The following is a 52,387-nucleotide window of genomic DNA, read 5'->3' on the forward strand; positions in this document are numbered from 1 at the left end:
GCTTGCCAGGCAGGCACTGTGCCACTGAGCTAAATCCCCAGCCCTTTACACGTGCATTTAGGAATCTCTCTATTTCTTCTGAATTCACCAACTTATTAGTGAACAGGTTTGTGAAGTATAATCTGACTTTTGGCAGTATTTGTTGTGATTTCACCTTTTTCATTTCTAGTTGCACTGATTTGGGTCTTTTCTATTTTTTTTTTTTTTTGTAAGATTGGCTATGGCTTTGTCTATTTTTTTTCATTCTTTTGAAGAAACAGTTCTTTAATTCACTGATTATTTGTATTTTCTTTGTCTTTTTGAGACAAGGTCTCGCTATGCAGTTCAGGCTGGCCTTGAGCTCACTTTGTAGCCCAGGCTGATCTCGAACTCAAAATGATCCTCCTGCCTCAGCCTCTCGAATCCTGGGATTACAAATGTGCTATATTGTTTATTTTAGTCTCTATTTCATTGATTTCTCCTTTGATCTTTATAATTTCCTCCTTGTGCTAGTTTTGGGTTTGGATTGTTCTTGTTTATCCAGAACCTTGAGGTGCATCAGTGGTTTATTTATTTGGGCTCACTCTGTTTTTCTGATGTGGGTATTCACCACTATAAACTTCCCTCTTAGGACTGCTTTCATTGTGTCCTATAAGTTCATTGTATTGGCATTATTGCTTAGTTCTAGCAAATGTTTTATTTCTTTTTTATTTCTTCTGTAGTACACTGATTATTCAGGACTGTATTATTTAATTTCCTTATGTTTGCATGATTTCTGTGCTTTCTTTTGCCATTAATTTCTGGTTTCATTGCTCTGTGATCTCATAATATGCATGGCATAATTTCAATTCTTTTGCATTTACTTAATCATACTTTATTGGGTAGTATGTGTTCTATTTGGAAAAAGTTTCATGTGCTGCCGAAAAGAATGTGTATTTTGTTATTGGGTTGAACAATCTAGATATCTATTAAGTCTGTTTTTTGAAAGTTTGGTTCAACTCAAATAATTCTTTGTTGATTTTTTTGTCTAGTTGATCAATCTGTTTGTGATTGTGGGATACTGAGTTCCCTCACTACAATTGTGTTTGTTTTTCTTACCTTTTATGTCTTATTTTATGAAGATGGGTACCCGATTGTTCTTTGCTCATATGTTAATAATTATTATCTGTTCATTTTGGATTGTTCCCTTAACCAATATGTAGTAATATTCTCTGTGTCTTTTGATCAATTTTGACTTGCAGCCCACATTATGTGAAAATAGTATAGCTATTCCTGATTATTTTTGGGTTTCCCTTTCATGGAATAATATTTTCTGTTCTGTGATTTTTAGTCTATGAATTTCTTTTTGTTTTAAATATGTTTCATGTGTATTACATATTGCTGAATTTTGTTTCTTGATCCATTTTGCCAATCCATGCCTTGTGATTGGTAAATCGAGACCCTTCACAGTGAGAGTTATTACTGATATGTATTGACTCATTCCTGCATTGCTTTATTTTCCTTTTGCTAATTCCCTGTCTTTCCCTTCCGTTTAACTGCTCACACTGTCAGTGTACTCATGCTATTAGAACTTTTGTCATTGTTAGCTTCATTTTCTCTTTCTAGTGTATCCTTGAGAATTTTTTGGAGTGCTAGTTTGGCGGTCATGAATTTATTCAGGTGCTATTTATCGTTGAAATATATTATGGCTCCACTTTTGCAAGATAATTTTGAAGGATATATCAGCCTGGGTTGGAAATTGTTTTTTTTTAGAGATTGAAACCCCTCGCTCCTAGTTCACATGGCCTTTAATGTTTGTCTTGAGAAGTCTGCTATAATTCTAATGGGTTTGCCTTTATAAGTGATTCATTGCTTTTCTTTAACTGCCTTTAAGATTTTGTTTGTGTGTTGGACTGCTTAAATTTTGACTATGGTGTGTCCTGAAGAGGTTCTTTTCTGATAATGCCTATTTGAGCATCTGTATGCTTCATTTATTGTATGTTAAATTCTTTTCCCTTATTTGGAAAGTTTTCTGCTATCATTTCAGTAAACAGCGTTTTTTAAAATGTCATTTTTGCTTTCTCCTGACTTTTTCATTAATTCCAACTAATCATAGATGAATTCTCTTTGTGTCATTTAGAAGCTGCTGGATCCATTTCTCATGTTTTCTTGGTTTTTGAAAGTATCTCTCATTAATTAATTGACCACTCACACCCTCCCTGTCTTCTAGTTCTGACACTCTGTCCTCCCATTGGTCACTTCTGCTGCCCATACTTATCAATAGATTTTTAGTGTCTTGAATTTTTCTTTGGTATTTTTTTCTGGACTGCAATTCTTTTCTGTGCTGGACATTCATGTTTTGCGTCATTTTGTTTAGATCAAGTAGATTTTTGTAATTGTCATGTGTGGACTTGATTGTTTTGTTTTTTAGGCCAATTATCTCTTTAGTTATATCTTCTTTGAGCTCCCCAAGTGCCTTATTAATCTGGTTTGTTATCTGCTCTGTTATCCTTTGTAAGAATTCTGCTGTGTGGCTTTTGATTTCCTCCTCTTTAGTGCTCCATAGATCAGCTTTGGGGAGTTGGGAGTTTTTGGAGTCACTTTCTTGCCTTGTTTCGTCATGTTTCTAAGTTTTTTTGTTTGTTTGTTTCTTGCACTGAGGCTAGCAGGTTGATTATAGTGCAAAGCTTTTCGCTAGCATAGAGACCTTTTTAGTTCATGTGTGCTTTTTCAGTGATGCCCCTTGGAGATGACTAACTGTTGGCCTTTACCTCTGTCCCAGGATATAGACATATCCATTTATTTGGGAGAGGAGGCTGCAGAGTGTTTGGCCCAGTGCCCATTTCTCCAGGAATGGGCCCAGTATCGTTAATGGCACAAAGGCAATCAAGATATTGGCATGTAGAGACAACCAATGAATAGCAACAAGTATGTTACCTTCGCTGTAGTAATAAAATCAGCAACATTAATAGCATCAAAGACAAACTAGGTAATGAATACCCTACAAACTAATAGTGTACTTCTCTTAATTATGAGATGAGATCTATAATATAGCATAACCATATGTCGACCTGTAATAATTATCTACTAAATGGAGTAACTTTACCTCCACTAACAATAGAGTAGTATTCAGCACTAATAGCATAGAGTTAATTAGCTATTTTAAGAATCATAAAGCTTAATATTTATGCTAGTAAAAGGGTGTATGAGGAACTGGAGAATAAAAAAAGTGAAAGTTGAAAAATTATCACTGGAAGAAGAGAAGGAGGAGATAAAAGTGGGATAGGATATCCTACAGAGGAATGAACAGACATTAATAGTATTAGAAAATAGGTACAGAAAAGAACAAACAAGAAAATGGGGGAAAAAAGAATAATAAAGAACAAAATATGGGAAATAGAAGAAAGATAAGAAAAGGAAAAAGAAAAAAGGGAGATCCACCCAAAAACTGATGAAGGAAAGAGAAAAATAATAAAATAATAAAAATTTTTTAAAAGATTGAGTCAAAAATCCTCCTTGTTTTTGTATTTTTTTTTTTTTTAGGTGCTGGAAATCAAACTCAGGACCTTGTGTTTGCCAGGCAGGCACTTGTGCCACTGAGCTATATCCCCAGCCCAAAAGTCTTTATTTATTTTTTGTTTTTTGTTGTTTTGAGACAGGGTCTTGCTATGCTATGCAGTTCAGGCTGGCCTTGAGCTCACTTTGTAGCCCAGGCTGGTCTTGAACTTGCAACGATCCTCCTGCCTCAGCCTCCCAAGGGCTGGGAATACAGGTGCGCACCCTCATTGTGTTGGAATAAGTGGTTTTTTTTTAGGATCTGCAGTTTTGGAATCCAGCAAGACACATTTTTTCCTACCTAGTTTAAGAGCTGTGGGTTTGTGAGATTCCCTGCCTATACCAGGTCCCTCTGTCTTTTTCCCCTAGATTGTGATAACTGTTCAAGCTGTCTTTGCTTCTGTTGGGAGATGAGAAAAACCATCAGCCCTCTGATCTCTGCTAGAGGTAAAGCATGTGATAAGGGTTCAAGTGGACTATTGAACTTAATGTTGTTGTTTGCTAGGCCTACTTTCTCACTATGGAGGGCACGACCTGTGTCCTTCCTGGGCTGAGCTTAAACTTCTCAAGGGGTGTATGTCTCACTCTGTTTCAGTTTTCCGTGGTTGTCTCTCACCCTGTCACTTTGTTAGGGTAATACTAGAATACCTGAAGCTGCTGAATACCTACTAATACTAGAATACCAGGTCTGTACTTTCTCATTGTATCTGGGCTTACCTTTGTGCTTACCTTTTGTCCTGGGTGTTTATCTCCTTTAGGTTCAGGTCGGTTGGTTAGTCTGTGTCTCTGCTGCCTCACACCAAGGGGAAGCAAACCATAGAGCTAGAGTTGGTGGATGGTTGCAGCCAGGCTTTCTGCCTCATCCTTTCATAGGGCTGCACTGTCTTACCGTGGGTGGTGACTTGCTGGGTCATTTTCTCTTCTGTCTTTTGGTGTTGGTCTTATCCATAATCAGGTTGGCCAGTTGACTGGCACCTCTGCTGCCTTGTGCAAGGGGAAACAAAATGCAGATCTGGCTCAGAGCTGGCAGGTAGCCACAGACAGACCATGGAATCCACTGATGTGGAGCAGGATGCAATAGCTCGTGGCTCTTTCGGGTCCATGGCAGACAGGAAGAGAAAGTGTCTACACTTTACCTGAATTGGTAAGATACCAGTAGACTGTGATAAGTATGTATAATGTAATACCTAGGGAAACCACACAGTCTTCACAAAGGGATGCAGTGAAAACCACTAAAGATAAACCAAGGCAGAATTCTTTAAAAAGGCTGAAATTACCTACCAGAAGGCAGGAATACTGAAACAGAAAATTATTAGCAATAGAGAGGATCATTGCAAAATGATAAGAGACTCAGCCCACCTAGAATCATAAAGTGCACATACCAAACTCCAGTGCTGAAATATTTTTTTTTGTTTTGTTTTGGTTTTTCTCCAGTACCAGGAACCGAACTCACGACCTTGCGCTTGCCAGGCAGGCGCTTTGCCGCTGAGCTAAATCCCCAGCCCCAGTGCTGAAATATTTGTGAAGTAAAAATTGATGCAACTAAAGGGGAAAATACACAAATTTACAGTTGTAGTTGAGATATCAACATTTCTCTGTTAATAATTGATACAATAACCAGACAGAAAATAAGAAAAGTTGTAAAAGAACTCAACACCACCAACAACCAAAAGGAACTAATCAATGTTTATGAATTACTCCATTCAGTAACAACAGAATAAGCATTCTTTCAAAGTGACCATGGAACATAAGTACTAAGATAAACTATACTCTGTGCCATAAATCAAACCTCAGCAAATTTAAAAGAATTGAAAGCATTCAAAAGTTCTGCACTGACCACAATGATATTTAAGTAGAAGTTAATAAAATTAAGATAACAGGAAAATTTCCAAACATTTGGAAACTACACAACACAGTTTTAAATAGTTCATAGATCAAAGAAAAAAATTAAGGGAAATAAAGAATATATCAAATCAAATGAAAATGAAAACAGCATTATAATCTGTAGGACTCAGGTAGAGTTAAAGGGAAATTTTACAGACTAAGTGCTTACACTAAAAAGTATCAAATCAAAAATCTATATGCCTATTTTAAGAATCTAGAAAAAGTAAAATATACTAAAATTAAAGAGAGGGGTGGTGCTAATAAAGGTAGTGGAGCTGAATATTAAAAATATGTAGAAAACCATTGGAACAAAGAACAAAGAACAAAATATGTGCTTTGAAAAGACATAAAACCTTTGTATATCTCTAACAATACTGAAAAGGAGAGGGGAAGATTACAGAAATTTTTAATGCCATAAATGAAAGAGTGTATTGCAACAGACTCCAGCAATTAAAATAATACAAAAGAATACCATAAACAACTCTACACACTTAAATGTGAGAACTTAAATAAAATGGATGAATTACTTGAAAAGCACAAAGTACCAAAATTCATCCTCTACTTAGGGATACCCTTCTCAAAAAACAAAACAAAAAATTCAGTTGGAAAGAAAGAAGCATCATACAATACAGTAAACTAATGAAAAATAGATTCTTTCAAAGTACAATCTATCCATTGATTCCTTAATTTTTTTGAAGTTTGAAGGTTTTAAAAAGTTTTTAAAATGTTTTTTGAAGAATTTAACTCAGTTAAAAGCACAGATCTTACATATATACTTTTATGTTCTTCAAAAAATGTCAGCCGGGTGTGGTGGCACATGCCTGTAATCCCAGCATTGGGAAGCTGAGGCATGAGGATCCTTACAATTTCAAGACCAGCCTGGGCTACAAAGTGAGCTCAAGGCCAGTCTGAACTGCATAGTGAGACCCTGTCTCAAAAGGACAAAAAAAAAAAAAACAAAAGAAAAGAATAGAAAAATGTACACACCCATGTTATTATTACCCAAGTGTTATGGTTGATACATTGTGTCAACTTGAGGAGTCTAGAGGTTTGGCTAAGTGATTCAGCAGTTCTGCATACTGGGGTGAAAAGGACCTGCATTTACCCTTCTGGGATGTTGTTTATTGTGTTACTTTAAGAAGCTTAGAAGGTTAACTATGCAACTCAGAATGGGTCCAGGGTGCTTACTTTGTATTCATCCTGAGCCACTGCAAGAGGCAGGCATGCAGAGGGTGTGGGTGTAGAGGATGACCCCCCACCGCCCCAGAGCGGGTAGACTGCATTAAAAAAGGAATTGAGGAAGGACTGGCTGCTGGGTCTTCCGAAGAGCTCCAGTCTTCGCCTTCAGCTTGGTCATCTCCTGGCTTCTGGTGCAGACTGTTGGGCTTCCCTCTGGGACTCTTCAGCCTTCTGGCGTTGGCTGTCCTTCATCGTAGATTCTTCAGTATTCCATTGCAGACCCATCAGCCTTTTGATACGGACTTGCACGGACATTGCAGCGAGCTCCAGGCCCGGGGCTGGGCTCTTCAATCTCCAGCGTGCAGACACCCTCTGCATGCTTCCTCATCCAACTCTGTAGCTGACCACTGTAAGCCAAACTTGTAATTCCTTGTACATTTGTTTATCTTGTATTATATCTGTTCCTCTAGTAAACCCTGACTGATACACCAAATAACCCCAGAAAGTCACCTTGTGCTTCTTTCCATTTCCTCCAAGTCCCCACCCCTGTTCTGAGTTTCATCGCCTTTGGTTATTTTTGCCTGTTCTTTATACAAATGGAATCGTGTTGTATATATTCTTTTGTGTCTGGCTTTTTTCACGCCTCATAATAATGCTGAGATTCATCCAGTGTCATGCATTAACAAGAGTCAATTCTTTTCTATTACCGAATAGCACTCCTTTGAATGAATACATCACAATTTGTTTCTCCAGCTTCCTCTCAAAGCCCATTTGAATAGTTTCCTGTTGGCTGACTTTGAGTCTGGCTCATTTTATTAGTAGACTAAGCTTTAATTCATTTTTCACTTTTTAGACATAGCCCATCATTTTGTACTTCAAATTTCCACACATTTTTACATTATAACCTATTCATCAAGTCCTTTTCTTAAAAATTTTAACCTTTTTTAGGGAACCCTGTTCTGTTTTTATCCAAAGCAGTTCTAAGTATACATTTTCCAGAAGTCCTCATATTCACACTCTGTGTCTACCATTAGAAAATAGATGATAAAAGTCAGCTAAATTCTTGTTTAGAATACATTTCTTTTCAGAAGGATGATTCATAGATGTGATGGAAATACAGATACATGATGAGGACTGAGTCTCATTTGTCATTTTAATTTCACATTGAATTCAAGGACTTCTGAAAGCTGGGAAAATGAATTTTTAAAACTCTGTATTTTCCAAGACAACAACAACAACAAAATACTTCAGCTAGAAAAGTGGCATTGATTTGCATTTTCGCAAATCTCTTTAATGTTTGCTATAATAAAAGGCAGCTGGATTCTCATTTCTGCTTCTGTTTTCAATCAGTTGCCCAAAGCAAAAATAGACCAATGGGATTACATCAAACTAAGAAGCTGCTGCAGAGCACAGGGAACAATCATCAGAGTGAAGAGACAACCGACAGAATGGAAGAAGGTGCTTGCAGAGTATACATCTGACAAGAGATTAAAAGCCAGAATATATAAGGAACTAAAAAAAAAAGAACCTCAATGGCAAAAACCAAATTACCTGAATAAAAAATGAGCAACAGACCTAAATAGATGTTTCTCAAAAGAAGACATTCAAACAGGGTCAACAGGCACATGTAATAATGCTCAATATCATTAATCAGCCAGAAATGCAAACCAATACCAGAATGAGATATCAACTCACTCCAATAAGAATGGCTATCATTGTTTTTTGGGGGATGAATTCTCACTCACTTTGTTGCCCAGGCTGATCTCAAGCTTAAATCATCTTCCTACTTTAGTTCCCAAGTAACTGGAACTACACCCCTGGCTAGTGCGTAGTTTTTCTGGTGCTGGGGGTTGAACCTGGGGCTTCCAGTATGCTGGGCAAGTACTCTATCACTGAACCTCAACTCTAGAGCTCTGGAATGACTATCATCAAAAAGGCTAAAGATGACATGTGCTAGTTAGGATGTAGAGAAAAGGGAATGCTGGCACACTGTTAGAGGGATTGTAAATTAGTACAGTGTTATGGTTTGTATCTAGACATCCTCCCAAACTCTCATGGGCTCAAACGGAGCTGGACTTAGGGTGTGTGAATATGGAGTAAAGGTGTGTGATAACTAAATTAGTCCACTGATTGCCTTAGCATCGTCCTGAGTGTGGATATTGGGAAGGCCAACCTTGGGTGTGGGTGGCACAATCCAATAGGTTTGTAGGCAGGATGAGATGAAAGTCCACAAGGCTTGATGCTTGTTGCCTCCTGCCTGCCCTGCCATGGACTATTTCTCTTCTTCATTGCCCCCCTGCCATGCCGCCCTGCCTTGGATCCAGCCAACCATGGACTAAAACCTTCTCGAACCGTGAGACAAAATAAACCTTTCCTTCTTTAACGTGTGAGTACAGGGTATTTTGTCTCAGCAACAAGAAAAGAAACTAAGACATACAGCTGTTATGGAAAATAGCATGGAACTTACTCACAAAATTAAAAATAGAACTACTATATGATCCAGCAATCCCACTTTGGGTACATATCCAGAGGAAATGAAACCAGTATGTCAAAGAGACATCTGTGCTCCTCTGTTCACTGCAGCACCAGTCACATTAGCCAAGATATGGAAACAATTTAAGTGTTCATCAAGTGATAAATGAATAAAGAAAATGTGATATATATATATGTACACACACACAATAGAATATACTATTCAGCCATAAAAAGAATGAAATGCTGTCATTTGTGAAAAATGGATGGAACTGCAGATCATTGCCTTGAGTGAAATCTATAGTTTGGTAAAAAAGTAAATCTCCATGTTTTTATTTTAATTAAATGTTTATTAGTATATTTTTCTCTTATTTACATTTAATTATTATTTTACCAACTCAGGTTTCAATATCATAGATTGATGAATTAGTTTCTTAGATTTTATGAATTGAGAAATCACTGAAAGTTTCCCTTTATAAATGAGCATAAATAATGTTTACAATGTGCATATAGTATTTTCTTGGTCCTGAAGGCTATGACTGAGGACATAAAACTTTTTAAAAGTGACTTTTTAAAATTATTTAAATGTTTAATTGTGTTGAGATTATCTGTTAATACCCACTCTACTTTGAAATATAGCCACAGCAAAATAGCAATTAGTTCCATCAAATTTTAAACCACTCTTCAATGAATCAGTTCATTTTCAAAGATAAGCAGTAAATATTTAAATAAAAATATAAATATTATTGCAGTGAAAGACATATTGCCATTAACCCTCCTCAAAATATTCCTCTCCTTCTCTTTGAGTACAGCTATCCCACTGTTCTTTCTACTTTCAGAAGCAGTTCTAGAAGTCCCCTTTGGTGTCTTTTCTTTCTTTTTTTTTTAAATTTTATTAAGCTTACTGGTACAATTTAGATGTACACAATGATCACATTCACCATAGGAAATTTGTACCTACGCATGATGTATCCTGTTTCCACTTTTTAAAATAACAGCACAATTGGTAAGAGCAAAGTATTGGAAACAACCCAAATGCCTATCTACTGGTGAATGTATAAAAAAGATGTGGTATTTTTAAACAATGGAGTACTACTCAGCCATAAAGTAAGATAAACTTGAGACATTCCTAGGTAAATGGGTGCAACTTAAGACCATACTCTTAAGTGAAATAAATCAGACACACATGTATAAATGTCACATTGTTTCTTTGGCGTGAGAAACTGAAAGGGTAAATAAGGACCAAATTATACAATAGGAATAGTGAAATGGGAAGAAATGGTTCAAAAGAAAGGGGAACTAGGGATGGGGGAGAGGGAAAGGAAGGAAAGGCAAAAACAATCAAGAAGAATAAAATTAAAACAAAGCTTTGTAAATGAGGAGAGGAAGAGTTGCTGAAGGGATGGGAGGGGATTGGAAAGGAAAAAGAAGTGGTGGGTGTCTTTTCATAGCTGCTGCAATGTCCCGAATTCATTCAGATACGTTTACTGCAATTTCTATCAAATAAAACATTATGGTGTATCCTCTTCCACCTTATTCAGTGGATCTGATGCCGTGAGAGTTCTGGCTCTTCCCCAAAGTCAAGGTGACCATGAAAGGTAAATGTTTTGAACTGATTCACGACAGCCAAAGACAAATACAGACACAGAAGAGGACTTCCAGAATTGCTTAGAAAGTAGCAGGAATGATGAGATGCTTGTGTTCTAAGAGAGGGAGAGAGTATTTTGGGGGAGATGAATGGCAATATGTCTTTTATTATAATATATTTTTAAAAAATTAGACATTCTTTGTATTTTTAAATCACACTGAGTAAGCCAAGCACAGAAGGACAACTACCATATGATCTCACTCACGTGGGAAATCTACACATGCTAATCTTATAGAAGTTATGAGTAGAATGGTGGTTATCAGCGGCTGGGGAGAGTTGTGGGAGCAGGGAGGCCTAGAGAGAGGTTGATCAATGGGGACTAAATTTTAGTTAAATAGGAACACAGGATCAGGGGTGCTAGTGCACAGTAAGGAGTTTATAGATAACAATAATGTACGGTATATTTCAGAAAGCTAGTAGAATGGATTTTGAATATTTTCACCATAAAAAAGAGTACTATTGGAGGAGATAGATGATTTAAATAACACACAGTGTATACATATATCAAACTATTACCTGATATCACATTGATATGTACAAATTTTATATTTTCATATAAAGATAAAATCACTGAGTATTCATGTCTATTATTTAAAACAGCATAGTATTTGCATGTGAATTACACATCCTGCATACTTTCAGTCATCTCTAGATTACTTATAATACCTAACATGAATAATGCTATGTAAATAGTTTTTATAACATACATTTTAGAGAATAAAGACAAGTACAAAGTCTTATGCTGGGAGCGTAGGTCAGTGGTAGAGTCCTGCCTAGTGTGCACGAGGCCCTGAGTTTGATTCCCAGTACCAAAAATAAAGAATGCATACATGTTCAGCATAGATACAATTTTCTTAAATAGCATTTTCAATCTGCCAATGTTTGAATGTGCTAATATGGATCCCATGGGTGTGGATGTTTGACTATATATCCATGCAATCATTGTCACAATGAAAACAGTGAATGTATCCATCATTCACCAAAGTTTCCTTGTGTCCCTTCATAATCACTACTTGCTCTTCCCATTACCCCAACTATTCAGGCAACCACCAAAATGCTTTCTTTCATTATAGATTTATTTGCATTTTCTTAAATTTTCTATAAATTGAATAAAAATATATGAACTTTTTCTGTGTGCCTTCTTCCAGTCAGCATAATTATTTTGAGACTGATATATGATGTTGCATGTCTTAATAGTTAATTCCTTTTTAATTGCTGAGTAGTATTCAGCTATAAAGATATGCAACAATTCGCTCATTCAGTCACCCGTTGATGGACACAAGGGTAGTGTCTCGGTTATGTTTCTCTTGTTGCTGAGACAAAATACCTGACGTCCAAAATTAAGGAAGGAAAAGTTTATTTATCTCACAATTTGTGGAGGTTTCAGTCCACACTTGGCTGGCTCCAAGGCAGGGTGTTATGGCAGAAGGCAACAGTTCATGGTGGCAGAGAACAGCAAAAGCAGCCAGAGCAAAAAGGAGGAGGAGCATCCAACAATCCTCTTTTCCTCTCTTACACTGTATTCAGGCTTATATTGTGGCCCAGGCTGGGTGCAGCACTCACACCCATAATCCCAGCATTGGACCATGAATTAATCACAAGCTCTAGAAGCCTGCCCCATGACTGCATGAGGCTTTGGGGGAGCACCTAGACACAACCATAAGAGGTAGTTTCCAGTTTGATATTAGGAATAATGTTACAAAAAAAGACTTCATCTACAAGTGTTTGCATTGACATACACCTTCATTTCTCTTAGTTAAATACCTAAGGGTAGAATGATTAAATTATATGGTAAGTATATTTTTAAGATTTTAAGAAACAAAAACCACCACCCTGTTTTCCAAAGTATATCATTTTAAATTCCTACCTGCTGTGTATGACACTTGAAGTTGTCTCACATCCTAACCAACACTTGGAAGGGTCATCTTTTTAATTTAAGCTATTCTAGTGAGTATGCTATACTATTTATTAAGTTTCTTTATGACTAATAATATTGAAAATCTTTTCATGTTATTTATACATCTCATTTGGTGAGATACATGGTGCAATATTTTCTCTTTAAAACTGGAATATCTTTTATTACTTTGTTGAATTCTTTATTCTCTCTGTGTGGATTCTAGGAAACTATGAAATATATGTTTTGTCAATATTATTTCCCATTCTGTGATTTGTCTTTCATTTTCATGGTATGGTTTTATTTAAGAGCAAAATATTTTAGTTTTGATGATGTGAAATTTATTGCTATTTTTATTTTATGACTCATGCTTATTTCATATTTAAGAAATATTTCCTATATCCTGTTAAAGTCATTAAGACTTCTCCTAATTTTTCATAGAAAAATTTTGTACCTTTTGCTCTTAAATTTAGGTACATGTCCATTTTGAGTAAACTATTATGTGTAGTGTGAAGTAAGATTTAAGGCTTATTTATTTTTTGCACATGAATATCCATAGTTTCAGGATCATTTTTTGAAAATATTGTTTTCTCTTTGAATTTCCTCAGTACCATTGTTGAAAATTAATTGGTCGTTTATGAATGTATCTATTTCTAGAGACTCTCTGTGGTTTTTGTTGCTGTGACAAAATACTTGAGAAAATCAATTTGAGAGAAGAATAATTTTGGCTCACAGCTAATGCGATTTCAGTGCATGGTCAGCTAACTCCATTGCTTTTAGGTGTGTGGTGAGGCAGAAATATCAGGGTGGAAAGGTAAAGCAGAAGAAAGCTGCTCACTCATCTCAGGCAGCCAGGAAGCAGATAGAGCAAAAGAGCTAGAGAAGAAAGGTACCAAGAACCAGATACAGTTCTCAAGTTCTTGCCCTGACCCACTCCATTCATCTAGGACTCAACTTTTTTTTTTTTTTGGTCTTTTTTGTCTTTTTCATGATACATTTCAGCCTGGCCTTAAACTCAGTTTGTAGCCCAGGTTAGCCTCAAACTTGCAGTGATTCTCCTGCCTCAGCCTCCCAAGTTCTGGGATTAGAGGTGTGCGCCACATCACCTGAATAGGCCCAAGATCCTAATAGCCCTTTCAGTTATGAACTCATCAATGCATTAATCCTTTGATGAGGTTAGCACCCTCATGATCTGACCATTTCCCAAAAGATCATCAGCTGCCTTTGGGGAACACTTTATATCTAAACCATAACACTGTGTTGAAAATAAGAGACCTCTCTTCACCTTTTCTTTTTCTTTCAGAGTTTCTCAGTCTTTTTCAAATATAAGTCAATTTTTGTAATGACTAAATATGCCTCTTGTTAGGCATATTTTCTTAAGGACCTGGGATTCGTGTCTTTGAAATCATCAAGAAAAGTAAAACTTAGTGGGCATGGTGGCACATACCTGTAATCCTGGCACATTGGAGGGCTGAGGCAGGAGGATCACAAGTTCCAGCCCAGCTTGGGCAATTTAGGGATTTAGTGAGATCCTACCTCAAAATAAAAAACAATATTGCATAGTTTGTCTTATATGAGAAACTCAAAATATAAATCAATTACAGGCAAAATAAGAAGTAGATAATAAGGAACAGAGAGCCAGGTGTGGTGGTGCACTACTGTAATACCAACCTCAGGAGGCTGAGGCAGGAAGATCTCTGAATTCAAGGCCAGCCTGGGCTACAAAATGAGTTCAAGAGCAGCTGGAACTGCGTAGTGAAACCTTGTCTCAAACAAGACAAAAAAAAAAGCAAACCCAAACAAACAAAAAAAAAAAAAGGAAAAAAAAAAAACAACCGAGATATCTTTTGCAAAAAGGAAGGGGACCAAGCAGTGGAGGGTGGAGGGAGGGGAAAGGAAGAGAAAGATTAAAAGAAGAATTAAAACGTGTTATGTACACATACCAACTCGTCACAATAAATGTAATCATTATGTACTGCAAACATGTATTAATTTAAAAGATAAGAAAAAGTTTGGGGATATAGTAGTTTAGTGTGAAGGCTCTGGGTTCAATCCCTCATACCACACAAAAGAAACAAAGAATAAAGGAAAGGAAGAAGGAAGAAAGGAAGGAAGGAAGTAGAGCCGGATGTGGTGGTGTGCACCTATAATCCCAGCACTCAGGAGGCTGAGGCAGGAGGATCTCTGGGAGTTCGAAGCCAACCTGGGCTACATAGTGAGTTCAAGGCCAATCTGAACTACATAGTGAGACCCTGTTTGAAAGAAAGAAAGAAAGAAAGAAAGAAAGAAAGAAAGAAAGAAAGAAAGAAAGAAAGAAAAGGAAGGATACAAAACCTCTGTCAGTATCTAGGGAAGAGATGGACCTAACTTATTACTTGACTCAAAATTGCAAAACTTAACCAAAGTAATGGATTGTATCCTTCATTTAGCTATGTAAAAGAATTTTTTTTCTGTCTTTGTGATGATCTCTGTTGCAAGTTATGCATGTCACGTTCTGGTTTAATGTATATTTAAGTATAATAATGTTTTCTTCCTTTACTACTTTTATGGAGAGGATTTTTGGCATTGGGAAAAGAGTTTGCTGTTAATTGCAATTTCCCCAACTGTAATAGAGTAATCAGAAGCATAGGTATAACAAGGGCTCCTTCAAAACTGGAGGATTTGAGGCAGGCGTGGTGGTGCATACCCATAATCCCATCACTCAGGAGGCTGAGGCAGGAGGATTACTGTGAGATCAAGGCCAGCCTGGGCTACATAAGCAAGTTCAAGACCAGCCTGCACTACCTAGTGAGGCCCTGCCTTAAAAAAAATTTAAAGTAAAAAATTTGGGGGATTTGCAGAATCACTCTGTCACTGTCCTGACTCCATTTTGCCCTTTTGACCTGTTCTCTTTAAGTTGTTTTTCTTTAAAGTTTTATGTCATGTTGCAAGCAGAAACCCACAGAAACAGGAATATGAGCCCTTTGAAGGGCATTTTAGATTTGAACCATAGCATTCCCTTCTGTTCCATTAATCCATTTTTTTCGTCACAATACAACATTTTCTTATTTATTGTAACTTTATAGTGATTATTAAAACTGATATGTTAAGTTCTTTTACTTTGTTTTCCTTTTCACAATTGTTTTGACTCCTTTGGGCCCATTATACTTCCATATAAATTTTAATACAAGCTTATTAATTTTTATGAAAATTCTTGCTGAGATTTTGACTAGTGTTGCATGGAATACGTACATCAATTTGGGATGAATCATATCTCAACAATATTGAGTCTTCCATTTGCTGAACATGGTATATTCTGTTACTTATTTAGGCCCTTTAAAGTTTATCTCAGTATTTCACAGTTTTTCAGCAGATATTTCTTGCACAGCTTCTGTTAAATTTATTCCTGTCTCATATTTTTTGCACTATTTTAAATACCATTTTTAGTTCAATTAGTGATTGTTCATATCTAGTATAGCATATAGATAAAACAGTTTTGTACACAGACCTTATATCCTACAACCATGCTACACTAACTTCATAGTTCTGGCAGCTTTTGTGTAGATTACATAGAATTTTTTACGTAATTTCCTCTGCAAATAAAGAGTGTATGAGTTCATTCTTTTTTGTCATTTTTTGGTACCAGGAATCGAAGTCAGGACCTTGCCAGTCAGGCGCTGTGCCACTGAGCTATCTTCCCAGCCCTGTTTGAGTTCATTCTGTCCAGTCTGGATACCTTTACTTTTTTTCTTGCCTTATTGGACTGACTAAAACCTGCAGTACATTTTTGGATAGAAGTGGAGAATGCAAACATCCTTGCTTTATTCCTGATCTTAAGAGGGAAACTTTTAGTTTTTCATCAGTAATAATCTTTTTTTTTTTTTTTTTTAATTCCATCTTTTCTTTTTTGGTACCAGGAATTGAACTCATGACCTCAGGCTTGCCAGGCAAGCGCTTGTGCCACTGAGCTATATCCCCGGCTTTCAGTAGTAATCTTATGTTGTAGGTTTTTTGTAAATACTATTTATCAGTTTTACTAGTTTGCTCCAAGGTTTTATCAGGAATAGATGTTCAATTTTAATACTTTGTGTGTGTATGTACTGAAAGAAGTGTGTCTTTTAAATTTTTAATCCATTAATATAGTGAATTACATTAATTTGAAAAAGTTAAACCCAAATTTTATTACTGAGAACCTCAGTTGATATCAGTGTATTAACTTTTAAAATATATATTGTTTGACTTGATTTCCTGAGATTTTGTTAAGAATTTTTGCAACTTAAGCTCACAAGAGTATTGATGTGAAACCACTGATATTTTCTGTTACTTTTTTTTGTCTTTTTGAGACAGGGCCTCACTATGCAGTTCAGGCTGGTCTTGAGCTCACTTTGTAGCCCAGGACAGTCTCAAACTCGCAGCCATCCTCCTGCCTCAGCCTCCAGAGTACTAAAATTACAGGTGTGTGCCACCAGGCCTGGCACCACTGATGTTTTATGTTTTTTTGTTTTTGGTTTTTGTAATATGTTTTTATAAGTTTTGGTGGTGGCAGAGAATGTGGGCCTCAAAGAATGAACTGGGAAGTATTTCGTTGTTTTCAGTTTTTTGGAAGATTTCATGTAGTATCAATATTATTTTAAACTAGGGGTACTATTTACCAGTGAATTCATATGGCTTGTTGGTTTTTTAAAGGTTAGTTAAAATATAGAATGTGATACCGTATCAATGAACTGTGGACAACTCTCCACTCAAACAACTGTTTTTTGCTTTTTTTTTTGGTTTTTTTGTCCGGTACCGGGAACCGAACTCATGACCTTGCACTTGCCGGGCAGGCGCTTTTGCCGCTGAGCTAAATCCCCAGCTCCTCCACTCAAACAACTGGACAAGTGGTTTCCACTAAAACAGCAATGTACTTCAGTATGAAGCAGAAGTTTTTTAGACATACTTCCCATTTCATCAGTATAGAACATAGAGGATTGGGACTAAATAAAGCTAACAATTTTTGCTTTTTCACCAAAGGCATTCTTAAGTGATACTGCTATTTCTTCTTTTTTTTCTTATTCTGAGTGTGTGACACTGAAGAATACAAAAACTACTATTGGTTTAATTTCACTGCCTTTATTTTTCTGCAAGGGGCTTACAGTTTTATTCACTATTCCTTTTGGGCCATCAATACTTCAGCATATTAAAGAAGGCAAACGGTATTTTTATATATAACATATAAATAAAGTCTTGACCTGATGGATCCCCTGGAAGTATCTTAAGGAATCTTAGGGATACATAAACCCCACTTTGAGAACCACTGCACTTTAATACCAAGATAAATATTCAAATATTTAATTCAAATGACTTAATATCCCAATTACATTCCATGGAGTCTACACTTATGACTCTTTAGTGAGTATATTAAAATACCAAAGTAAGGTTGTAACATAGTGGTTGAGTACTTGCCTATCATGTGTGAGGCCTTGGAATCAGCCCCTAGCACTGGAAAATAAAAGAAAATAAAATAATGGGAAATTCAATAAGAAGAGATTTTCTCTAACCAGAATCAGACCCCCTTTTTGTTGAGACAGGGTCTCAATATGTAGTTCAGGTTGACCTAGAATTCACTATGTAGCTCAGGCAGACATTGTAGTTGTGGCAATCCTCCTGCCTCAGCCTCCCGAATGCTGGGATTACAGCCGTGTGCTACCACGCCTGGCCAAAATAAGACCTTGAAACAAGTAAATCACAACTAGAGAAATATAGGCCATTACAATTATATTAAACCCATCATATCTGCATCTTCCAATTGAATTATACCACATCACAGTTATCTATCTTCAGTGAACAAAAATAAACTCTCAAGTTTCAAGAAACTAACCTCAATATTTGTATGCTACTTTATCTCTTTGACTTCCAGTTTCTTTATCTGTGAAATGAGGAGAGTGTGATCTTAATAAGACCTTCTCACAGTACTATAAGAACTAAATGAGATTCTGTGTATAAAGCACAAGAATGTTGAACAAATATTGGCTATTATGCTGATGCTCTATTTCATTTTTTATGGCTGCATTATACTCTGCAATATGAAGGGATCAAAATTTGCTGCATCTTTGCCACATGTCCTGGTAGCTCTAGGAACTTCAGAAGGTAAGAGTCATGGGATTGGCGTAGTTCAATTTTGGAGGTATTAAAGGAGCTATATACTTTCCTGTAGATGGTGGCCCCTTTAAGCAAGACGGGGTGCTCAATGTTGGCTCTACATAATTCTTACTGTATAATTTTGTCTGTAGTGTGTGTGTGTATCCCTGGCCTCTACCTACTAGATGTTATCCCTCCTTCCGAGTAGTGACAACCAAAAATGTTTCCAGATACCGTCAGGTACTGCCTAGTGGGCAAAGTTTCTCCCAGTTGAGAATCACTGAACTAGATTCTACAATACAGGAACCGAGTTGTATAGGGAAGATGCTTTTGTAGATAATTTTATTTAAATATCTCTTAGAAATGACAACAACAACAGCTATCAATTACTATGTGTTTTTAGAATTTTGCAAATTTTAACCTTCACGGCAACAGCTGAGGTAGGTATTAATAGTTCCCTCTCTACAGGTGAGGAAAACAATACTCAGAAAGGTTAAGTTATACGCCTAAGAGAGGGGCAGAGCTAAGATTACTATCTGAGCTCATTGACTCCTAAGCTCATGCTCTGAAACACCACAGTATTTATCTTATTAGAAATGTACTTTCCTCTGCAGAACATTAATATCTGGCACGCATTGTGTAATCCTGTCTGGTGACTATTGTGTATTGTGATTACTGAGCTGAGCATACTTTTCTATGAGGAATAGACTAAGGGATGACTTCTTTTTTTTTTTTTATTTTAAAGATAAAAGGAGGGAAACATTAACAGACATACAACATTTTACAACATATCACAAGCACAATACAGACAACACAGAAAGGGATGACTTCTTGACCTAGTACCTGGGATTGCCTTGGGAAAAAATTAATTGAAGTATTACTTTGATGGGTTACAGAGACTTCTGGGGAGAGATCAAAGAGACATTTGTATAAGGCCTTAAGGGACCAAATTATCCATCTCATTGGTTCTAGAAGCCACGGCAATAATTAGTCAAGCAGCCTTGGGAGGGTTCTCAAGGGAGAACAGGAACACTTCTGATTGACTTTGGTTTAGTTGAGGAGAAAAAAAAAATGTTTGGGGGAATGTTAACCATCCACTCTAACCTCTAGAACAATATTCTGCCAACTTCCTGTCACAATCCATTAGGGGTCATGAATCAATTTAGTGGATCATGAACAACATTTAAAAATAGTGAAAAACAGTGTGAAAGGTATAAGCAAGATCAGCTACATAACATGCAGGGGCAAAATAAAACTATGGGGCTCTCTGATCCAAAAGCAGGAAAAAAAAGAACTGTAAGTGGTACTCATATAGTTTCTCTCAACCTGTCATGGTGCCTTTTCTTTGCTACTTATCATCACATTTTACTGTTCATTTTTGCTTTGCAAGGTTGGTTTAACATGCAAATGTAAGAACATTTAATTTACATGCAGAGTCATCAAAATTACACAGTAAATATTTTGTGTCTCTTACCAAAACAATGGAAACACTGTGCAAAATGAATTCAACTATCTTTATTTCACTTCGGAAGTGATGGTGCTGGAGATCCAGTCCAGGGCTCCATGCACGTTGGATGCGTGCTCTACAATTGCGCTACACCACAGTTTTTACTTCATTCCTGATATACATTCTACCCGCACTCTGTGCTTTAGTTTACTGATGAGTAAGGGTGGATGAAAGGGGAAAGGTTTATCTTTCCCTGTCTTCTGTGTCATCACTTCCAGCATATAATAGCGTCTCTTCATCCTCCAAAACCATAGTGGATACGTAAAGCCAAGGAAAGTATCAAGCCCTATGTACACTATACTTTTTCCTGTTCACACATACCTATGATAAAGTTTAACTTGCAAACAAGGCACAGGAAGGGATTAGCAGCAACTAATAATAAAATAGAACAATTATAACAATATGCTATAATTAAGCTGCCAGCATCCTTACTCTTGTGTTTTGGGGCTATTACTCAGTAAAATAAAGGTTATCTGAACACAAACACAGCAATTCCATGAGAGTCTATCTGATGACCTAGAAGGCTACTCAGTGACTAATGGGCAGTAACTGGACGAAAGGATGACTCACTTTCCAGGAGGACTGAGCACAGCATGCAAGATTTCATCACATTACTCAGAATGGTGCACAATCTAAACGCTATGAATTATTTGTGGAATTTTCTATTTAGTATTTTTGGCTCACTGTTGACCACAAGTAACTGAACCGGTGGTAAGCAGAACCACAGATAAAGGGGCACTCTTGTGACCGTGTAGGGCTGCAAGGTTTTCAAGTTCTCAGAACTCTGCTGCATTCTTTCTGCTTTGGAAACAAGTTCTAGCTCAAAAGGAAAATGTGACCTCTTTATTCTGTCACCGTCACTATTCCCCTCTGCCTCACTTTCCTCAGTGGTGGATGGGATCCACTAACCTTGTACCCACTTTTAGCCTTGCTGAACTCCCAAGCATCGCGGCTCCCCTGGAGTTCTCCCCTCCTGCGACATCATAAACACTGTATGTGCTACTCAAGAGGCTGAGGCAGGAGGGTTAAAAGTTGAATGCCAACTTGGGCAATGTAGCTGGAGATATAGCTTACTGGTAAAGTGCCACTTGGTTCCATCCCCAGTGCTGTTCAAACCGAACTGAACCGAACGCACATGTAGTGCATCTCCTCTCTTCATGCCAATGCTCAGCTGTTGCACCTGACTTCACTTACAAAACACGAGTTCAAAAATAAAATTCTTAACAATTTCTAGGCAGCAACAGCACAACATGAACTCGAGTACTGGCTCTTCTGAGCACGGGGCCCTGTGCTACATATAGGTCACACTTTTTGGAAACAGGCCCCCATGATAAGGCATCGTTTCTGGAAGTTTTGTTTCAGGTGTGCACGGGGACATGCGGTAAGTGTGTACTAGGGTTGTTATCAAAGTTTGAGAGCCCCATCCAAAGAAGGTCAGGCTTCATCTCTTCCACATCCCTAAAAGGGGTGGAGCTTTTTTCTGGGAAGACTAAAGTGGTTTGAGTTAGAACAGGACCAGAGCCCATTTCATCAGTGTGGTGCAAATTCTCTCTGTTCTTCCTGAACTCTTGCATCTGCTGTGGCTAGTATAACAAGACAGTCCCTTGACCTTTCCAAAGAGGACACCTAGGTGGGCCCAGGAGAAGAATGCAGACCTATATGATGTCTGCTTAGATCTACCTTTACCCTAAGTTTCTTTAAGCTGAAAGGGAGAAAGCTTAATCCCAGACATAACGCAGGCCGCTTTACCAGGACATGTAAGTACTTAGTGATCCAGTATGTAGGCTCTTTTCTGGGACAGCTTTGTAATTATACCCTTCCCTTGGGAATCTGTTGAGGGGGGCATTTAGATGGGCCTCAAGGATGCGAAGAAATTTAACAATACTTGCTTTTTAACTGTTTTTGTTTTTTCACTATGAGCATAATAGACCTTAACATAAATTCTCCTTTTTACATCAGAAAAATTCTGCGAGTTCCATAGAGAACTGGAAAGATACACAGAATTATACAGAAGAAAATAAAAGTCGTTTATTGCCTATAATTCCATCATAAACACTAAATGCGTTTTCGGTTTTTTTTTTTTTTGTCTTTTTGAGACAGAGTCTCGCTATGCAGTGCAGGCTGGCCTTGAGCTCACTTTGTAGCCCAAGCTGGTCTTGAACTCGCAACGATCCTCCTGCCTCAGCCTCCCGAGTGCTGGGATTACAGGTGTGCACCACCACGCCCAGCTGTAAGTGCATTTTCTTCCATTCATTTTTCTCTATGCTCACATAACAATTAGACAATGGATATATTGCATACAGAGATTAATATGGCCTATTAATTTATCGTTCCATTATGAGAGTCACATTTTCTCCCTTAGACTATGCTGTACATGCACAAACAAAACTCAGTCTCGCCCGGGGGTATAGCTCAGCAGTACAGCACCTGCCTGGCAAGTGCAAAGTCCTGAGTTCGAGTCCCAGTACCAAAAAAAAAATCAATCTCACCGTCTGTATCTCTGTCACATGCACGTCCACTTTAGATTTTTTAATATCACTGGTTAATAAAGTTAGATGAGTTGTTCTTTGTAATTAAGACACATTATCTCCCCCTATTTCCCTCTCAGAGAAAATTCTTACTCCAAATTTCATCATCTTTCTTACAATTTACATCCTCTGTCTCAGTACCCTCTGCCACTAGACAACAGGGAAAGGGTAAAGATGTTCCTCACAACTAGAATCATACTTCTACACCATTGCAACTCTTTATTAAAAGAATATTTTCTTTTTTTTGTTTTCTTTTTTATTTTAAGGAAAAAAGGTAAAACAAAATTTCATCACAAAGTCATAGGAGAATAATAGTGCCACTTTGTTCCAGTTTCTGACTTCCTGTCTTTGACAGGGAGCCATCTCTCTTCATCTGTCTACTTCCCAACTGAGAGGGCATGCACAGTATTTTATTGACAAAGACAGAACTACAGAACTGCAATTATCTACATAGTTGAATTATCAGAGTAACTATAAAAAGTAACTACTCTTTTTCCTCAGCATATACTTTTAAAAAACATTTGTGCATAAGAAAAGCAGTGGTTTCAGAATAAGTATGACTGTGTCCTTTCCCATTATTAGCTAATTCCCAGCCCGGTCATTTTGGCTGATCTCATATTTTTTGAACTGAATTCCTCCCCTCCCCCAGTCTGTTCTTTCTCTTATTTCTATGGATCACAACAAAGTTTCCTCATAAAAGCCGGCACTATTCAAGGAGGCTTGGGTTGGTTGGGCTTTCATATGTCTCATTATATCCAAACAAAGCATTTGGAGAGAATTTATAAGGAAATATCTCTGTTCACTTTGCTATCATAAATACGTTCTAAGAGAGATAAGAAATGATGGTGACAATTAGCCAAGCATCTTACAGCTCCAGTTATCTTGAGTTTGCTGACTGTGAAGATCATAGAATGTCTGACTCTGAAAATCATCCTATCTTACTACTTCATTTTTCAGACACAGACAAAATTCAGAAAGTGAAGAAATGGCTTGAAGTCACATATATGTAGTTAGTGGCAGATCCGGAGCTAAAAGCCTGGGTTCTTTGAGTTATCTGACTCTGACTTCAGCATTTTCGACTTGCCAGTGTACCTTCAACTGGTATTGCTCAACTTGCAGAATGATTTTATGCTCTGATGAAGAGCAGTGTGCCGCACAGCAGGAGAGCCAGAGGAGACTACTGCCACTTGCTGGCAGCATTTGTAAATTGGTAGGGTGGTTGTTCAAAGGGAAATTCATGTTTATTTATTCATTTGATTCCACAAATATTTACCATCGGCCTGGCATGCACAAGCAATATGCAGGGAGTTGGGGGTGGTTCCTATCTTTAAGGGCCTGACATTTGAGTAGGGAAGTCACAAAGAAACCTGTTCTGCAACAAAGTGTAAGCGCCACAAGTGCAACTTAGACACAGCCATACGGGAGTTTAGAGGAGAACATTTGAATACTTTCAGACAGGGATCTGAGAAGACAGGGATAGTGAGAAGGGGCGGGTGAATTTGGCTTTGAAGGACAAATAATTTAGGACTTGCTGAAATGGGAGTGAGTCAGAGAATAGAATCTTAGATCTAGTTGAAGAGCCGAAGCTTAAATTTTAAAATATGTTTTATAAGCCTTGTGACTAGGTTGGGATATAGAGTTGAGAAATAGCATAGCGTCTTGAATGCCATAATAAATGAGTTGGAATTACCCTGTAGGCAGTAGTGACCATGAATGGTTTTAAAGAGAGCAGTCTGATCAGAGCTGTGTTCTCATCTCCCTATCATGGAACACTTTGGACATTAGGACTCAAGATCTAATCAAAGATGACAATGCCCTTTTTTCTCAGTGCTGGGAGCCGGCCTTCTGCTCTTTTTGCTCGACTGCTGTCCAGTTCCCGCAGACAGCTGAGGCCATGGGTTTTAGAGACCTGAAAAGCCCCGAGGGCCTCCAAGGGCTCAATGATTACCTGGCAGACAAAAGCTGCATAGAGGGCTATGTGCCCTCACAAGCAGATGTGGCAGTATTTGTGGCAGTCTCCTGCCCACTGCCTGCTGACTTTTGTCATGCCCTACTTTGGTACAATCACATCAAGTCTTAGGAAAAGGAAAAGACCAGGTAAATGTATCTTTGCATCTTGAATGATAAAACTGCTTCCTAAACTTCAGGATTTCCACATGACAAAATTGGACCCAGGCTACTCTAGCTTTGTTGTAGTGTGTTGTAAGCTAATTGCTTTGTGACCTTTGAAGGTCAGGAGATTGAAGTCCTCCATTTTTTTTTCACAGAACAGGTAGCACACGGACAACAGAAATTCAGCTTTTCTCTGCCAATGTGCTTTGAGCCTGACCTGGGGGTTAGGGGCTGTCACTGGGACGAGAGGGTAGCTCATTCATTCAGTCCTACGTCATTCTTCTGAAACCGCCAACAAGAGTGGAAGTTTGCGGAGCTGGACTCCTGTTCATTAAGAATGAAACTGAAGGTATTGAACAAGGTCTCAAATGTTCATACTGAAAAAGTAAATCATAATATTGAATGTAACATCTCACATGGTACTGATGTTCGCCGGGTGAGGAGTACTTACTGGGAGTGTGGTAACGGGTAAATTATTACAGAAGGGATCTAATGATAAAGAGCAATCTAAACATGTTCTCATGTACTTTCTAGAAAAAGGCATTATACCAAGTTAAGAGTGGTTGAATTTAAATGTTTTTCAAGCCTGCCAGGAGTGAAGAAAGCTTTAGGCAAGTATGGCCCTGCCAATGTGGAAGACATCACCAGGAGTGGTGCTACAGAGAATAAAAAGGATGATGATATTGATCTCTTTGGATCTGATGATGAAGAGCAAAACAAAGTAGCAAAGAGGCTAGGGGAAGAATGACTTGCACCGTATGAGTTCAAGAAAGCTAACAAACCTGCACTTGTTGCCAAGTCTTCCATCTTGCTGGATGTGAAAACTTGGGATGATGAGACAGATACGGTAAAATGAGAGGAGTGTGTCCAAGCATTCAAGCAGATGGCTTGGTCTGGGGCTCCACTAAACTAGTTCCAGTGGGATATGGAATTTGAAAACTGCAAATACAGTGTATAGTTGAAGATGATAAAGTTGGAACAGATATGCTGGAAGAGCAGATCACTGCTTTTGAGAGCTATGAGCAGTCCATGGACGTGGCTGCTTTTAACAAGATCTAAAATTCATTCTGGATCGTTGCACTTCAATGAAAGTTTGAAGGACAAAAAAAAAAAAAAGACAATGCAAGACTAGGTTCCATCAGGTAATTATCCTTCTGCTTAATTGCTCAGAGCTTTTTGCTAAGCTCCACTCCATTACACTTGGCTAGTCAAATTAAGAGCTGTCAAATCTATTCCCTGAGCTATAGAGTAAACCAGAACTTTTTCAGAAGTCAGCTTTTACTCAAAGAATTTTATTGTATAGTTACTTGGGGGAAAACTATCTTCTTTCTGATTCGATGTTATTTCCTGTTTCCAAGATTTTCTAATATTAGGGAATTATACAATTGCTATGGTCTGCATGCATCCTTCAAAATCCACTTGTTGAAACTTAATTGCCAGTGTGATAATATTAAGGGATGTTACTTTTGGGAGGTGATTAAATCATCAGTGAGGATCCTTTCTGTATAAGGGGGAGGGAACATGCTAAGCCTTATCTTCAGTCTTGTGAAGACTCAGTAAGAAGGTACATGTCTCCATGAGGCACTGAATCTGTTGATGCTCTGATCTTAGACTTCATGGCCTCCAGAACTGTGAGAAATAAATTTTTATTATTTATAAATTATCCCGGTTGAGGAATTTTGTTATAGCAGTAGGAATAGACTAAGACAACAAATATTACATAAAATGAAATTGTTAGATGATTCCAGCTTTGCAGAGCTGCTGTTAAATTGTATGTACTCTTCCAAATATTTATTTTTCTTGCATGTGTAATAGCATTTACTGAGATAGAAAATGGCCTGGGCATGGTAGCACACTCCTATAATCCCAGCACTCTGAGAGGCTGAGGTAGGAAGATGTCTAGTTTGAGCCTAGCCTGCGCAACTTAGTGAAACCCTGTCTCAAAACAAAAATTTGTAAATGGGCTGGAAATGTAATTCACTGCAGAGGATCTGGGTTTAATACCCACTAAAAAGACTTTTAAGCAAACAAACTATTATACTGTTTTAAACTTTCTTCACCAAGCTGCATGGAACAAACTGTCTTTCCATATCAGTACATGCAGATTTGCTATTTTTAAAAAATGACATCATAGTAAATATTTGGGTTGCTTCCATTTTTTTCTATTACAAATTCTGCTGCAATAAATAATCTTGTACATAAATCTTTGCATATTTTGGAGATATTTCTATAGGATAAACTTCTAACACTGGGAATGTTAGATGATTGGGTCTGAAAAGTTACTTTAACACGTACTACAAAGTAGTTTGCTGAAAATGTAATATCTATTTACACCTTAAACAAGAGTGTGTTGACTTGTTCACACCATTTTTAATACTGTCAAACTTTTAAACCTTTTATATTATTATGAACAAAACCAGATATTTTATTGTCCCAATAATCAATACACATTAAGCATCCATATTTAGGGTGAATTAGAAAGCTAAGGCTAACTAGCTTCTGTTATTTTTCCATATACTCTCAAAAATCATTAGGGCAATAGAACACACATTAGAACACATGTCTTATATATAACTTTATAGTGTTCATGTACAAGACATATAGTGTATTAGTTTTCTCATTGCTGGATACAATACCTGATGCCCACAACTTAAAGGAGAGGTCTTACTTGGTTCAGTGATTTTGGAGAATCAATCCATAACCAGCAAACTCCAAGGCAGAAACATCATGGTGGAAGGGTGTGGAGGAACAATGATGCTTAATTCATGGTGACAGGGAAGCAGAATAAGGGAGCAGTGGGAGAGAGGAAGGGGCCAGGGACCACAAATAATGCCCATGGTCATGCACCTATGACACAACTAGACACACCCAGAAATGTGTTCTGCAGTCCCCATGGTAAATTCCAAAGCCAATCAAGTTTATACTCCACAGATAGATAGCAATAGGTAGTAGGTATGATTCAGGTTTCATACTAACCTAATTCAAAGAAATAGCAGACTCACCCATCAAAGGACAGAGAGGGAGAAAATCTTCATCTGATCACAAAGGCCTACAGAGTACTGTAGGTCTGTACTGGGTCTGCCACTTGGCTATTTGTCTTGTTTCAGTTATACCACGTACGAACCATATTTTCCACATGGTGACACACCTTTGCTAATGCAGTGGCTCAAGTAACATAATCATCTTGCCAATGATTTAGTATTCTTGGCTCATACTCAAGAACAGATTATGGCACAGTTTCCAGTCAGGAGAAACAACTGTAACAAAAACCATCTAAGTACAAACATTTGAATATTTGCCTCTCTGAACACAATAGCAGACAGATCAACTTGGCACATAACTGTCATAAATTATCTTAGTGTGTTTGAGCTGTCATAACAAAATACTTGAGATTGGGTAACTTACAAACAATAGAAATTTATTGCATATAGTTCTGGAGGCTGAGAGGTACAAAATCAAGGCAACAGCATATTTGTGTCTGATGAAGCTCTGGTCCTTTTTTTTTTTTTTGTCTTTTTTTGAGACAGGGTCTCGCTAGGCAGTTCAGGCTGGCCTTGAGCTCACTTTGTAGCCCAGGCTGGTCTCGAACTTGCAATGATCCTCCTGCCTCAGCCTCCCAGGTGCTGGGATTACAAGTGTGCACCACCACACCCGGCAAAGCTCTGTTCCTTATAGATAGAGCTTTCTGGATGTCTTCATGTGGTGGAAGGGGCAGGGCTGCTGTTTGAGCTCTCTTTCATGAGAGCACTGTTATGTTTTACATCAAGCATGTCCCACAAGAGCCTCCTGCACTCAGAAGTGTGGCTTTTGGAAGGTGATTGCATTCCCAGGGTGCTGTAGCTGACTTGCAGTGAGGTGGGGCCTGTATGGAGGCGGGTCACTGGGACTGTGACCTGGAAGGGCTTAGCTTCCTCCTCAGCTCCTCCCTTCTCTCTCTGCTTCCTGGCTGCCATGACTTGAACAACTTTTCCTCCTCCATGCCTCTCTTCAATGCCATCTTTCCTTGGAGACGGCAGACTAGAGACTAAAAATGTGAGCCAAAGTAAACTTCTCCTTCTTTAAGTTGTGAGTGTTCAGTATTGCATCCTAGTGACTAGAAAGTGACTAAGACAGGCACTAATACCACTGAGGGTGGAGCCCTCATGAACTAATCACCTCACAAAGACCTTCTAATATCATCACCTTGGTAATTAGGTTTCAATACATGAATTTGGAGAAGGTCCGAATATTCAGTCTATAGCATAAATAAATCTATCTAATAGAAATCTCAGATTCATCTAGCTAGATTAGTCTAACTGACTCTTGTCTTCAGAGCATATTTAAAGATTCCATTTCCCATCCCTCTTTGCTGTGGGACATATTATGGAACTCATTCTGACCAATGAATAGTGAGATGAAGTGATACATTTTATGACTAGAGTATTTAATTGCCTGAGTGAGATCCCCCAGCCTCTCGTCTTCCTTCCACAGAGGAGTTGCAGGTACCACAAGAAAACAAAGCAGCAGGTATCGCTGAGTAACTACAGGGAAGAAAGCTGCCCTGAGGTGTCATCTGGACCCATGATGGATTTTGTGAGAGTAAGAAATTAAATTTTATTATAGTCAAGACACTGAGATTTTTGGCAGATTGTCATTGCAGCATAAAAAATAAAGCATCCCTTAGACAAAATGAATCCGTTAAGGGGCCTAGATGATATAGAGACAGAATGTGGAACTAAAACCAATTCCTGAGTGCTTGCCATGTGCCAGGAAAGAGCTAAGTGCATGCACAATGCAAAGTTAGAGTCTGGCACACATCCACATGTTCACTGTCTCTGTTGCCTTCTTTGGTATCCCCCTGTCGAGAAGCAGAAGTAAATGCTTCCTCTTGTATGCTCCCCTCTCCTTTCCCCCTCAAGATGTCAACCAGGCCTAACTAATAGTTCTATGAACAGGTCAGGATCACTCTCCAGGCCTTTGTCAACGCAGCTCTTTCTGCTGGAAATGTCGCTTCCCTCTTTGTCTGGCTAGATCGTACTCATCTTTCATGTTTTAGGATTCCAGCACCTCTTCTTGAGCCCTTCTTTGCTCTTTCAAGTCTGAGTTAGGTGCCTCTCCTCTGGGCTGCCATAGCTTCCCTGACTAATGGAGACTACTGTGAAGCAGGTCTGAGCAGGACTTAAATTAACCAATTGGTTCTCCATGTTTACTTGGGAATCACTGGTCCCTACTAAGGCCTGTAGTGATGGGTGAAGCCATGAGGACTCAAAGGACAAGACAAGACCACAGCTGAGGTCTTTTGGCTCCAACCCCAATTAACTAAAAGGAGACTGTCGCTGCAGGCATCTCACTCGTGCAGTGAAGGCCTTCCTGAAGATAACACAGTTCTCCTAAATTAACATAAAGTATTACTTGGAGAAGTCCTTAAAGGAATTAGGAATTCCCAAGTCCCACTCAGATTCCTGCATTTTCTTCAGTATCCCTCTCTTTTGTTTGAAAACCAGATAAACATGGGCTGCCCAAGGAAGTTCTGGATCTTAACCCAGAGAATCTTGAATTCTGTGAGAGGGTTGAACCTTCTTGGAGCCCTAAAATCATTTCAGCTGTCTCATTTATTTATTTTTTTATATTAAAGAGTAAAAGAAGGATAACATAATAATAGGAGGGGCTTACCAAATTACAGACAAAGTGGTAGGAAATTATCAATGGATATTGTTTTACATATTGTTATCTATAAGATAGTTTCTCAGGAAAACAAATAGACAAATGATAGTGAGTTACAGACAGAAGAGGTAGGAGATTATCAATAGTTGTTGTACTATACTTAGGTATCTTCAAAGTGGCTTCTAAAGAATATAAATAGAACGATACATGAGTGACCTACTGAATAACCATTCAATAATTCTCAATGGTTGTTGTAGGAAACACATAATAATAAACATGGATCCATTTATGAAATAGGATAGGAACAATACAAACATTACAGAGTTATGGATAGATTAGTAGGAAAATATCAGTGACTGCTGTAATACATGGTGGTATCTTCAAAGTGGTTTCTCAGGAAGATGAGATACACAAGAAGGATCTAACAAGTAGTTACAGCCTAAGGGTTGTCAAAAATCAAGTGAGCCGTCTGGGGCGAAAGCCATTTTTTGTAGCGTTTTCTCTCCAGCCTCCCATCACATGGGGACCCCACAACCAGTTAGTACCCTCTCCCCAACTGTCAGCACAGGCAGAAGGAATCCTGCTGCAGACTTCTCCGGAGCTCCACCACAGCCTGTACTGTCAGGGGAAGAATGGCTTCCAATGAGTCTCTGCAGGTATTGTGCAAAGTCCTCCTGGTTTACAGCTTCCGAGCGGCTCTCCTGACCCCAGTCCACAGGACCTCTGAGTCCATGGGCTTAGTCTGCATTCTCATGTTCTCTGAGTCCTTCTTCAGCAGCTGCTCCTCCGCTGGCTCTGGACCTTTCTGGTTCTCAATGGCAGGAGCAAGAGTGGCCCATTGTATGGCATGTATTCCCAGGGGTTGTTCAAAGTTTCAATGATTCACAGACATCGTGGGTGGGCAACTGCAGTCGGTGCATGGTGGGCCAATTGTGTCACTGTTTCTCTGTGTCATGAGAGATCTCAATTGAGTGGCTCCCCATTCCCTGGGGGCCCTCCCTCTGGGAGCCCACGAGGCAGGAAGCTAGCCAGCCGGAAGACCGGCGCGCCCCACCCGTGGCTCCCTGTGCACCGGAAGCCCTCCTTCCAGGGAGCTACAAGGTCGGGAGTGAGCCGCCAGTCCAAAGACCGGCACTCCCCGCCCGAGGCTCTCCGTGCGCTGGGGGCCCACCCTCCGGGAGCTACGAGGCAGGAAGCTAGCCCAACTGTCTCATTTATTTAAGCCTTCACTCTCCATTCGTTTGGGAGATTGCAGGCCTGATCAACCAACAATAACTAAGGGTTCTTAACCCAGTACTGGACCTCATTTACCATACCACTTACCATGTTGCAAAAGGATTGCTTGTTAGATGTCTATTTCCTCTAGCAAATGGTAAGCGACTACCTCTTCAACTTTGTGATCTAGCATCTCACCAAGATCCTGCCACAGAGTAGGCCCAAAATACATTTTTGAATGAAAACAATGTATCACACTGTTCTTTTGGGGGGGCTGCTGTTGTCTTGAGATAGGGTCTTGTTATGTAGTCCAGACTGGCCTTGAACTCACTATGTAACCCAGGCTGGCTTCAAACTCACAGCTATCCTCCTGCCTCTGCCTCCTGAGTGTCGGGATTACAGGTGTGCACCACCACGTCCATTTTATATCATATTGTTATAATAGACAATTGGTGAATGAAAGACCTTGCGGGCTTCATGGGGCAGCAATAGCATAGGCTTGATCAGAGTAGAAGAAATAGAAGCATGTTAAGAGCTGTAAAAAGTAAAGGTGGGTCAGGACAGGTAAAACCTGATGGGGAAGATCTTGATAGGCTGACAGTTGAGTTTAAATTATCTGCTATTGGAAACCTGGGGGAGTGGGGGAGGCTGTCACCAAAATATTGAGCACAAGGGAGTGAATTTAAGGATCACCACCCTAGTATCAGTATGTGGAATGCATTGAGGATGAAAGTCATTTTACTTATCCAGGCCAGCCATGATCATTCAGGCAGGGGAAGGTGAGGGTCTGGGCTAGGTTGGAGATGGTAGAACTGTAGAAGACTGATGGTGATGGAAATTTTAAAATATTCATTAACACAAGCCTGGGAAAATCACCTCAGATTTTCCATTCTGATTATCACAGCCCATTGTTTAGATCCAAATTAAATCAAGGTAAAATGCACATTATGATAGTCTTCAGGGGAATATAGTCACAAATCAGGATGATTGAGTGTTACTGCCAGGAAAGTGAACTCACCAAGAACTTATTTCTTCTCCCAGCCTCTTGTAATGAGTTCCAACATGGTGAAGCTCCCAAAGCCACCTGCCCAAATAGCCTTGAGGTAGGGATAATTCTGTTGATACCACTTGTGTGTGCGTGCATGCATGCATGTGCATGTGTTTAACAGTTCTGTCATAACAACATCTAAATATGCAAATTTGTTACAGGTAGAGTCCTTAATTTGATAGATATCTTGAGCCGAATGATTACTAACACACAGTACACACATGCACACCTACACACACATATAAATGTGCACACATGCACATTCATATACACACATCCTTATGGCTGAATTGAATGAGTTAGCCTAGAGTAAAAAAGTTTACCACGTGTTATGGTTGATACATTGTGTCAACTTGGGGAGTCTAGAGGTCTGGCTAAGAGACTCAGCAGGAAGCCAGAGTGCTTACTTTGTATACATCCTGAGCCTGTGGAAGAGGAGGGCAAAGATTATGTGAGAACTACCTGCCCCTTAGGTGGGGGTAGTCTGTTTACAATGTAAGGCAGGGAAAGAAGCTGCTTGCCGTCATTCCTCCCGTTTTGCTCTGGCCGTTTGCTGTTCAGCTGCCATTCCCCCCTTTGCTCTTGTTGCTTTGCTATCTTCTTCCTCGGAGCCAGCCAAGTATGGACTGAAACTTCCACAAACTGTAAGCTAAATAAACCTTTCCTTCCTTCATTTTGGGCATTGGGTATTTTGTCTCAGCAACGAGAGAAAAAAGTAACCAAGACACCATGCAATTTAGAAATGGAGGGATTCTAGTTTTTCTGCATAAATTAATGGTAATGTGTCTTAGAGCAATACCAGTCAAAATGAGCTAGGAAAATGTATCCAGAGTACACATTAATGTTATTAGGAGTATGGAATATCATAGTCAATTAACATGTAGGTTTAGTTTTCTTATTCAACATTATATAAAACTTATTGGAGGATAGTACTCAAGAGAACAGGCTCTGTAGTCAGACCTGGTTCAAATCCCAACCTCCGCTTGCTACCTATGGGTACTTTACCCTTCATCCCTTTTCCTCAAATGTCAAATGTAAGTAAGAATAACGCTTATTCCTAGGTTTTGATGATGTTTAAGATAATAGATACCAATAAGCTAATATATGACAGAACAGAATACATAATAGCTATTATTATTTAAATATAAAATTTTATGAGCCCTAGTTGTAATATTTTTTCAACTAGCCAAATGGAAAAGCACCACAGTAGGATCAGAAGATGATGGCAGAGATTATTAAGGCAAGAAACTAGGGAAGAGAGTCTCCACTGAGGTACAGATGAACTAGAGCCTATAGTTACCTATGTCTGGGGATTTGTATGGTAGTTGATTGTTATCAGCTGGCATATAATAATCTAGTGTACTTTGAAAAAGCATTACCATATTACATAGCTACTATAGACCTGATGTGAAATTATGTTCAAAAGCTATCACTCTTTCTCCCAAATGTTCCTCTTCTGGTCCTACTTCAACATTTACAACATCTGGGAAGCTGCTGTTCTAAGAATCACTCATTTTTAGTCTGCTGTATTCTTTTTTTTTTCTGGTACCTGGAATCAAACTCACGACCTTGTGCTTGGGAGGCAGGCTCTGTGCTGCTGAGCTAAATCCCCAGCCCCAGTCTATTGTATTCTTACAAGAGTGGCCTCTGGAACCAGACTACCTGTACTCAGATACAGGCTATACTCTTTGATAGTTATGTTGTTTTAGGAAGTTTACTTGGTTTCCTCAGCTGTAAGGTGATCATAAAATCACATCTTCATAGCACTGTTGGGAGGACTAAGTGAGATAACCACTATGCTACCTTGCATTGTTATGTTTTTATTACATGTATTATTCTTCCAATTAGATGGCAGCACATTCCATTGGGGCAGGAACTGTGGCATATTCTTCCTTAAAATGAATGCTTAATTGAAATATATTGTTGATTATGAGGAAACTTGAAGTAGTATTGTGCCTTAATTCATTGATTTTGAAAGATGGACATAGGTAGTTTTTAGTTAAAGTTTTCTATTTAGCCTGAAAGTAGGTCAGTGAAATGGGTGACTTGCCACAAGAGCTTTATAAAACAAACCAGACACCATTCATACAGTGAGTGTCTTAATTACATTTATAACTCAATGTGTAGTTTAAATTTTGGCATTTGTCTTGAAGAACCCCGAAAGACAGGAGTGTTTTTGTTTTTGTTTTTGTTTTTTCTTGAAGTAAGTGATTTCTGTTGTGGATATGGTGTTGTACAGGACGTTTAGGTTTGCTTCCTAAAGAAAGTGTCTTTTTGTAGAGAGCACGTAATTGGCTACGGATGGATCCATCTTGATTTGTTGCCTAGTGACAGCCAGAGGAAGTCACCCTATGGTGAACCGCAAGTCTGTTTGCCATTATGGTTTCACACAAAACGGCCACGGAGCAGGGTTGGCGAGAGCAACGTAGTGCTCATTTGATCTCAACATGGTTACAGCAGGGAAGTCCTACATTCTGAACCTCTAGTTTTCTCTGGAATGCCACAGATTTGGATTGAGATAAGAAAGGCTCCAGTGACGCTTATGAAACCCTCTAGTTACTTAACATCACTCTACAAATTTGGGTTTTTCAGAAACTCCAGAGGGAAGGTTTATTCTGTGTATCCCCTCAAGATTTGCTAGCTGCTTCAAGAATCTGGACTCAATTAGCATCTACTCTCTCATTAACTCGTGTCCTTCAGGTTCTTTGACTCCCTTATTCTCCGTATACCTTGGATTAGTTTTCTGGGACTTCCATAACAAAAAACTTAAAATAGCAGGAATTTATTATCGTGCTCTTCTGGAGACTAGAAGTCTGAAAGTGAAGTGTAGCAGGGCCACACTCCCTCTGAAACCTCCAGGGGAATCTGTCCATGTCTCTCTTTTAGCTTCTGATGGCTTGTCAGCAGTTTTTGGCACTTCTTGGCTTGAGGATGCATTGCTCCAATACTCTGTCTTCATGTGACGTTCTCCTTGTGTGTTTTACACTGGCTACCCTCTGTGCGTGTCTGTGTCCAAACGTGTCCTTTTTACAAGGACATATCAAGTCATGTTAGATTAAATCCCATGCCAGTGATCTCATTTTAGCTGGATTACCTCTGTAAAGACTGTTTCCTACTAACACCATATTCTGAAGTACTGAGAATTAGGGCTTTAACATTTTCTTTTTTAGTTTTTTTGTTTGTTTGTTTTGTTTTGTTTTGTTTGTTTGTTTTGAGAGGAGTCTCACTATTTAGCCCCGGCTGGCCTTGAACTCATGGTGATCCTCCTGCCTCAGCCACACTAGTGCTGAGATTATAGGCATGCACCACCACACCCTGCTCAACATTTTCTTTTTTGGGGATGAGACTTTTTAGCCCGACTAGACTTTGCTTTCTTGATCCTTCCATGTTGTTCTAACAAATTAACCCTTTTCTGTTTTCAATTCCTTCCCAATCCAGACTAGACCTCTGGCACATCATTAAACAATTCTGTCGTCCTTATACTTTCATTCTACTTCATGGAAAAATCCATTCCTGGATCAATCCAACTGCACCTGTTGCGTATTACAAGAAGAAACCTTGCCACCATGTGGATGGGTGTCAGACACTACAAGTTCCAGTCCCAACTCAGTCCTTGATACTGCTCAGACTTTCAGAGAAGCAGAATCAGTAGAGTATGCAGAGAACGGAAGGTATTGATTTTAAGGAATTGGTTTAAGAGGTCATGGGACTGTAAGTTTAAATTCTGCAGGGCACAGCAGTAGACTGCAGCCTTAATCAAGAGTTGAGACAGGTTGACACATAAATCTTCACCCTCTTTCATGTCCCACAGAAGCTACTTGAAATAGTCTCCAGTATTCTTAGCTCTCAGTCACAGTAAAAAGGCTTGGCTTTTTACTCTGCAGGGAAGATGGACATTTTCAGACAGGAAGTCGCTTACCTTTCTGCCTGCATGCCGCTAAATCCCACCCACATCAGCAGACATCACTGCCTCCTCCCTTTCTATCCTAGAAGAAGAAAGGTTTCTCCTGAGCTCGGTCCCTCTGTCTGTGCTCTGCGTGTCGATTACCATGTCATTTCAGTGCGAGGAGTGTGACAGTTACTCCTTAAACATTTGTTGGCTAACCCAACAAATCCCTTCTTCCTGATCCCTTTCCTTCGGGCTCTCTTTCCCTCTGTTTTCAACCTCTTCTTCCTTTACTGTTTAACATCCTTTAATGTTTCTCATCAGTATTTAAACAAAGTCAAGCCTTTCCCATTAAAACTACAATATAAGGCAGGATTGAGCAGATGCCAGTGGCCAGACTTCTACTGTGAGCTGGAATATGGAGGAGCCTGGTTACATGGCTTCAAAGAGGTGAGCAAAGGGTTTTTCCTAAACTGTGTTTCTGTTTTGGCTGGGGACTTACATAGCTTTGCAGAGAACTGAGATACAAATGTTGCTTTGATTGTTCCTTGTGACCTTGAGAAAGGTTCTATAAGAAAGGGACCTTTCTTTTGGTCTTATTTGAGATGGGGCTTCACTGTACAGTTCAGGTTGGCCTTTACCTCACTTTGTAGCCCAGGCTGGTCTCAAACTCACAGCGATTCTCCTGCCTCAGCCTCCTGAGTGCCAGGGGTATGGATGTGTACCACCACGCTTGGCTGGGACACGTTTTCATTGGTGAAGCTGACACATGTGAAACAAAAGAGGGAAAACCCACAGCTTCAGCAAGTGGAGGCCTTGCAGCTCACCCCCAAAGATGGCCTAGTCAGACAACCGTGCTGGGTGGACAAAGCCCAATTATCTGCCCAAAGGAGAAAGTAGAGCCAGTGAAAGTGGAGACCTAGGGTGAGCCAGTCTGATCCTCTTAATCTCTTAAAAGCACCAAGGAAAGACACTGATTGTCCCCATGGAATCTCTCTATCCCAGGCTATTGTTTGAAATTACTATAAAGCAGCAACCCAGGAGCCATAAAACCTAGGGCTGGGGGGATGGTCTTAGCAACAAGGATTGATGCTAAAATACAGAATGGCTCAGTTTGGAATTGAATCTCTAGTACCTCTTCACGTTAGTTATCAGTCTATAGAATTGGCTGAATCAAGGGAAGCACCAACCTCTTAAATTGATAAATGTATTGCCTTGCCAGAGGAACCTCTAATCTTACCAGGAAAGACCAGTGAGCTTTACCCCACTTTGCATGAAGCCTATCACTAGGAAGTGGGCTGCTATACCCAGAAGTGGATTCTTTCCTGGTGTCCTCCTCACGTGTGGCCATGAAGAAAATGGAAAAGGCAGATCTTCCCAGAGAATAAGACCTAGGGGCAGCAGGAAGGTCACCCAAGAAATTCACGACAGGGGAGGCTCTGCTCTTCCATATGTGATGACTTGGGGACCTCTAAGGGTGGTTTCTCCCCTCCCCTTTTAAAAAGGAAATCTTGTTAGAGGTATTCAGTTACCTTACTCTCGTCTTGTATAGGGATGTTAATATCACCCTCTTATTATATGTCTTTGAATGATAAATTGCCACATTCAGAACTGAACGAGAGGAAAGCTCACCACCCAGAGGGTATTTTATTTTCCCATTCTCTGGTAAGAGCAATGGCCCTGATGACAATCTGTGCACAATGAATTTGCAATTATTCAGATCATTTAATTAGGATGGAGTTCCCACAATGAGAATTTCTAGGTCAAACTGTTTCATGGCTTTTAACAAATATTTGGAAATTGTTTACAAAAAGGGTTAGACCAGTTGACATTCCTGCCAGTGATATATATTATTCATAAATGTTTTATTAACTACTTCTGAGGTTTGATGTTCCACAAATATGTCTTTCAGATGTGAGCATATAAGTGAGCCTCTCTGATGATCCTCTCCATGGACTGGCAGAGAGTCTTCCTCCACTGTATCTTCTGATCTATGTAATTACTGCATCCACAAATAGGACCTTCTCCCACTTTCTCTCTGATCACTTCTGCTGCCTCCACAGAGGGCTGCATGCATTTATTTCTCTTCTTAGCAAAGCATTTTACTGGCTGCAGCCCTGAGCATCATTCCACTTCTATCTCTTTCCTCCCTGGCATTGCATTCAAATTTTAAGCACCTTGGGATAGAGATCGAGACATCAAAATCTACAATGTGAAGCAGGCATCTCAGGATCCCACTTAACATGATGCTATATATTTGAAAACTGTTAAGAAAGTAGTTATTAAATATTCTGACCAGGTATACACAGAATAAGTATGTGCAATAATGCTTATTTGACATTAGTTAGCTAGACTTAGCCCTTCCACAATGTATACATATTTAATACATCATGTGTGTTTGCATTATATATCATAAATGAATATGTCATTTTTATTTGTCAGTTAAAATAAATAAATAAATTTCTTATGTAGCTCAGATTAGCTTCTGAATCAGAATCTTCTGAATTTTGGAAACATAAATAAAAGCTTGAGACCTGTAACTCTAAATGATACATTCTTGTGCTTGTCGAAACCTTACAGTCTGCAGAGAAGGAAGTGAGATCTTAAAAGGTGAAGGGTCTTACCCCAGTGCACAGAGCAAGACAAAGACCGGAGACTAAAACCAAGGTTTTTTGACTTGTAACGGCACTCAGTACTCCGTACATATTATGCTGCTGCCTTCTTCCAGCCCGCTTTTCTCTAAGCTGGGCAAATTATCTCTGAGTCCTATCTTGGCTGGGATCCAGGGACAATTCCTTTGAATTCAACTAGAAGCCTCATCTATGGTAGCTGCTGACATGGCAGTTGCTCGTTGTCTCGTGATTATATACAGAAACATCCATCTTCCTCCTCCTCTAGATTCCAAAGCCTGGTGAGGACTAGAGTTACTCTCAAAGCTGGGATAGAGCCGTCTCCCTAAAGACCTTTTCAGGGCAGGAACTTGGAAACATCCTTGTATTTTGTCCTGCTTTCCTGCTCCCCCCAGCTTGCACCTGAGTGCTTCTATCCTCTGTGTGAATATAGGGTCAGAGAAATTGCATGTCTAGGGATGTGCCCAGACTCAGAGCTGTCTTTGAAGAATCCAGAGGAGGTGAGGGTGAAGGAATGTCTTCTACCAGTCTGTTATTTCCTGGTCTCAATCTGGGAAATCCTTTGATTGTGAATCTTACATTTCTTTTGGCCACGGTCCACCTTGGGAAACTGACAGAAGCAGTGGACACTCTCCCAAATTCACATTCACACAAAATCAGACCTACAATTTGAGGGCCTTCAAAGACCATCTGAATCCCAGCCATGGCCAACAGATAATAGCGGGAAATTAGATCACCACTGTTACTTCCTGGTCTTAAGCAGAAATACTTTCCAATAATTAGGGGGAGAATTTGATGCTTCAGGTTACTTCCTTGTCTCAAACAAAACACGGGTAATTATTTTGTCTGCAGTGGGAGGTGGGGGCTTTTTTCCATGGCTGGTTTCTTCCTAGGCTCACTCATAATTTCTAGGCTTCCCGAAAAGCAGTGGGAATGTTATCCTAGGCAGCTACCTAGTGCTTTCCTGCTAATATACACTGTGGCACAGGGTGCGTTTTCCTACACAGTCAAAAGAATTTGGGGATCCAGGTCAGGCTACCCCACTGGGAGCACAAAGCTGCTTATGATAGTTGCTAGTTAGCTTTTAAGATTATAGCTGAGTTAATTCACGGTTATTTTGTTTGACAAACTTGCCAAACCTTATTATGGTTAAGTCCCTGAAAACCATTATGATAGAGCAATTTACATGTGGTGGACTTAGACTGTTAGAGATAAAGTAGAAGCAGTAACAAAAATTTAAATTGCAAGTCTGTAAAACTCTTAAAAACCTTTTTTTTTGGTTGCACTAAAATGAAAGGTTAAAAACTGCATATCAAATAAGAACTATGTCAATACTTCATATAGTTTTTAAATTAGAAAAAATGGGCCTGGGGATTTAGCTCTGCGGCACAGCACCTGCCAGGCAAGCACAAGGTCATGAGTTCGATTCCCAGTACTGGAAAAAAAAAAAAAAGAAAAAAGTCATAAATAGTTCTGTGCAATTTCCATCTACCATTCCTTAGTCACTAGAACATTTTCAGAAAGTTTCACTTTTAGTTTTATCACTATTCATGTTTTTTTTTATTTTAAAGTAACACACTTGTAATAATTTAATTGCATGGAAATGTTATAAAGTAAAAATTTAAAGTCTCAACTCTTACTTCCTCGTAGAGATAAGCAACTATTAATGAAAGGACATTTGGCCTTTTTACATTTTGACCTTTTTGAAAGGGAGTTTCATTTTTCAAATTGATAGATTTCATAACGACTGTCATTTGGAGGCTTCTGGATTTTAAGTTTCCTGTGAAGTCAGGGAGAAGGGGATGGGAAAGTCCAAATTAAAAACCCATAGACTCTGCTGTTCTACAGAGATTAATACTTTTTTAAAAAAATAAAAGCTCCTCAGATAGTTGCAAGGCTTCAGTTAATTTCTAGAGTTCATTAAAAGTTGATTTTGACAATTTGTGCCAGAATTTTCATTGCTTTTGAAATGGAGCAGGTTTATGGAGGGCCTCACCCTGCCATTCCAGAGTTCCACCATTCTCCAAGCCTTCATATTTCTCTTTCTTTACAAAAAATCTTTTCTGTCATCTTCCAATTTCTGTCCTCTCCCATGCAATAGAAGGGAGAGACTATGAAACTGAGATATGAAGTCATAGCTTTAGAATCACACTGACCCAGAGGTAGAGACTATCTCCATTATTCACTCAAATTGTGACTGTGGACAAGTCATTCTGCATTTGTAAAATGATAGTGATAGTAACCACCTTACTTTTTCTTTCTGGAGGTCAAAGGATATCATGGGCTGGAAGCTTTTGGTACAGGGTCTGGCAGATAGAAAATGCCCAATAAATATTTTAAACCTCTTGTTGCATATACCTATCATATTTAAGGACTGGGTTGTAATGCAAAAGCACATCTTACATGCCGGAGTCAGCTCTGTGCACCTGAAATTTTAGTATTTCTTTCATGGGAATTTAGAGTATTACATATCATGTTTGGCTCTTTAACTAAGTACCCCCAAAATAATGTAACCTTTTCTTGAAAATTGAGGCTTATTATTGTATATTAATTATTCACACTAGAACAAATTTATACTATATAATATTAATTATCATTAATAATTACTTTTATATCATTAATTCCAATGTACTATACTTTCATGGTTATAAATGTGATGATCACAGTTTATTCCTTGATTATATAATCTATTTTGGTCAGCTTTTCATTACTGGGACAAAATACTCTACAAGACCAACCTAAAGGTGGAGAAGCTTATTTTGACTTACCGTTTCAGAGGTTTTAGTCCATGGTGAACCTGCTCCAAGGCACAGACATCATGGGGAAGTGAATGGTGGAGGACAGCAGCTCAACTCTTGTCATTAGGAAAGCAGAGAGCAGGGCAACAGACCAAAAAGAAGATCCCAGGTACCAGATATAGTATCCAAGGTTATGCCTCTGCAACCCACCCAGACACACCTACAAGGAAGTTTTATAAGTCTGATAGGCCAATCTGAAGCCAATTAAATTGACAGTCAAGATGAACTGTCACATGGTCCTAACCTATGGTTTTCCTCTTTGTGTTGGAGTTTAATCTCTTCCCCTTGCAGGCTTCCATCTGCTGTCAATCTCCTTTGTTTTTGTCCTTACAGTTTTTCTGGGAAGTATGTGGGTTGCAGTCATGCATATTCTTTTCTTGTCCCACTTCTAGTGTCTGCATGACATTAATGACTTTCTCATTTTCTGAGCTTGCTTAATGTGTCCTTTTAATAATTATCTTTCTGACCAAGATGGAGACATAGAAAACACTAACATTAGAGGGATAAATGAGTTTAAACTTTATCTTGAAGACAGAAGGTGAGATGAGATGAGGATATGTTCACAGTGGGAAGCAATACTAAAGGGAAAAGGACAAGGTTAGATTGTGTGGAGAACACATCACGCTGCCACTAGTGGAGGAAATATGAAGTGTTTGAGAACCATCAGTGGAACAGAGGGAGAACAAGTGGGTAAAGGCAGCAAGTAAATCTTAAAGAGCCTCAGCCTTCAAACTTTACCATAAAGAAAAGGAGCCTTTGTGGAAGGATGCTGGAGGAGGAGTGGTGTGGTCATGCTTATGCTTTCCACGGAATACCTTAGCTGGGGTGAGGAGGATAACTAACACTGGTGGAGATGAAAAGCTGGAGACAGGGAGACAAAAAAAGAAAACCTACAGGGATATAAGGGGAATAATGTTTATCTAAATCAAGGTAAGGCTGGTGGTGATGCAGAGAGGGGATGGATATCTGAAACCATAACAAGTAGAATCTTCCTGAGTGTGGGGCGGAGACTCAGAGACTCAGAGAGGCTGTCTGTCTTTCTAGATAAAAGACGGAGAAAAGAAATGAGAGATTTTTTAAAAAAGAAAAGGCAAGTTTAACTTGAAATATTTTGTTTCATTTATTTTTCAAGTTTTTATTAGTACAGTTTTGCAGTACATAATGATTACATTTCTTGAGTGGAGTTGGTACATGTACATAGCACATCTTAATTCTTTTTACATCCCCTCCCTCCCTTTTTCCTCCCTCCCTCCATCTCTTGGTCCCCTTTTGTAAAAGACTATCTCCCTATTTCCCATCATCTATCTTTTATTTTGCTGTTTACTTTTACTTTGGGTTTTGCATATAAGAGAAACCATGTGATATTTAATCTTGTGTGCCGGATTTATTTCATTTAACATTATGACCCATTTTCCTACAATAACTCAAATTTATCCTTCTTTGTGGCAGACTAGTACTCTATTGTGTATAAAAATCACGTTTTCTTTATCCAGTCATCTGTTGATGGACATACAGGCCATTTAAAGATTTATCCATTATGAATTATGCCACTAGAAATGTGGCTATGCATGCATCACTGTAATAGGATGTCTTTAACTCTTTTGGAAAGATACCTAGAAGGAGAATAGCTGGAATTTCTCCTTTTAAGTTTTGAGGAATTGCCATACTGATTTCCATGAAGACTGTACTAGTTTACATTCCCAGCACAAAAAGAGACCTGTGGCTCAATGGAATAGCATGGAGAATGTAGAAACAAACGCAGGCACGTTCAGCTATCTGATCTTTGACAAAGGGGCCAAATACTTTTGCTGGAGGAATGATAGCCTCTTTAACAATTGGTGTTGGGAATACTGGCTCTCTAGCTGCAGAAGATTTAATCTAGACCCATATCTCTCACCATGTACTAAACTAAAATCCAAATGGATTATAATCTAAACATTAAACAGAAACAATCTGCTGGAAGGTAAAATAGGTACAACGTTGGAGGACATAAGCCTCTGTAAGGACTTTCTGAACAGGATCTCAATTGTACAAGAAATAACATCAAGAATATTTTGAAGCTGAATGTTTGACTGCACCATAGATCACTAAATATGTGATCAGAATGTGCTGGTTACCGAGTTCAGTGGCTGATCTTCAGTGTTTCAGGGCTCAGCATTTTGCAAGAGTCAAGATGTGAGCCAATCTCACTAGATACTGATCTACAAACATGAATGCCAGTCAACTTACAATGAGAACTACAGAGGTCAGGCTTTGTTTCTAATACAGATTAGAAAGCAGAGAGATTCTTAAAGGAAAGAGATCCCAGGACATTTCAATTTTAACTGGGTAGTGAGGGCATCAAGTCCTCAGAATCATAAGGTGAGACAGTTGATTTAATGTCTGTCTTGTAAGTGAAATGTCTATATTTCATCAGGGAGAGTTTCTGTTCTTTCTTGTTCCTGTGCATGGATCATCCTTTCTCATTTATTTGCATACATCATATTTTTTTGTTGAAAACCGGAAACTTACAATTATAATGTGGTAACTCTGTAAATCAGATGCTCCCACTTCCTGGGGCTGCTCTTGCTGTTTATTGTGGGTTTTACAAAGCTCGTATTCCTCCTGTATCTCATTCCACAGACTTATTTCCCAGGCTTTTTGGTCTATCTGCTCCTTGCCCTCTCAGTTATTCCTTGGCCCAAGTAGCTATGGATAAAATATATGCCTTTAAATTCTTTCAGCAAATGCTGCTCAGGAAACTGCTGCAGCCTTGATAAGTTTCCAAGGTAGGCAAAACAGAAGCAAGTCTCTGAGCCGATCCCTGAGGGAGCCATTGTGCAGTTTTATTACCTACTGCTAAATGATACACATAATCTGTTTTTCAACTGGAGGTGCCTTCAAATAAACCTCTTAATTCTGGCTTGAAGAACAACAGAGCTTTGGAATTGGAAAACTGGTGATGGGAATGAAGGAATCTACAGCCTGTATTGGTACGATTTCTGTGCTCTTCAGAGAATCTTTCTTCTTGCAAGACTTTGATAGGAACTTGTCCGTCTGTTCACACAGTAACAGTGGTCAACTCTACCTAGTGGAGGCACTGAGGAAAGGCTCACAGAGGAAGGACCCTTGAATTTAGTCTTGAAACATGCCAAAGAATTTTGTAGTTGAGTCTGAGAGATTGAGGCCAGATGTGGGAAAGCCCTCCTAACTCTGCAGAAGGAACACTGGTAAAGAAATGGAAGTGTATGAAACATCTTATATGCTTTGTGAAATAGAAGCAGTTGCCTGAAACATTTGCGTGTGCCCTTTCAAGGAACCACCACAACTTTTAGGAAATGGGGGTATTATTATCCCCATTTTGCTGAAGAGGAAACAGGTTGGGTGAGATAGCCACTCCCCTAGCTACCAAGTGGCTGTGGGTGACAGTCAAAGGTTATTCACAGGAAGTGTTGTGTAGTTATAATCACTACTATCTACTGTGAAATGTCATAGAGAACAGTGATTTTCTATCTTGCTTTTCCTGATGAGACATGGAGTTATTTCATCCTGCGTGGAGCCATCCTCCTTGGGCCAGACTTCCTCACCTACAGAAGCTTCTGTGACCCTTGTCTGATACGCCTGTATTCATAGGAGCTTTTTAAGCTCTACAGCGTGGTTTTCTGAATGGTTACAGATGACCTATTTGTACCCTCCTTCCTTACTTCAGTACCAGCACAAAAATAGTTCCTTCACTTCTTGGTCTGCCCTAAACGTTTCTGCTGATGGGGTGAGGCTTAGCTACCTCAGCTACTGCAAGCCTCTCAGTGCTGCCTCTCTTTTTTCCTCCTCCCAAACTAATTCTAAAAACAAGGAGGATCTGGGATCCTTCAGGATTCCAGCGCTTTCTACACTTCCACAGAGATATTCTGCTTTGAACAGTTCCTGCTCTCACTTGGTATAGGGAAGTTTGATCTGTTTATCTCTGTTCCATTTGCCACCTAGGACTTTCACCTGGGACCTCTCCAGCATCAACAGGTTAGATGAGGCTTCCTTTTCTCCAATCTTCCAGTGACTCAAGTGTTCCAAAAGCTAGAAGCAGATCCCTGTTAGCTTTCAGATTTTTAAACCTATATTCTTGTTTTTTTTTTTTTTTTTTTTTTCCGTTTTCCGGTACCGGGAATCGAACTCACGACGTCGTACTTGCCAGGCAGGCACTGTGCCGCTGAGCTAAATCCCCAGCCCCAGCTAAATCCCCAGCCCCTAAACCTATATTCAACTGCCTTTAAGTGGTCAAACACAATCAAGGAGATCCTGAATCATCTGTGGTTTTTCTTAACACAATCCCAAATCCCCCTGGGAGCCCAGCGGCTCACTCCTCTCACTCCTAGAAAACGTCCTAGTTCACTTGCTTTTCACAGAGTGTATCAGTAAGTAATCTCTCTCTCTCTCTCAAACTGTTCTTTCTCCATTTATATCTACTATATTCCATGTAATATATAATATATTACACAGAATTTGCAGATGGCAAGCCTAGCTAAACAAGTGCATACAGCAGGCAATCAGAAAGAGAAGATCATGTTTTGAAATTTTGTTTTACTTTTTCTCCCATAAAATAAAGAAAAGAAAGGAAGGAAGGAAGGAAGGAAGGAAGGAAGGAAGGAAGGAAGGAAGAAAGAAAGAAAGAAAGAAAGAAAGAAAGAAAGAAAGAAAGAAAGAAAGAAAGAACCGCAAGGAAGCTGGAATTGGAATTCACAGGCATGGGCTGTAGTTGAAATCAATTGCCTCAATAAAAATGGGCCAATGAACTGACTAGACATTTCTCAAAAGAAAAAGTACAAACAGCCATGAAATACATGGAAAAAATGTTCAACATATTTAACCATTAGGAAAGTATGAATCAAAAACAACTTTGTGAATCCTTCATTCCTCAGTCAGAATGGCAATAATTAAGAATACAAAAATCAGGCCAGGGATTTAGCTCAGTGGTGCAGCGCCTGCCTGGCAAGTATGATGTCCTGAGTTCAATTCCAGATACCAAAAAAAAATTAATAATAATAATAATAATAATCCATGCTGGTGAGGTTGTGGGGGAAAGGAATTCCTTACACTATTGGTAGGAATGTAATCAGTGCAACCACTATGGAAATAAGTATAGAGATTCCTCAGAGCAGCTAAAACTAGAAATTCCATGTGACCCAGCTATACATCTCCTGGGTATATTCCCAAAAGAACTAAAGGCATCATATTATACTGATATGAGCACACCCCTGTTTGTAGAAGTGCAGTTATGCTACTAAGCTCTGGAAACAACCTATATGCCTCTCTACAGATGAATAGATAAAGAAAATGGGGTATGTAGACACAATGTAATTTTATTCAGCTACAAAAAAGAGTGAAACCATGTTATCTGCAAGAAAATGGATGGAATTTGAGACTGTCATACTAAATGAAATCAACCATACTCAGAAAGTTAAATATCACATGTTTTCTCTTATATGAGAAACCTACAATATAAATAAATGAATGAATAACAGGAAGGAGAGGTGATAGGAAAATAAAAGGTAGGATCTTGGAGATGGGGAAGGGTATCAGCAAGAAGTGGAGGAAAGCAAAAAGGGGTTAAAGACACTGAAAATTATCAAGATATGTTGCATGCAGGTACCAATTCCCCATAATGAGCATCACTATTCTGTATTACAAACATGCACAGATAAAAAAAAGCTAAAAATGAATTACAACAACACAGAATGGAATTCACTCCAAATGATACACAGCATTTATGAAAACACCTGGCTAACATAATACTAAATAGTGAAAGCGTAAAGCTTTTCTCCTAGATCAAGAAAGAGACAAAAATGCCCGTGTTTACCATTTCTATACAGCATAGTACTGGTTGTTCTAGCCAGGGCAATTTAAGAAAGAAAGGAAATAAAATATATCTAAATTGGAAAAGAAGTAAAACTCCTTATTTGAGATGATGTGATCTTTCACATAGAAAATCCTAAAGACTTTTCAAAAACTTTAGAGCTAATAAAAAAGTCATCAAAAGGACAGAATACAAGTCCAACATGCAGAAATAAGTTGTACTTCTAGATATGAGCAATGCACAATCTGAAATGGAAATTAGGACAACAAATTCTTTTTAAATTTTTTTTTTGATTTTTTGAGCCAGAGTCTTGCTATGTAGTTCAGGTTGGACATGAACTCACTATGTAATGCAGGCTGGCCTCAGACTCACAGCAATCCTCCTGCCTCAGCCTCCCAAGTGCTGGGATTAGAGGCATGCACCACCAAGCCTGGCAGAAAACAAATTCTATTCATAATATATGAATAAAAATTAAATACATGGGAATAAATTTATACTTCATACATGATTTACACTTGTACAGTATGTAACCTTTACTTGTACAAAGGGAAGAATGAAGCAGTGCTGAAAGAAGTTAAAGAACACCTCAATACATCGAAAGACATCTTGTGTTCATGGATTAGAAGACATATTGTTAAGTTAACAAAATTCCCTAGAACAATCTATAGAATCAATGACATCCCAATCAAGATAGCAGCAGCCTTTTTTGAGACTGATATTAAAAAGCTGATACTAAAATTTTTATAGAGTTGCAAGAGACTACCCTCAAATAACCAAGACAACCGTGAAAATGAACAAACTTTGAGGGCTTCCACTTTCATTTTTCATGAATTATACAGTCATAATAATAAAAACAGTTTGGCATGCACATGAAAATAAATATAGACCAATGGAATAGAATACAGAGTCCAGAATAAACCCTATACATCTGTGGTCAATTGCTTTACAAAAATGCCAAGACAATTCAATGGGGAAAGGATAGTCTTTCCAAAAAGTTGTACTTGGAAAGCTAGATGGCTACATGCAAAACTCCAAAGCTCAAGCTCTGCCTTAACAACTGTACAAAAATATCCTTTGCATGAGATACTAGTAACTCCACATAATTTTCAGAGGCCTGGAGAAATTATTCTTTTCTGGGATGATTGTTCTTTGGCTTTATCTAGGGGCTGTAGAGATTTCAGAAGCTGCTTGTCATGTTATTCTAACAACTTCACACAGACATCAAGGGACACAAACAACTTTAAGCAGCCTATGTCCAAAATGACACTCTATTTTACGTGTTGAATCCTAACAGGAACACCTGAACTCTTGGATTTTATCTCAAATTCTTACCACTTCAAGGGCTCGATGAAAACTTTTTATTCTGCTGACCAATAGCAACAGGTAATTAATAATAACCTACCTTAGCTAACCTGTCAAGCATAGGAATTATCTTGCATTCTTACTATTCTGCCCATTAAAAGTAGAGAAAGAACTCCATGAACATTTAAATCCTGTCAGCCTTCTTTTTTACTTCCATAATTGGAGACATGCATAGGTGTGAGCCCTGGAACTGCACACAGCAGTTTTTCAACAGAAATCATTTATCTCCAGCAAATCATGACAAAAAATCCACTTTAAGTAATCTCAAAATGTAGGCTACTCTTCTGGATACACACATGCATGCTTTTCATGCTGAGATAAATGCTGTGGTACTAGCCAGAAGGCTCCTCTCTAACCTTTTCTACTCAGTGGGTTCAGAACTGCTACATTTACTGATAAGCTTGTGCTCTTGAGCATAGCTATGGTTCTATCTTTTGGACATCCTGAGACTCACTATGAATAGCTATAAAGAAAGGTAATAGCTAATAAAGACCAACACTCATTTCCTGACCATTTCCATGTGTCAGTCAGCCACTGTACTGGGCTGAATAGTGCCCCCCAAAAGTCCATGTCTACCTGGGACCTGAGGACATAACTTTATTTGGAATAGGGTCTTTGTAAATGTAATTAGTTAAATTAAAATGATATCATATTGGATTAACATGGGCCCTACATTCAATGTGACTGGTATCTGTACGGATAGCAGAATCAGAGACACACAGGGGAGAAGCCATGGGGTAACAGAAGCAGCAGGCTGCTGGCAGTCATCAGAAACTGGAAGGAAGAAGGAAAGATCCTCTTCTAGCGTTCTGAGAGGAATTGTGACCCTACGAACACTTGAATTTCAGACCTGTGGCCTCCAGAGCTCAAAGATCACATTTAATTTGTTGAAGTCACCTGGTTTGTAATAATTTTTTACCACAGCCCTAGTCAGCTAGTACAGACACTGCGCTGAATGCTTATTTCTTTGTGTGCATTGTTTCACTGGTTCTTCACTAATTGTTTTGGAAATAAAGAAAGTAGAGCCCAGAGAGTGTGAGGGACATGACCAATGTCACCCAGCTCATCATGTGAAAAGCTAGAATTCAAATCCAGCTGTTTTCTCCTCCACAGCCTGCTCATCCTGCACTCTGCCTCATTTAAGCCATGGGCTGATCATTCCCTTTCAAATCACTGTTGTAGAGTGTGTAAAGGAATCAAAAACAGATAACTTGCCTCGTAGGTTCTTCTTTGCTTAACATCTTGCAATTCGTATTAAATTTGAAAACCTGTATATCTCATCCTGATGGCTCATTCATTTTCAGAAAGCTTATTTCGTCAGAACTGGTTGGTGAAATGCTCCTTTCGCTGCCCAACAGCCTGTGCTTATGGGAGTAGCGACATCTACTGGTAGATCCTTTGAGCTGCATCCAAAACCCTTAGTGCTGCTAGGTCCTTCAGAGAGAGACAGTCACCACTGCACTGCAACTGCAGTGTACCTTCACGATTTGATCACTTCCCAGAATCCAACTCATCAGCTAGGGTTTTGAGGCAATTTTCGATCAAAACAATAACCTTCTACCACTGGCCCCTAAAGGCCCATGTTCTTCTCATTACAGAAGATGTATTTATTCCATTTCTAAGAGCTGCCAAAGTCTAAATAGATCCAACACTGATCAGAAGTCCAAGTCCAAAGTCTCCTGTTAGACTCAAGGCAACTTTTAGCTGTGACTTTCCTTAAAAATTAAAAACCAAACTGGAAGTGGTCGTGCATGCCTTTAATCCCAGCACTTGGGAGGCTTAGGCATGAGGGTCGGCATGAATTTGAGGCCAGCCTGGGCTATGTAAGTGAATTCAAGGCTAGTCTAAAATACGTAGTGAGACCCTGTCTCAAAAACAAAAATAAAAACACAAATTAAAAACCAAGTTAAAATACTTCCAACATAGAATGGTGGGACAGACATAAAGTAAACATTTCCATTCTGAACAGCATGAATAAGAAAATAGCAAGGAAGAATCAGATGAAAGCAAGACTGAAAAGCAGTAGGGCACATATTAAATACTGTAGCTTCACATCTTGCATCTGGGGCAGATGGTCCATGGTATGATCTTCAGTGGGCATGGGCAGGCCCCCCAGAAAGCCTGCTGGCTACAACCCATATTGCCGCTCATTTGGGGTGGCTTTGCTTGCTGCCTGAAGCTTCTGCAGTTTTTCTTGGCAGATGTTCCACCTTCATGGCATTTCCAACCTCCTAATTTCTCCATTGCAGCTTCAGTTTCACTCTCACATCTTCATTCACTAGCCTATTCTCCTTTAAGTTGCAGCTGTTGTGTATTTTTCTCAGTGATGGGAAGGTGACTAATACGGAAAATAGGTACCAGAGAAGTGGGGTCATCACTGTGACTATAACTTGACAGGCTAGGGGCCTTTGTAACTGCTTTGTGTGTGTGAATCAGTCCTAGATTTCTATAAACAAAGCTTGATGAGTGATTCTGGTCAGAGTTTAAAAGGCTATAATGTTGATAGAAATGAAGATAGTAAAGCCTAGTCTCAAAAGTTTTCAGATTGAAATAAAGTTCTATTGGAAACTGCACCAATGTGCATGTGTGTTTCATTCTGGCAAAGAACTTGTCTATATTTTGCCCATGTCCTAAGACTTTGGGTGAGGCTGAACTTAAAGGTAGCAGAGTAATCTTATGGAGGGAATTTCAAGGCAGCCCAATGTGCAGGCTGTGACATGCATGGGTACTACTGGCTGCTTTTAACCAGATTTATAGTGAAAATTCAGGAGCAGGGTCAAAAGATGTGAAAAATTTGCTATTTCCCCAAAAAGGAAGCATCTGAAAAGTTAGGGCCAAGGAGAGTGTGGTTCCTGAAAAGATCAGTACCATTGAAAATAAGTCAAATATTTTGCATCAGGACAATAAGAAAGATACCTTGAAAGCATCTAAGTAAATGACCAGACTCTACCCATATTAGCCTCAAGGGTATAAAAGGGTAAACTCTGAAACACTTTACTTTGAGAATAGAGCCAGTTGATGTCCTGTTCATTCAGGCTACTTAAGGAAGTGTTTCCCTAAGTTCATCCATCCAGGCACTCAGAGGCCATTGCAGCCATAGTCAAATGAGTCCTGGCTACTACTCAAACTGGTGGCAGATCTT

The 52,387-nt window shown here is 39.0% G+C and overlaps 1 pseudogene; it reads left to right on the forward strand.

The window, feature by feature from the left end:
• Positions 1 to 24,618: 24,618 nt before the first annotated feature.
• LOC102017579 lies at positions 24,619 to 25,952 on the forward strand (annotated as a pseudogene).
• The last annotated feature ends 26,435 nt before the right edge of the window (positions 25,953 to 52,387 follow it).

Source organism: Chinchilla lanigera, unplaced genomic scaffold (genome assembly GCF_000276665.1).
Source record: "Chinchilla lanigera isolate Chin_1 unplaced genomic scaffold, ChiLan1.0 scaffold00088, whole genome shotgun sequence".
Lineage (NCBI taxonomy): Eukaryota > Metazoa > Chordata > Mammalia > Rodentia > Chinchillidae > Chinchilla > Chinchilla lanigera.